The 72,089-nt window shown below is 38.6% G+C and overlaps 1 non-coding gene and 1 pseudogene across 1 annotated transcript; one reads left to right on the forward strand and one right to left on the reverse strand.

Moving 5' to 3' along the window:
* The first annotated feature begins 7,847 nt into the window (after positions 1-7,847).
* On the forward strand, positions 7,848-42,932 carry LOC130855000 (bromodomain-containing protein 9-like; annotated as a pseudogene).
* On the reverse strand, positions 14,921-15,057 carry LOC130856222 (small nucleolar RNA SNORA2/SNORA34 family). Its single transcript, XR_009054514.1, has one exon. It is a non-coding gene; the product is annotated as a small nucleolar RNA SNORA2/SNORA34 family (small nucleolar RNA).
* Positions 42,933-72,089: the final 29,157 nt, after the last annotated feature.

Genomic DNA, 72,089 nt, shown 5'->3' on the forward strand with positions numbered 1-72,089 from the left:
ATGACTGCAGGCCCTGTGGGAGCCAGTCTGGTCCTTGTTAACACACAGCCTTGACCCCCAGCCACCTGTGCTTGTTTCCTGATCTGGAGCCTGCTTCCGAGAGCCTGGTCCTAGGAGTCTGTGGGTTAAGCGTCTACATACTGCTTTGTGTCTCTGCTACGTTTGTGAATCACAAAATCATCTTGAGGTAATATTAACTTTGATTTTTTAAAAGCTTTCCAATACCCAAGACTAACCTATTTTCCTCTAAAATGGGTAATTAAAATAAAAAATGGATTCCTACCTTGCCTTATTTTCTATGACTGTGATGATAGAAAAAGATATTCTCTAAACAAAAATGTACTTTACCAATTTGAATGTGAATTAATAGTGTCCGTTTCTGCTACACATGGCGTGTCTTCAGTCAGTGGACTCCCCACCAGTGTGGTTCCCACTGCTGCTCACAAGTAGACATCCATGCTCAATATGAGTTAGTTGTGAGAGGATGATGGTTATTTCAATAGAGGGAGGAAGAGAAAAGGGTTCAGAAATGAGTGCACAGGAGTTTAAACTATATCTGTAGTATCACATTGCTTTAAAAGTGTAAAAGAAATACTAAAATAAATTTGGCATGCTTATATGAGTTAGCAAAAGTTTATAATGGGTTCTTGTATTTTTACTATGTTATTTCTTTATTTTTCTCTATACTTGAAATACAATTGACCCTTGAATAATGAGGGGGTTGGGGCACCGCCCTCCATGCTATTGAAAATCCACATTTAATTTGTTGTCAGTCCTCCCTCTACACAGTTCCTAGCTATCCGAGGTTCTGCATCCTCAAACTCAATCAGACCTCATAGTACTGTAGTATTTATTATTAAAAAAAAAATTCAGGTAGAGGTAGGCTCACACAGTTCAAACTCTCATTCAAGTATCAACTGTACTTCACAACTATAAAATACAATCACTGCATATTTTTCCTAAGTTGAAGATTTGGCAAACTTTAATACCTAAAAATGCACAGAAACAATAAAACAAACTAAATGACCAAGTCATTGCGTCAAGAACCCATTTTTCCAGAACTTGTATGATTCTACTACAGGAAGTAAGGTCCATACTACTATAACATCTTTAACAGTGCAATTAATGTTTTTTCCATTTTAATTGATACCGGGTACATATTTCCAATATCGACTGCTTACTGAATCTTTTGGTGGTATTCACTAGAAGAATGAATGGATATCACTCTGGATGATATTCCAGAGTCAGTGCAAAGAAACTTAGGGGTCTTTGTGTGGAGACAAAAAATAAATGGAGGTTTTCCATTCATGATTCTCCTTGTTGTAAGGTAGGTAGCTTTGAGAATACCAGAAAATAGAAATTCCATGTTAGAAGCTAGAAAATGTGAAGGTAGGAAAGCTAGGCTATAAGTCTCCTCCCAGTGCTTCTTCCAGAAGAACAGAGAGAAAGCACCCACCAATCAACTACATTTATTCAAAGTTTACTGTGAGTGTCGCAGGTTGTTTGGGTCATTTAGATTTATGACTAGTAGAAAATTAAACTCATTTTAGGGAGACTTTAATCTGCTATAGAGGATCATGAAGACTAAGAAATATTTCCCAAGCAATGGTTGTTTTTTCCCTCACTTTCCCTAATACTATTTCTTTTTTATTTGGGAAAATTTTAATATCAACATTTCAATTAAACTTTAATACTCCCTGCACTAATCTAATTTGGAGAATCTCAACTATGCTACTGACCATTTTATGTCCTTACTTGGTGTGGAATAGGTTTATTTACATTTTTTTCTATCCTAGCCTCAAATTTAACTATAATCCACAAAGGGAGAGATATAAATGCCTCCATAATACTTTATTTCTCATATACACAATTTTAGCTTTTTTCAAGTGCTATATTTACATAATTCCTAAGATTATATTCACAAGAACAAAACCATGTTTAAAGCCCTGAAGATTCTGTTTTAATAGCTCAAGGGGAAGCATGTTTTCAAATGTATCAATGTGGAGAAGTTAATGATAAATTACATAAAGGAAATAAAACTGGTTTCAGAGAGAAGATGAGTAGCAAGCCTTCACCTCCCAGATGTAATACCTATCTGCTGCGTAAGCTGATGGGTAAGAACTGTGTCTATTTAGATGACAGTCTTGACCGACACTCAGGTCTTTGGGACTCTCCATTCAGCCTTAGTCTTTCTGAGGTTATAATGTCTCCTTGCTGGATCAAAAGAAGCTGAACTCAGCTGTGTGGGGGCAGCTCTCAAGAGCATTTCTCCTTTTTGACATAGAGCCCTTTGATTCAAGGAGAAAAAATGGTACCATGCACAGGCTTAAGTTAGTTTTTGAACTTTAGCTCTATTTTTCACAAGGCTAAATTCCTCACTAAGTCTGAGGCAAAAAGGAGACTACTCCTTTTCTGCTAGGTTGTGCTTTCAGGTTTATTCCCAATTCCCTGGAGTGCATCACTAAAATTAAAGTGGCACTGGAAGATTCCATTTAAGTACCAGCTTCCCTGTCATTTGGGTCACTGCTATTACTAAATCTATAAAACTAAAACTTTGTACAAGTACCTAAATTGCTGTTTTTGTTATTTAGAAAAAGTTAATGCTGCCATGGCCACTGCAGTCAAAATGTGTGTTAGTAAGCTGAGTGGAGAGTCAAAGAAATCAACTGAATATCTAAGAGCACTTACTATGTGTTATATCATTCAATTTTCATGCAACCATTGCAAAATGTTATCATCTATTTGTGCAGAGTCCTTTAAATAACTTGGCTAAGGCACACACTTTGCAATATAAAATGTTGATAAAGCATCCAACGATTTCCAACTGCAAAACATTAATTTTTTCCATTCTGTTATCCTTTGTGCAGCATTGGGGTTTTAATGATTGAGAGAAAAAGCAAAAGAATTACATTCCTTTTTATACATCAATAAAATATGCAATATGCTTACCAATGTACTAAACTTAAGGAGATTTTTAAGACAGCATTTCATTCATTCTCAAGGCGGCTTACAATCTAATTCAAATAAAGAAGGTACAGCAACTATGGTGCAGTATTGGTAACAGACTCACTCTGGGATCGAAAACAACTCTAAAAGTTGAGTTGATTAAAAACTGTAGTTTGAACACACTGTAGAGCAACTAAGGCACCCAGGATTTGGAGTGCTGAGATCCCAAATTCCTGAAAAAAGCTAGCCTCAGAGAAATGATCTCAATATTCTGTATGCAATTTTCCCTCAAGGTATTTGCCAGTTCCCAGCTGTGCATATGCAGTATGAAATGCCAAGATCAAGCAGAAAGCAGCTGCTACAGGGCTATAAAAATAAGCAGAGGTTTCTGTAATTTCACAGTTCTTAGAAGACAAATATTGTAGTTCAAGGTTCACTGAGGAGGGGAATTGACTACAACCCTGGCTCCCTATTAAGATCCCTAAAAGATTCTGCTATAGGAATAAAGAGAATTCTCTCTCTGTAACTGACAGAATAAGAAGAAAAGAATATACAAAAAGTATGTTTTCTGACCCTAATAAAATTAATCAAGAAATAAATAACAAAAAGATAACTAGATCATTTTAAATGAATAAAATGTAAATATCGTCTGGACCAAAGAAAAATTTAAATTGATAATTAGAAAATATTCAGAAAATATGACATATTTCAACTTATTAAATGGAGTGTTGGGACTTTCTAGGTGGCACAATGGTTAAGAATCTGCCTGCCAAAGCAGGAGACACAGGTTTCATTCCTGCTCCAGGAAGCTCCTACATGCCGTAGAGCAACTAAGCCTATGCACCACGACTATTGAGCCCGGGTGCTGCAACTACTGAAGCCCACATGCCTAGAGCCCATGCTCCGCAACAAGAGAAGCCACCCCAATGAGGAGCCCACGCACCTCAATGAAGAGTAGCTCCTGCTCACCACAACTAGAGAAAGCCTGTGTGCAGCAACAAAGACCCAACGCAGCCAATAAATAAAATAAAGAAATGAATAATTTTTTTAAAAAATGCAGTGTTTATGTAGCCTTAATTATATAAATTTTAAAAAGAAGGCTGAAAATCAATTACCTAAACTTCCACCTCAAGGAGCAAAAAATTATTTTTAAAAAGAGTAGAAATCAATGAAAGAAAAACACGACATAAAATGGAAAAAAATTAACAAATGTAAGAATTGGTTACTAAAAATGAATGAGAGTAATAAGTTCCTAGCAAACCGATGGAGCAAAAAGAGAGAACACAAAATACCAATATCAAGGATGAAAGAGGACACATTATTACAGATTCTACAAAAATTAAAATGGGATGGCCAAAAAGCACATGAAAGGATGCTCAACATTGCTACTCATCAGAGAAATGCAAATCAAAACCACATTGAGATATCACCTCACACCTGTCAGAATGGCTATCATCAAAAAGAACATAAATAACAAACGTTGGCAAGGATGTGAAGGAAAGGGAACCCTCATACGCTGTTGGTGGGAATGCAAATTGGTGCAGCCACTATGGAAAGCAGTATGGAGGTTTCTCAAAAAACTAAAAAACATGACCCAGCAAGTCTACTTCTAAGTATATATCCAAAAACAAAAACACTATTTCAAAAAGATACATGCACCTTAATGTTCACAGCAGCATTATTTACAATAGCCAAGATATGAAGCAACCTAAGCGTCCATCAACAGATGAATGGATAAAGAAGATGTGGTACACATATACAATAGAATACTACTCAGCCACAAACAAGAATGAAATTTTGCCATTTGCAGCAACATGGGTGGACTTGGAGAGCATTGTGCTAAGTGAAATAAGTCAGACAGAGATAGACAAATACTATATGTTTTCGCTTAAATGTGGAATCTAAAAAAAAAAAATACAATAAACTAGTGAATGTAACAAAAAAGAAGCAGGCTCACAGATATACACAAAAATCTAGAGGTTACCTCTGAGATGGGAGGTGGGATACAGGGATGGGAGAATGGGAGGCACAAACTATTAGGTATAAGATAGGCTGAAGGATGTATTGTACAACACAGGAATAGAGCCAATATTTTGTAATAATGTTAAATGGAAAGTAACCTTTAAAAATTATATAAATATTAAATTTTTTAAAATAAATAAAAGTAAATATTACATAGGTAGTATGCAGATACAGCAAGAATCATGAAACAGGAAGTTTAAGGATCTCTTTACTAGGGTAGAGAGCATGATGGATTTGTAATTCAAAGGTTTCTTAAGGCAGATGCCAAGCTTCCATGGTGCATGGGTATGTGATGAATGAAAGGGGTAAGGAAAATAAATAATAAATCACTTTACCTCAAAAAATATAAAATGGTAATAAAAGTGTATTTTGAATAACTATGTCCAAAAGTATGATATTGAGATTAAATGGACAAATTTCAAGGAGAAACAGAAAGTCTGATTAGTTCTATATCTTATAATAAGATTTAATCTGTATTTTAGCAACTTCTCACAAAGATAACTACAGGTTCATATAACATTACTGGTAAATTCTGTCAAGCATTTATGGAAAAAATAAGACCACTTTGATACAAAAAGATAAAACATTTCCAATTTATTCCAGGAATACATTTCTTTTATCTTCTTCCCATCTTTACATCTTAACCTTAATATGTAAAGATAGGAAGAAGACAAAAGAAAATCACAGAACAATGACAAATATTGACCCAAAATTGCTAAACAAAACATAACAAATTAAGCTCCAATCTACAATGTTGAGGAAGTTTCCCTCTATAACTAGTTTACTAAGAGATTTTACCAGCAATGTATGTTGGACACCAACTGTTTCTTTCTTTCTGCATCTATTGAAATGATCATAGGAATTTTCATTTTTAGTCTATAAACATAATGGATTACATTTGTTGATTTGTGAATGTAAAAGCAATAATACATTTCTGGGATAAAACACATTCAGTCATGATGTATTATTTATATATTATTGGATTCTATTTGCTGAAATTTTGTTAAGAATGTTTGCATCTATGTGTTTGAAGACAATTCTCCATGGGTGTTTCTATACATCTCGAGTTCCTCTCTGCAGCTCTCTTCTCTCACGTACTCCACCTTGTGGCCTCTAGCATCCTTAGCTTCCCCAGACTCCTAGCTCACCTGATTTGTTTTCAGTCTCTCAGGAACAGATCAATGTCTTTTACTGATGGATGATCGATGTTTTGAAAGGTGTTGTTTCGTATATTTTGCCTGTTTTTTTTTCTTAAGTTGTTTCAGGTGGGAAGATAAATCCAATTCCTGCCACCCATATTGTGCTGAAGTAGAACTAGACTTTTATTCCATATTTAATTTTATTCTTCAGTAAATCTCCCAAGCTCCCTCTCTCAGCTAAAGGTATCACCATCCACATAGTTGCTCACACTAGAAAGTTGCTGTTGTCCTTGATTCTTCTCATCTGTTCACTTGTACAATCCAAGTCGGTCTTACCAAGTCTTTTCAAAATATACCAACAACATATTCACTTTTTGCCACTAACATTGCCACCACTTCTAGGTCAAGTCACATGTAGGCACGTGAATTTGCATAATATGACCTCTGAAAGGCATCAGTTTTCCAGAATCCATAAGGGAACTATGATAGATAGTGTCAGACAACTTCTAAAATACAAGGTGAATATAGAAGGTTCTACATTTATTCTGGTCTATATGACAGTGAAAACAAATTTCATTAAGAGCAGGAAAAAAAGGAATCCAAATTTTGATAGGAAGGGGCAAGAGGAAAATCAACCACACCTTCTTCACAATGTATTATCATAATCTGAACAGAACTATTTGCAAGTATCTAGCTACCAAAAATGTTCCCTCTCACTCCATCCTCAGTCCCATGCATTGAGTGGAAAACAGCTTGGAAAATAGGGGCAAGAATGCGCCTTAACTTTCTTCTTAGGTACAGAGAAATCATTCTGCTATACATAGAATCACTGCTTATAGTTGAAAGTTCATAGGGATCTGCAAATTACTCAATATGCTGTTCATTCATTCAAAAAACATCTTTGGGCACCAACTATTTTTCAGGATCTTGAGTTCTAGGATTATAATTATGAATAAGACACAGTGTTCTCAAGTAGTTCATCTTCTAATAAACGAAAGTAGATTTATGAACACAAAAACAAAAAAATCATCTCTGGAAAGCTAAGTTTTTAAATGATCATACTTTTTCTTTCAGTTTATACATAATCTCAGACTTCAAGATTGAAGGTTGAGGACATGAGCAACTATTTCCACCAAGATCATGTACTACTGCAAAAGAACTCTAAGAACAGCACTTTAGCCACTTACACAATCAAAATGGTTAAAGTATTACTTATTACTTCTTCAGTTATCTTGTGTAACCGTGAGCTCCTACTCTTCTGGAGATAGCAGCTTTGTCTTTTGGTGTTGTATATAGGAAAGGGCTAATGATCCACTTTGTTCATTTTGTGCAAAAATAATGTAAATACATGTTCAAGAAAACTGCATTTTAACATATTCTGGATGTTTATATTTTGTTTGGAAGTTTTAATTTTCTGAACTGGTAGATGTCTTCATGATAATATCTAAACAAATCAGAGTACCTGTATCAGGCCTTATTTATTTAACAGCGAAAATCAACTAGGATTATATTTAACAGCAAAAATCAAAGACTAGTACTGACATAAATAAGAAAATTGTTTAAAACAGAAATTCTGGAGGTAGGCTGTTTGGGGTTGTACAAGATGCAAAAATGTCAAAAAGGGGCATTGTTCCTTCTGTTTTGTTATTCCAATTTAGATTTTGGCTTTCATCCACAGGGTATTAAGATAGCCTCTACTTCTATTAATCAAAACCATTTCTGATATTCCACATAGGAATCATGGAGTCGGCCAAATGTGATGCCAGGTGAGTTTGTGCATTATATAAACTTCCTGGCAACCTCACGCCATGTCTTTCTCTTATATCATTGGCTAAACTGGAGTCACATAGCCACTTACACTCGTAAAAGAAACCTGAAGGACTAAGACAGCGAAGGAGCATCCCAGCTCCTATCACCAGGGAAAACACAAGAGACTGAGACTTTGGAAGACTCCACACACATTACCTCACTGGATCCTTATACAAACTTGGTGAAGTATGTATTTTCAAGAGTTAGAATATTGTTCTCATTATTTTCTGATCTTACAAAGACCAGCATCAAGGAGAATGCTTTAAATATTAAAATTTTAGTTGTGCATGGAACCAGGAAGCAAAGAATGGAAGCAGGCAAGGCTAATTTACCACAGGAACCATGAAGGAGCTTCTCCTTGATTTTGCTTTGAGAAGCAGATATGAGAGGAGCTGAACGAGGCATGATGACTAAGTATAATGTGCTGCCCTGGATGGGTGGTGGAACAGGATAACTTAAAGAGGTGATCAATGATGGACAGTTACACACTTTTCAAACTTCAAATTCATATATACATATATGAATACACAGATTAGTCTCTGCACAGTACAAACTTAGAAATTCTATAAATTTATACGAAAGCATATCATATTCCATAACCAGGAAAAGACATTTAACATAGAAAAGACATTTAGTTTCACAGTGATTCCAATTAAATAAAAATTAAAGGCTTAAAAGCAATTACAAAGGGTTTTATAGTCTCTGCAAAGAAAGTCATGTACTTTTTATTTAATTATGTAGATGCTTTAGTTTGACTAATAGAAATAGATAATAAATTAGATTTAAGTACTCAAGGAAAGGCCAAGCCTTACCTGGCCCCTTGTCAACTGCATATCTACCTCATGGCATAGTCTATTTAAAAGTGTATTAAAACATTTATTTTTGTTAAATTAATATAAAGTGTTCTAAAATTAATGTCTTCATGCTATGTGTCAATATTGTAATTAATACTCAAAATATGACCACTTTTTCTATAGTAAACAATGGAACAAAAGATGGGGAAAAATATATATATAGGGATGACTCAATTTTTGCACTATATTGAACTGATTAAGAGTACCACTTGGTATCAGACAGACCTAGGAACTCCCTGGTTCTGTCACTCACCAAGTCTCAGCTTTCTCACCCATTAGATATAACAAGGGTACCTAAATAAGCAGGCTCTTGCGAGAACGAATGAGTTAATTCTGTAAAATGTCAGGCATATAGTCTCACCTTCGTGATGGGTCTTGACAACTGCACTTCCCTTCACAAGCTACCCAGGTCACATGTCTTTACTGTGGTAGTGAAAGGGCCTTACTTCCACTAACACAGGAAAGAAAGCAAAGACTTGCATCGCTTAGCACACTCACAGGGCAGGGCCTAGAGCTCAATCCTTTAGGACTGAGTTGGCAGCAGGCCTCCAGCCCCAAGCCCTGCTGCAGGACTGGTATGTAAATAGGACAGCCTTTTCCTTCCAAGACTTTACAGCAGCAGAAGGCTTATACAGCTCTTAGGCAGAAACCTAGAGAATGGAGGACAGTCTAAAATCCAAGGTGAAGCAATTGTGTGGGATCAATAAGGAGAGAAGCCATTGGAAGTATCAAGTTCCCTAGCGGCTTCTTTGCAAATGATTCCAGCTTGGAACATCTGCTCTAAATTTTGGTCCACATCTTAGTAGGCAATTCAGATTTGCACACAAGTGATTATAATTCTAGCCAATTAATTAATTAGACAGATTTATTGCTCTGGGGCTAAGAAGATCTACCCATTTTGTAGTCAAACACATGAATCCCAATGCTTTTTCACTTAATAGCTATAACCTTGGCATCTTCAAAATCAGTTTTTTCATTTATTAAAAAAAAAAGTAACAACGTCTACTGAATATGTTTGTCATAATGACAAAATAAAAGAGGTAAATGTAAGGTATACATCACATACGTGAGCAAAAAAATAAATAGCTTTATTATTATAAGGATCATCAGCAAACTGTAGTAAAAATGGGAAGCCTGGTGGAGAGGGAAGAGGCAACAGAGAGAAGATTCTTGGGAAGAGAATTTCAAGGAGCTGAAATCTCCAGGAAAGGAACAGCAGCAGACATGTCGTATTTACCACAAGAATGGCAGATGGTTGGTATTATCAGAGTGCATGGCTGGAGCTGAGAGAGGCGGAAGGTAGTACGAGTCCAGTTTGGAAAGATAATGTCAAGAGCTACACAAACTTCACTGTATGACAAACCACTGGGGTCATCATTTCAAATGTCAGGGATCCTATGATAGAAGATATAACCGTACCTGAGTGCCTATTGAGTGTGCAATACAAATTAGCCTTTGATTTTTTTTTTTCAACTTTTGCTTGCACAGTCTGAATCTTTATTTTCTCAAGTTTCATTTTGGTGTGATGGAAATAATCCAAAATTAGATGATGGTGATAGCTGGCCAACCCGGTAAATATACTAAAAGCCATTGAATTATACACTTTAAATGAGTGAAACTTTGATATGTAAATTAAATTTCAACAAAGCTGTAAAGATACAGAATGCAAAAAAATAACCTCTTTTAACTGAGATTTCTGGGAAGCAATATAGACTAATGGAAAACGAGAACTTTATAATCTGATAAACTGGGACATACATTTTTGACAGCCATTTATAGCTGAGTGACACTTACAGCTGTGTCACTTAGGAGCTGAGAGACTTGACAGTGGCAAGGTATTTGACCATTCTGGGATCATTTTCCTCATTGCTGCAGTGAGGGGGAATACTCTTTTGGCAGTGACGTTGCTAGGACCGCATGAGAAAATAGGTGTAAACGTGCTGGCACAATCCATGACAGCCTCTCAGTAAATGACAGCTCTCATTTTAATTTTATCATCATTTGGAAAACAACAGCACTCTGACATATTAAGGCTAATGCAAAGCAGCATGACAAACTTTCATGGTTCTGAGTGTATAAACCCTAAATAGCAGAAATTCAGCTTTGGGTCAGGTCAGAGCTGGCAGTCTGACCCTGGGGCCATTGTCTAACTCTTGCCCACCAGTAACAGCTCCTTTCCTCCTAGTCAGACCTACATATACAAACGCATTAAAAAAAAATCATTGCTTGACTATTCAGCCAGGGGATGTGACACTGGACAAAACCTTGTTATTTTCACTCCCTCTACTGCAAACTTGATATTTCTCACAGAAAATATACCTGACAGACTTGCTTTCCAGGCCAGCAGAGACTTCCATACTCATACAGACACTGCTGCCTTGCATTATTTATTTAAGGAAGGGGAGGCAAAGGAAAAGAAGCTAAATCCGGAAACTGAAATTTTCCGTAAAGAACAAAGGCTAGCCACTAAATTCACAGGGCCTACGTGCTACAGGGAAAAAAAAAAAAAAAAAGGCCAATTACTGATGAAATTGAAGAAACTTGCAATATTCTGCCAAAATAGAGCTTGAGATTTTGATTAATTGCTGTATTTCATTTTACTCTATAGGTTCAGCTTTTTATAATAAACATACAAAAATCACCATAATGTAGTAAAAATATTTAAAATTTAACTTTAAACACCTCTGTAAGCACATGCCAATATCTTAGCATGGCTCTGGCGATATCTCGAAAGGCATTCAAACCATAAATTATGAGTGTTTCTTACATACCTGTCGTTTTCACAGAGGTTCTCTACTCCAGCCCACAGAACCACCCAATGAAGAAGTTATTGTATTCACTGTCTTCACCCACTTTTTGCCAATGAGGAATCAGACTCAAAGAGGAAAAGTAAGTTACCTAAAGTCACACAGCTAATAAGTGACACAGACAAGACTTGAACTCGTATCTTCTGATTGGTGCTACTGGCAACATAATTTCTAGAGTTATTGAGATTTCAAATCACATGGACACTGATCTCAATATGTGGCATTAAAAAAATTAAATATGAGGGAAAATCTATATTAAAATAGAAGAATAAGCCTGAATAAGTATTCCCCCTCCCTTACCAAAATAGAAAACCAAAGAATATTTTTAAAATAAATTACTTAGCAGCAACCAAAAAAATGAACATTGTCTAGGCCCCCAAACTCCAAAACTCCATAGTCAAGGAAGGAAAGATAAGATTTTACACAGAGGGAAAAGGCCCTACACAACCCAGTGTGGCAAAATTCCTGAGAATTCGCAGTAAATCTCTCAAATACAAAGAAAACCTGTGTGAGTGGTGTCTTTGTTCCAATTCCGACTGAGCAGTAATGGAAATGCTTGTTGGGGAAAATAGATAAATGAGGAAAGTGAACAAAAGGACTGACCGACAGAAATAAAGCCTCTCCCAACTACATGCAGACCTGGAAAAATGGGCTAAAATTCCCCTTAGTAATGGAAATTCCAACTTCCCAACCAAAAGGAGTGAAATGTCACACAACACATTTTATAGACTTTCAGAAAAGTGTAGGCCAAGTAAATCTGGGTACCTCTGTATCTGAGTTCCCCTCCTCCCCCGACAATTTTCCAGGCTGCTAGCAAATAGAAAGCATACAAAAGGCCCAGTCTTCAATCTGCTGCTGAAGGAGAAAAGACACAGTTCTCAAAGACAGTGGACACTACACCAGTCTGAATAAAAAGCCTTGCACAGAACCACCCAAGCAAAAACAAGATGACAGAATTGACATGGCAACTAAACAAAGATATTGCAGTAAAAAGGAAAATCTTTTGTATGATAAAAATGTAACCTAGAAAAAAACATATCCACTCAGCAAAGAGAAGGAAAGTCATCACATTATAGAACAAATTTTTCTGAGTATAAATTGAACCAACAGTAACTAAAAAGTGATCTTGTATCATGTTTAGAATAAGATTTTTTAAACGATGTGAGGGATTACTGACCTACATATATATGTATGATATTGAGAATATTTATTTAAAAATAATACATTGAAAAAATAATATTCCAGACATATCTGGAAATCAACTCATATCACAGAGGAAGGGCTTGAGAAAAATTCAGTGAAAGCAAATAAAAACACAGAGATTAAATTAATAGGTTCAAGTTAATAGACACAAAGGACAGACAAGCCAATCTGGTAATAAATGGTACCCCCAACTAAAATACGTAATACCAAACTAAGTTTCCCTGCAATGAGCATTGATTCTGAATCCTAAATTTGGAAATATATGAGGTTTGGGGGAAATTTGGAATAGGATGCTCAACATTGAGATACATCCTGGTTAAGAATTTTAAGGACAAAAGGGATGAGATGGAGCTATATGTAATGAGGTGGATAGAATTACAGTCTGTCATACAGAGTGAAGTAAGTCAGAAAGAGAAAGACAAATATTGTATGCTAACTCACATATACGGAATCTAAAAATGGTACTGATGAACTCAGTGACAAGAACAAGGACGCAGATACAGAGAATGGACTGGAGAACTCCAGGTTTGGGAGGGGGCGGGGTGTGAAGGGGAAGCTGAGACGAAGCGAGAGAGTAGCACAGACATATATATACTACCAACTGTAAAATAGATAGTCAGTGGGAAGTTGTTGTATAACAAAGGGAGTCCAACTCGAGGATGGAAGATGCCTTAGAGGACTGGGGCGGGGAGGATAGGGGGGACTCGAGCAGGGGGGAGTCAAGGAAGGGAGGGAATATGGGGATATGTGTATAAAAACAGATGATTGAACTTGGTGTACCCCCAAAAATATAATAAATAAATAAAATTTCAAAAAAAAAAAAAAAGAATTTTAAGGACAGATGAAGAGTCCTCCATGTGTCCAGGGAGAAAAAACAAGTCACATGCAAGGGTGAGAAATAACGGTTTGGCCTCAGACTTGTCTACTATAATATAACAACAGGCTAAATCTGCATTGAGTAAAAGAAACTGTTACTCAATGATATCATACTGAGCAGAGCTACTGTACAAATGTAAAGCAAGTAGGAAAGACCCCAGAGAAGATAGTACTCTTAAATCCTTCTTTGAAAAACTACTTGGAAACGAAACGGCCAAGAACAAGAAATGCTGGTGCACACCAAATATGATTAAATATAGCTATAACAGGAAACTACTGTGTGAATGTGGTGACAGAATGTTACTTCTATATACTTGGAACATGTAAAAATTATAATAAAACAGATAAAATTGGAAATATGAAGAAGAGAATAGAAGAATTGTAAAGGTCTGTTTTTCGTAACAGTCAACTGATACAGAGTTAAATTGAAACATACTTTTAAAAAATCGATTCTAACCTCTAATGTTCTATAACGGTATTTTTTTTAATATCAGAAGAATCTTTTAAGCAAATATCTCTTGTGAAGAAAAATACATAAATTTCTGCAATGACTCCAATTGCATCAGGATTTTTCTTCTGAAACATTGTAGTACAATAAAATTGTTTTCATTAAAAATTGCACGGTTGTATTTAATAAAAGTATTTTTATATTAGCCCTCATGGTACATATGTATCAAAAGATTTCTGAAACAATGTAGAACAAATGACAACAAAGATTGTGTCTGGGTCCTGGGAATTTCTACTTTTTCTCTCTTCTCTCACTCTCATAATGATCTTGCATCATGTTTACCAAAAAATAAGGTGATTTTTGGTAATTTTTTTCCCCAAATATTTGCATATTTTGCCAGGCAGATGAAATCCAGCAAGATTCATGCCTTTCATACAATGAAGATCATCATATTTAAACAGTGCATTTACTACAAAAGTAACTTTCTCAATCGATGTCCATAATAGAGATGTACTTTCACAATCCAATAAACAATTCAAAAAAATTTACAGCCTAATAGTAAATATAAGTTTCCTATTTGAATGAAGTCTAAAATAAACAAGTTAGGGCCCTGACCATACAAAAGGATAATATGCAAAGAAAACTCACAGTTCAGAATCATCCTATTGTTTTTGGATTCTCAGCAATTTTTCTGTAGTAATTGAATTTAACAGTATAATTCTAATGAACAAGTTAAATCAGGGATCTCTAAATTTTGGAATCCCAGTATTAATCAACTACAAATAAGTATTAGCCCACATCTATCACCAAGGACTGAGATGTTTCTTTCTAATGAATTGACCATTACATTTCCAAAGTTCTGAAATGGCCAACAGACCACAGGAAGATACTTCTTTAGGCTCCTGCTTGAAACCAACAGCTTCAGCAAACTGCTGGCCTTGATTCAGGGCCAAAGATTTTTGGTAATGTTTTAAAAAATAAAACAAAATGCATCAGCCTTGCAACTAAAGAATTTTAAATCAAATGCTTTTAAAGAAGATTTTAGCATTTACACAGCAATACCTGAGGGACAGAGGGGTTATCATGTGACAAAAAGTGACTTGAATGAGTTAAAGTTGATCAGAAGTTATTTCTTAGAGATAACTACTAATAATTTCCAAAGGAAGGAATTAGCAAAGATTGACAGAAGTGGAAAGGATCTGTAAAAAAAAAAAAAATTCAAGGAAAGTACAAAATATGTTCAATTTAAAAAAAAATAGATTTACCTGGACCAATGGTCCTGTATTTAGCACAAGAAAGAAAAAGGAAGAGGAAGGGGGGCAAAGAGGGATAGAAAGGGAAGAAGGTGCAGAGGGAGAGGGAGGATGGAGGGAAGAAGAGAGAAAGGGGAGAGAAAGGAAGAAGAAGAGAAAGAAAGGAAGACAGGGATGAGACAAGCAAAAGTTCTATTAGGGCCTTTATATGTTTCCCCATGTGCTATAATTAGCAATGGCATGATGTACTTAAACAAAAAATAGAAAGAAAAAAAAAAGAGAGGTTTACAGAGATGAAGTAGCTTATCCAGGTGTGTGGAGCTGCTAAATATCACAGCTGGGATATCTCCCCAAAAAGTGCTAGGGTATTTCTAGAATTGCTTCCAAACGAATGTAAAATTTAAAGACTAAGTGTATCTACATACGCCGATAATCCCGCATTAAGGATAGTTCAAACTAACAATGCCAAGAATTTAGGAAAAGAAAGTAGGACCCATTGACTGGGTTTTGTAGACAAAGAAAGAAAAAAGGTAGAAATTGATTCAAATGGTCCATATTTTGCTTTCACCCCTCGGTCACGCAGAAGGATACTTTCATTATCCAGGTGTTCACTCTCCAGCAGGAACGATCTGGCCAACTGACCATCACGAACCTGTCCCAGCAGCTGTTGGGCCTCCACTTTTGTCTACTTTGCTGGTTCTTACAGGAGGGGTGATTGGACTCATGTTGGGTTTGGAGACATCATCTTAACAACCAAGAGGTAAAACCCTACCCCTTAGCCAGGATCCAGTTTCTTATAATCCTCTGCCTACATCAAACAGATCTGCTTCAGTCTGTTCTGTGTTCTCCAAAGCTGTAGCTTCCGATCAGTGTACTCGCCAGGTTGGCTTAGTCGATGCTGTGATAGTTTTTAAAGAATCACTCTCCGTATATCTCCTCTGGGTATCTGGTGGGCATTTCTGACCTCTGCTATCCTCACTTTTCCAGACTGATGACATCTTTCCCATCTAGAAAATCACAACAGCAGTAGCAGCAGACTGGAGCGTGGCACATCGACAGTTATATGTTTCCTCTCAGATGGGGCACATACGATGACGTCGTGAGCAGAGCAAATCAACTCAGCGGGCTTAATTTCAGGACAAAGAGAAGTATAATCTTTCATATGCCAAATACTAGAGCAGAACTATCAAGTATTAGAAGTAAGGCTCTTCTACAATCAAAATCATCAACTGATTTCTGCTTAAGTCCTAAATGGAGGTGTGGGCTATACTATCATTAACTGAGCTATCTTAAGTAAAAAAATTTTTTAAAAATAATAAAAAAAAATTTAATTCATTCATTCAAGTATTGCTAAACTGTACAAAGTTATGTTTGATTTACCGTCAATTTTAAACTAAAGCATGTGCTATCCTAGAATACAGAGTCATTTTCATGCCTTCATCAAGAAGATGAAATTGTAACAGCATTATGGTAGCTACTCTCCATATAAAGACTGACACCTTGCTTCCTTGTTCTCTGGGTTGCTCCCAGGTAACATCATCACAAACAGGAATTTCTAAAATTGAAACAAGTTGAAAGGAAACACCAAAAGACCAAAGCAAGCACAGGTAAAAGACAGCCACTTGCTTCATGTGTGACTTTCCCTTACGGTTTTGCTTTCTCTAGTAATGCAGCTGTCATCCACACAGTGGGAAGTTGCTGGGATAAGTGACAGTGAGAGAAAAAGGGAAACTGTATCCCATATTTTTGAGCACAATATTGTTGTAGTTCAGGAACTTGGGCCAAGTACACAGCGAAAGGATCCAATATTGGCCAAGAAAATGTTTCTTTCAAGGTCCTTTATCCATGACAGTTGTCATGGTAGTTCATTTTATGTTCAACCTGCCTGGGCCACAGGGGACCTGGATATTTGCTCAACATTATTCTGGGTGTATCAGTGAAGGTATTTTTGGATGAGATTAACATTTAGATTGGAAGACTGAGTAAAGCAGACTGCCCCCCCCCCCCCAAAGTGGGTGGCGCTCATACAATCAATTGCAGGCTTGAATGGAACAAAAATCCGACCCTCCCACAAGAAAGGGGAACTCCTACTGCCTGACTGAGTTGGGACATGTGTCTTCTCATGCCTTTATACCTGAGCTGAAATACTGGCTCTTCCTTGGTCTCAAGCCTGCGAACTTTTGAACTTGGAAGTTGCACCATTAGGTCGCCTGGTTCTCAGGCCTTTGGACTTACACCACTGGTTCTCCTGGATCTCCAGGCTGTCAGCTGCAAATATTGAGATCTCTCGGCCTCCTTAATTGTGTGATCTGATTCCTTATCATAAATCTCTTGCTGTATACATGCATCCTATTTGTTCAGTTTCTCTAAAGAACCCTGACTAATACACTTGACAATTGTTTTCTAACCAGCTAATGTTTCCAGTGTCTGGATTATCTAACAGAATAACAAGGTAAGACCTGTGCACCATTGTTTAGTGCATTACTGTGCATATACATTCCCAGGGATCTTGTTAAAAGCAGATTCTGACTCATGGGTCAGAGGTGGGACCTGAGCCTCTGCATTTCTGACGAGATCCCAGAGGATGCCAACACCGGTGCTGCAGATCTACGCGCACACTTCGAGCAGCAAAGGTGCAGAGACTTCACCTCCACTTCCAAGTCAACGACCAGACGTCCACAGGCCACGTAGCCTCTGGTGCATTATCATCCGTCTCAGGCCCTTTCCTACATCCAGGCAAAGCTGTAGTTAAACGTATAAATCGGGGGTCATCTGTGAGGGAAAGGAATGTCCCTCACAGTAGCTGGTCTCTATTTCTGCTATCAGCAAGCCACAAATTGGTGCCTGTCTGTGCATGAAGAAGAAAAATAGAAATGGATAAAAACAAAAGCATCTCCCCTTGGGCAGAAGCAATCCACTGTTCCAAGTATTATTTTCTGGCTACATAACTGTGGCAGGTGGAACTCTGTCCTCTAAGTGGAACTAAGTCCACACTGAAACACTCTGCTCCTTTAGAACATTGCGCTATCAGTGTATTCTCTTGAAAAGTACCTGAGCTTGCTTGCCTATCTCATCGTAACAGAGAAATGTGCATTTCTGGGCTACTTGTCATGGTATCAAGCCTATTTATTGATAAGAAAAATTATGCCATATATTAAAATGTCATTTATCCAGTTTTGGAAAGAAAAGCCTTCATTTGTGACAACTGAAATATGCTCTTCAATACCCACACTAGAGATTACAGAAAACAAAATGCCAACTCCACTATCCATTTAGTTTTAAGTTAAAAATTTGCAATAACTTGTCCTGACTTGACAAAAGCACTGTTTAAGCAGTAACTGCTGCCACGTGTTTACCCAGCAGACACCAGGCTAATGAAAACACGAAAACATTTCACTGCAAGTGACAAGAGGCAGGTGCAACTTCTATAAGAAAAAAATACATTCTGTTTTGTCCAGACTTCTAAGCAGTCAGCCTCATGATTGGAGGTAGAAGCCCAGGTTAGAAGACCTGGCGTTTCATCAGATCCATAACCTATGCTTTGGACTACCCACTATTTTAAACAGAAAAAATCATGCAGGGGTGAAGCAAGGGAGTTGAAAGGTGCTTTCACTCACTTTACATTACGAATTCCATCCAGTGAAACCGTTCACTTCTGCTCTTTCCTTTTAACATCATCCCGGCTTTCTCATTTCCTCGGCTACATTGGTAGGTGTTTTGACACTTGACATTGGTAAAAGGGGCAAAAAAGTAGAATGTTCTATATAGACATTTCTCTGTTTTCTACTACTGTGAGAGAAAGAACTCTTCTGGGAAATCAGATGTTCTAGACAATCTTCACATATGTGATTTTAATACTTTTAAATAGGTGTACCACTAAATCTAGTCTGTGTACCACGTAACATTCTTTGATGCTCTAAAAGACTCTTAACATTCATGACAGATGCATGCAAATACTGGTTAATAGTGCAATCTAGCTGATTAAGTGCAACAGGACATTTTTACTGAGTGCCAAGGCGGTAATGGTACCCAGTTGCTAGATTGCTAAAAGAAAGTGAGGTATCGGCTCACATAGTTATCATCTAACATCTGGATCATGCTGTTTCTCATACATAGAAAAATCATTAGCCTAATGAGTTAAGGTTGCTTGACACCTTATGTATACAGGCTCATGCATTTAGGTAAATTACCTCAAAGATCTGGAGAGTGACTTCAGGGTGTTTGAGTTTCCAGTGTCTTCAGTAGAACCAGAAAACGCATTTGCATCTAATATAGTAAAGAAGTCTGGTGCCATGAAGTGAGTAGTATAAAACATTTTAACCTCAGGTTTACACTCCACCCTCTGTTCTACATTCTTACATGAGAATCACGAACAGTAACCCATTCTCTCACCCATCCCTCCCCTCCCCCGCATCCCCACTTTACTATGCAGTAAGGCATTTCAGCAACAATATAACTTATTTTAATAATCTGGTTTTTGTAACTGTTTAACGAAAATAGCATTTCACAGCAGTTTTCATTAGTAACAATTTATGAGCTCATAAGAGTGAAGTGAGCTAACATGTGCTGAATGGCCACTATGTGTCTCCACTCAGGTAGATACGTTATAAGTACTACATGCATGGTCTCACTTAATCTCTGCTGAAAATCCGTAGGATAGTTACTACTAATTCCACTTTCCAGACAAGAAAACGGAGCCTCTGAGAGTACAAATATGTCCCTGGTCACGTAACTGGTTATCAACAGAGCTAAAATATGAACTCATATCTGTGAGATTCTGATACTTTTTTCCTATCATATTCTTAACATACATATAGGAAATCAACTAAAATAAGGTATAATTTAACCTACGCTAAACAGTTTGCTTGGTTTACACTGCAAAGAACAAAAACATTCCCTGTCATCCTGCCATCCAGGGATAACTGTCAACTACAGCTGGCACTCGCCATCGGCATTTGCCACCTACCTCTACAAAGACTGAATCATGTGCTACTGCAGCCACTGACTTTCAACACCCCCTGAAAAGGGTTCAGGGTGGAGAAGTGAAATGAGGCACTCTGTGCTCTGCAAAGAAGCTGGCAGGACAGGTCTTTAGATAGATATTTTCAGAGCCTACTTTATGAGCCCAATTCCTGTATCTCCTCATATCTAGAGAAACGCTAAAATCCCTCATGGTGACGACTGCTCCTCGTGACTAGCAGTAACCTGCAGCAGACCAGCAGAAACCTCCTGTAAACAATACGTGCTCGATTGCATGTGTCTCCCTTTCACCAAAACCACATATATACCAATCTTCCCCCTGCCTCTCTGCAGCAGTTTCTCAGCGCTATCGGGGATGCTGTCTCTCAGGCTGCAGTCCTCACTTTGCCCCAAATAAAACTTAACGTGCAACTCTCATGCTGCGCATTTTCTTTAAGTCGACAGTTTTGGCAACCACGAATAAGGACCCAGAGTGGACTTCTCTCCTTCGACTGAACCCTATGAGGAACCAGAGCCTTGGTATCTGCAGAGGCCCCTTGCACCCATCCGCCTCCTCGGAGAGTCCGAATTTGGGTAAGTCTCTCCTGGTTCTCAGATCTCCCGTATTGGTTGATGATCCTGAGTTTTATTTGGCGGTGTAGCAAGTACCTGCCTCCTCCCAGTTGAAAGATACTGAGGGGAGGGGGAGTGCTGGTTGAAAAATACCAGGAAAATACCCACCCACAAGAAAGATACTGGTAGTGGCTCAGTTGAAAGATACTGAGGAATACCCACCCAGTTGAAAGATACGGGGGGGGGGGGGGGGATGCTAGTTAAAAGATACCAGGGTTTACTCAGTTGTAGGGGACTGAGTGGTCTTGGCTGAGTGGTTACGTAAGAGGCTGATCTGTTGCTTCTTCTCAATTTGGCTGCCTTAATAGAATTTGTCAGGATAAAAGTGAAGATCCTACATGAGAGTTTTGCTCCAAAGACATGGGACAAGACTCCTCCCAGTCAGTTATGTCTTTCTCAGGTGACTGGGAAATTTATGGGAGTGGTAGAGGCAGAGTCCTACCATGCAGTGGTCCCACAGGGAAACCCACTCATTAATTACAACTCTTGCTCGTCCAGGGGTCGCGGTAAGAATTGGCCATTCAGCGATCTGAGCATCCTCGGTGGTCTTAGACTGCTGAAGGGAGAAACTGAGACATGTAAGAGATGTGAAACGACTCCAGGGTGATACCTAGAGGAGTGAGGATCACAAGCAGCACGCTGGCCCACCACACAATTTCACCGGTGTTTTTTATCCCAGACAAGTTCAACTTTAAAATGGGAAACAGGGCCTCTCAAACACAGAAATAAGGGGCTTCAGAAAGCTAGCCCCTAACACCTCTGTCAGGTTTATGTACGTACAAAACTCATACTTGCAAGTAACTATTTAATTGGGGAGCAGTTTCTCAGAGTTATCTGGGATGCTGTCTCCCAGGCTGCAGTCCTCATTTGGTCTCAAATAAAACTTAACGCTCAACTCTCACATTGTGCATTTTTTTAAGTCAACATAAATGATAATATTGGTGGTTTTATATAAATGTAAATTTTAGAAATTGAGGCTTATAATGTGTGTATCTTTTATAAGCAGTAATTGCACTTAGCAATATAGCATGACCATTTTCCATGTTGTTAGATATGCTTCTAAACATGATTTTCATGGCTACATGTTTTCTTATATTATGGAGATACCATAATTGAATTTGTTCCCCATTATTGAATACTCCTGTTATTTCAAAGTACAATTAGTCTTTAAAAATTAAAAAAAAAAAGAAGGCAATGTGATACAATGAAAACAACTTTGTACTGGAAATACAGAAAATTGAATCCTAGGTTTCTTATTTGCAAGCTATGAAACCTTAAGAAAGTCATTTAACCTTTCTGGTATGATGTTTATCTGTAAAATAGAAGAATTAGAGTAAATAATATTTTTCACATATTTTAGACTCTATGATTATAAGAACAGTACATAAGTTATTCTAAAACTTGATGTTCAAACTGGAGTATTGTGTACTCAAAGACACAGGCAACCAGCGAGAAGGGGGTTGTTACAAACACACAGATTGGATCAGTGTGGCAGGCTCTCCTTCCTGGCATTCCAACCTACTCAAGTTGAGTTGAAATGTTACTTTGACAATCACTAATGTAGTATGAAATAAAATGTAACATTTCACAAATTTTACTCCTTAAACAGAAAACTACAAAATATAGAACTCCAACTGCCTGAGATATATAATGCTGTACACTGTTATTAGGTATATTTGGTGGAGTATTTTTGAGCATTTAAATAGCACTGCCCAAAGCAATTGAAACTGATCCTAATATACCTAGTTATGTTAGTAACTAGTAAGGTATTTCCATGTAAATGATGCAGTTTGTTGGCACAGATTTCCTTTGCAAATGTCTTCCTTCAGATCCTATAGATAGCTGAATGTTTCTATAGATTAAAGTAAACAAATTGTGGACTTCCCTGGTGGCTCAGCAGTTAAGAATCTGCCTGCCAATACAGGGGACACGGGTTCAAACCCTAGTCCAAGAAGATTCCACATGCCACAGAGAAACTAAGCCCGTGTACCAGAACTACTGAGCCTGTGCTCTAGAGCCTGCGAGCCACAACTATTGAGCCCATGTGCCACAGCTACTGAAGTCTGCCCACCTAGAGCCTGTGCTCTGCAATAAGAGAAGCCACCATAATGAGAACCCCATGCACTGCAACGAAGAGTAGCCCCCACTTGCTGCAACTAAGGAAAGCCCCTGTGCAGCAACAAAGACCCAACGCAGCCAATAAATAAATTTATAAAATTAAAAATTCAAAAAAAAAAAAAAAAAAAAAACTGTAATGCCTTTCCTTTTGTTTCACCTCAAATGGATTCTCCCAAAAGAACAAAATCCAAAACAGAAAACAATAGTACCTCCTGAGCTCCTGTTAAAAATATGAGTTTTAACACCATTAGCAAAAAGTGGCTTCGAGAAGCAGCTTAGCCTTTGTGGCCCCTAAGCATTTTCCCTCTCTTGTTCTTTTCCTATTGTCATTTGCTTTTCTTCAGCCTTTGCTTCACCTGCTACCATCCCAGAAGTTACCCTCTCCACTGGTTGCTATGTTGGAGACAATTTTTTATTTATTATTCCTTCATTAAATCAGATATGTATGCATGTACAATGATGTGTATCTCTTAAGCTACCTTTGCACAATAAAAGTTAAAAACGTGCACAGGCACAAGCCACACACACACTGTTACACATGGGAATCCTTGAGGTTTCGCTCACATTTGAATGGTCTGCAAAGTGATCTACGGTGGATCACTTTATTGTGAAATGAGGATTACCATCTGCAACCCTGAGGAGGAGGTGAGTCGGCTGGGAATTCCTCATCTGGGAGGTCAATCCGTGAAAACCAGCCATTGCTGACAGTCTCAACAAATAAGAATTGGTCTAATGGTAGTCGGGCAACAGACAGTGAAAATTAAACAGTCTTTGAGGAAGTGGTTGAATATGCTCAACCCATCCTTCAAGTCCGAGCTTGCTTTTGTGGGCATCTATGCTAAGGGGGGAACAGTACATTTCTGTAACTGAGCGGGACTCTATGAGGCCTTCCCAGGACAGGATCACCCCCCCATATCATCCCAGCTTCCGCTCCTCTCTCAAGTACCCAGATAACAGAATCTCACGCCTATTTTCTGAGTTTTTCAGGTGCTAAAAACCACCACCAAATGGAAGAAATTAACTACTTGATCTTATGTGAGGAGCCTAAGGATTGATAAAGTTAACCACTCTGTTATCTCAACGTCAACCAGAGAATCGTGCACTAGCTGATCGCATATCCGGGGAGACCCCTCTCCCCCCAGCTGGTCCTTAAGAATGCTTTGCTGAAACCCTTAGGGGAGTTCAGGGTTTTGGGGGCACAAGCCACTCATCCTCCTTACATGGCCCTGCAATAAACCTTTCCGTGCTCCAAACTCTGACGTAACAGTTTGTCCTCACTGTGAGTTCCGGCTCACAAACTTGCATTCAGTAATACTTTCACGCGTATACCCTTGTGGTTTCTCATACCTGAACATCTACTGAGGTTGAAATACGCCATTCAGTAATGAGAATATAAATATGAATGACATATGACTTTTATCCTCAAGAAGTTCAAAATCTGTTGGCCAAAAATTAAAAGTTCTTAAACATAGGATGCTTCTGAGGGAATCTTTCTTTCTTTCTTACTTTCTTTCTTCTTCTTTCTTTGTATTGTGTTTCAGAACTAGCCCAACTCATAAAACTATTTGTCAGTTTTCCAGGATCATGCAGATACCAAAGCTGATATTTCAGCATTGATGATATGTTATGTTTCTGTAGTGATTTACAGTTTCTTTCCACAAACAATGCCCCATTTGATCTCACAGCAGGCGTGGGAAGTAAGTAAAGCAGCAGTTATCCACATTCAAGAGACAAGCCAGAGGAATGAAGTTAACTTCTTCAAGGTCACACATCAGACTATGAAAGTCAGGACTCAAGCTATTTCAGATTGTTGCTCCAATGTTGTTTTCATTCTTTCTTTTGATACATACCAATTTTTTGAAAATTTTGTTCAACTTTAGATTAAAATCAATAATTAGATCCAAGAATCTAATTGTTAGATTTAAGATTGATATAGAAAATAACCACATATAGACCACACATTTCCCCATATTCTACCTTTTTCTAGTCTCAATTTTCCTAATCACTTTGAGAGCAGTAGAAAGATACAGCAGTAGTAAACAATGATAAATTGAGGAAAATTTTATTTAGTGAATTCAAAAAGGAAAATCAGTAAGAAAATGGTTTACATGTGGTAAGAAGCCTTATTTAGAAGAAGGGGTTAATCTGGACATTAAATAACTAGAAGTGTTTAAGGTTGTGCTGAAATTACCCAGCAAGACAAGGGAGAGGTGGCTATGAAATGTTTATAGGAATGAAGTAAACTGAGAAAACAGGTGGAGCCAGGCTAAGTGAGCAAAGGATTTTCCAGAACCCAGGCTATGCAGGTTCCCCTCAGCATTGCCATAAGCCCCTCCCCGCCTGCTGAATATATTATAATAATAAAACTTAAAGAGTAAATAGAACAGAGCAATGCTTAGCCTTGCTACTTCCGCTATAGGGGAGGATTAAGGACAAATTTGTGCCAAGGACAAAAGCTGACATCATACTAGTTTGAGACTTCTTTTGTGTGCGAGCACATTTGTTAAACTCCTGGACACCATAGGTCAGCTGGATCTCCTACTGGCTTTACCAGTTAATGTATTAACCTCAGGGTATGGGGTCTCCAGCTTGTCCTTCCTACCTCTTCTACAGGATTCTCATTGGGAAGGACCTCAAGACTGGGGGAAGTTTGGACAGCTTCACGGGTTTGTCATGGGTTATAAGCAATTGTGACAGCAGCTACCTGCAGATATCTCCCTGGATCTGTTGCCCCCAAGTGCACTCACAGGGTGAAAGGGTTTATAAAGGAGACAGCTGACAAGGACACCTCAAGTTGAACGCTGCTGCGATACTATAGAAACAAGTGCCGACTGCCTTTCCAGGCCACTTTTGTGTTTGTCCAGTGGTCCAGAGTCTGTAATGGGAACCATCACAGCGGTGTTTAAATTATCTACAGAAACTCCTGTGACATTGATTTCACCCTTTCTGTAAGCCAGAGTTCAGCAACAAAAACCTTTGCATGAAAGAGTTGGAAAAAATGCCAGAACTCAAAATGTCTCCTGGTCAATGCCCTGTTTCCTTAGCACAGAGGGACAGTTTTGCCTTTGTCTATTACCAGATCCGTCCTTCAATGTGAAGCCATCTGTTCCATGAACTTCTGAGACTTGGGCCAAGGGAACTTTAAACCAAGAAACCATTTCACCAAATGTCAGTCAGAGTGTCTGGCATCTGGCTGAAACCTAAAAACTCAGAACATGAGGTTTCAGAAGGCTGAAGCCTTTTCTGGAATTTCACACAAAGTGTGGTGTGCACTTTAAAATGTATATTTATTTTATATTTCTGATTACAAAATGATTTGATGTTCATTATAAATAGTTTAAAATATAAAGAACAAGAAAAAAATAAAAGTGATTCATGATCACACCACATAGATACAACCACTATCACCATGTTGTTATATTTCCTTATCTTCTTTTATGTCTTGTTTGGTTTATACACTTAGCATCATATTCCTTACACTGCTGTGTATATCTGTTCCTCCCTATATATTTTCTATGTCACTCAATAGTGAATTAAAATGTAAATCTATCATAAGGCAGTGCTTTATTAATCAATTCTTACCTGATGTACATCTAGTTTTTTTTCCAGTTTTAAATAGAATAACTTAGAGAATATCTTTGTTCGTATAACACTGTATGCATCTTTGATTTCCGCCTTAGTTTTTTTTCTAGAATCACGACTACAGGAATGATCGATGAATATGCATAAAATTTGGAAACATTTGCATATTGACTTCTGGAAAGTTGGTACTGTCTTAAAGCAGTGTATGTGGAGAAGGAGCTCAGTTTCATTGTATCCTGTCAACAGAAGAAATACCCCAGGTAACTGAAAAATATCTAAATATTGTTATTTTGAATTTTCATTGTTTAAATTAATTATCTTTCTGTTTCTTTCTCTCTCTCGGCTCTTAAATTCTGCTTTCTTACAATGGGAAAAGAGCATAAATTCTGTGATACCTGTTGCACAGCCTGCCCTGACCTGGCCCATCTAGGCCTCATGGGAGGAGTCTGTCCAGATCTCCTCTGCCCACTGCCTGGTATTTCAGCGCTTCTCATAAAGGAGAGGTGCACGCATGCTAGTGCTTGGTGACACTCTTAATCTGCTCACAGCGAAAGCACATGCAACCCAAATTTCTCAACGTTTCTACCTTCTTGTAGTTCTTGGCTTTTGCAAGTTTCCTCCTAATTTAAAAAAAAAAAAAGTCCTCTACATATCTTTTCATTTGTATTACTTTTAGTATTTTCATACTTTTCATTTGTACTTTATTCCACCTCGAAGTCTTCAAGTTTTGGTGTTTTTGTTTTGAGAGATCAATCAGTACTCCACCCCCCTCCCCCAAATGCAAAGCAAAAAGCAAATTCAGCTTCTCCTGTGGTCCTGCCCCACTAGCACCCCTTCCCCTCTCTGTGACCTCTCCTTCCCAGAGGAATCCTCCCTTTCAAACATTGACTATAACCCAGGTTTATTCTCAGCTATCCATCACATGATCCCCCAAAGCGTGACATAGTAATCAATGGATTCACTGAATCGCTCTGAATTGCTGTGCTTCCTTTCACTTAAAGGTTTTAAGAGAAATTAAAGAAAAATAAAGATCCAGAAGAACAAAGGTTTAAGGATAAGTGGTAGGGAAAGCACTTCTGATCAGAGAGCCTTATTTGGCGCTCCCTCAGAACGTGCTTCCGGGTGCTGCCTTTGGAAAGACTGCTGTTTCGCCCTGAAGTATAAATTTGAATCCCAAGTGCATCTTCGATTTTCTTAGGCCCTCAATTCTGTAATTATTTCAGTTTTTACAAACAAAATCTTCTTTCTACATAAGGGCTAACATTTGCAGCTCTGCTTCCTCCACTTGCTTTCAATTTGTGAGGAAGTTCAGCGCCTACTGAACCAGGCCTGCACTATGAACTTCGCGGGGAACTCAAGCTCATAGCATTTTAAAACAAGAAGTGGACCTTAATGGGATCAGATGAACCTCAAAGACCTGAGATTCTGAGAAATTAGGCAATTTACAAGACAATGCAGGTGATTAATGCCCTCCAACACTCAAGCCAATGCTTCCTATTACAATTATGTCATTTGCTATGCTGTTATTATTGAAAACTTCCTATGAGATATATCCTAAAACCTATTTAAGTGCATTTTATTTCACTTCTATTATTATCACAGCCTCTCCTTAACCTTTTCCTTTGTAACCAATCCTTCCTAAAAACCCACCCAGCTCCTGTGAAAAGGAATAGTTCCCAGATCAAAACAAAAGCTACAAACACACAGGTGCAACTTCAGATGAGTCAAAACTAATGTGCTGCTGCTACAATCCTGCTCCTCACCATTATATGTTCTCTTCATCATGTGCTGTGCACCTGCTTCTAAGAGATGGGCTTCCAGGAATGCAAATGATTCTTCGTCTGAATCCACATTTATTCAGCTTAATGAGCTTTATGCATATGCTAATCTTTGAAACATCATACCTCAAAGAGGTGTGAGAATATATATATGTATATATATATGAGAATATATATTCATTTTATATATATATATTTCAATAAAGAGCAAAAATATTAACAGGCAGGAAAAATCTAATAGTTCAGTAGTATGGTATAACTGATGGCACAGTTGTTCCTTCTTTGAGCAGAGAGAATAGAGATGTTCAAAACCAAGAATAGCTTTCCTCTTAGGTTAAGATGTTTTTCTTCATATAATGCACAGGCTTTCAGTCTTGGCAGGTTTTCTTGGGGCTAAAAATGAAACACCATCATTGTCTTTTATAACAAATAATTCTTGTCCTTTTGACTAACCAAGGAAACAACATCTTAAGCACCAGGATCACATATGGAGGAAAGCTAAGCTGCTTAAGAGGTAAGGTCTTGCAGCAGCAAGCCAAAACATGAGACCTGTGCAGATGTGATGCCCACACCCTCACCTAAGTAAGAATGGGACTAACTTGGTCTTCAGAATGTTGGCAAGGCAGGAAGGTGTCCCAGGTTTAATAGGGACTGACAGGTAACTGACTTCCACTCCTCCAAGGCATGGGAGGCTTGGTTCTCACTGTCATGGCTTCCACCCTTCAGGAGCTGAAGTTGGGACAATCATGGTCTGACCTCACCACATCTTTCACAAAGAGATAATTGTGCTGAGTCTTTTTATAGGGATTCATTTGGGAGATTTAATTAACAAATTTGTAAATCAGTAATTTGATTATCTTTGCCTGACTTAGAATAAGGCTAACTCTAACATAGTATATGTGTATCTTGAAACAGGACTAATTCTTTTTTTTAACCTTTATTAAACTGATTGAAGTAGATTACTCAGAAAGTAAATTTTGAGCTTCAATGTACTGAACCTAGACAAACCAAACCCTATTTTATGAAGTTACAATATTACACCATTAAGGAATACATTAAGAAATATAATATGTAAATTAGAATCGAGGGATTTGGGAAGACAAAACATTTTCAATTTACTGAGATGCATTTAATGGCAGAGGCTAAATGGGTTTAAGTATAGTTCTTCATACCACAAAGATCACTTACATCAACAGACCTCAGACGTTTATAAACTACTTCACCTATATTATTTTCTTTGACTCTTCCAAATATCCCATAAGTTATTTGCAGAAGGCATTTCTATTTCAATTTTAAAACTATAAAATCTAAGGCCAGGGAGGTTTTGTGCCCTCCAGAAGTAAAGCCCATGGGCATACAGTGATTTTAACTTCCATTTGAAGCTTACTGCTTCCACAGGCAATTCAAGTTACAGAAAGAAAAAAACAAAACAAAACATTTTACCCATTTACATTTACTTCCCAAGTTGTTGATGCATTTTCACATGTATATATCTCCTTTATTTGATCTAAAATTTTTACCAAGCTGAGCTGGGAATGTGTCTTATTCATCTTCATGTCTTCTTTCTCTCCTCCACAGCCTGGTAACTTGCACATATTGGGGCTCAGGGCAGCCCACCCCAAATTATACTGAAGAGGAAAATTAGAAACTTGCACTCAGCTAAAAATAACTCCATGCTCATTCTGCTTTTGTAAAATATGCTTGCTGTGCCGAAAAGGGAAAAACAAAAACAGGATGACCTAGCAATCAAATGTAACCATAGGATGTTTTGCTAAATATGGAATGTTCTGAACCTGCTCTTGTAAGTTTCTGTTTGGAAACTTCAGTGCTCTGTAAACCAAGTAACCAATCTACGAATGCTAACTGTAAACATGTGCACAGACCCCTATAAAAGTAAAGCTCACCATGAGCTCGGGGCCCAGAACTTTGGAGAGTCAGCTCGTCTGGGGCCGCCGGCTTAATAAACCTGAGTTCTCCAACCCTCTGAGTATGGTGCTTGGTTTCTCGATGAGCCAATTTCTGCAACACTACCACAATGGCATATTGATTATTTTTAATTAGAGTTACTTGGGAAAGAGTCATTGCAAGAAGGAAAGTCTAATCCTCTTCTGTTCGCCCAAAATCAGGAAATAAATCTCCCATGTGAAAGGTACCTTCCCTGTACCAGGAGGTAAAGACAGCCTCATCACTAGAGACAGGGAATTCAGGGCCAAGAAACCTGTATAAACAAACCTTGTTACTTCTTCACAAATTTACTACCCCTAGCCCAAACTCTGCTTGGATTCTTAACTAATTAAGCACCTAAGCCTAAATTTCTTTGTCTTGTCAATTCCTCACAAATTTATTGTTTCTTTCTAAAAAGTATAAAAGCTGCCTGCTTTTGGCTACTGCTAAAATCCCATTTCCATGAGACCTCCATATGTAGAAATTAATTTTTTTTTCTCTTGTTCACCTGTCTTGTGTCAGTTTAATTATTAGACCAGCCAAAAGAATCAAGAAGGCAAGGGGGAAATTCCTCCCTTCCTGACACACACATTAACTAATCTTGGTAAGTTGGAATATACTTTTAATAGATACTCATGTAATTAGTTAATAATTATATATATTTTTTTAACACACACACTACTCATCCATTACTGTTTGTCAGTGAGAGAATATTGCTTTATCTACACTAATCACTTTTACAGGTAAAGGAAAAAATTATCCAGCTCTCTTTTTTTATACAACTCCCAGATTTGGAATTTTCAAAAATTAGCTTAGACTGTCTTTTGATGATTTTGCCCCAAATTCTCTTCTCTCGTGTGTGAAAGTTGAGATTCCTAGTAGATATTTAACCTTCTGCCTTCAGTCAGAATGGGTAACTTATTCCTTAGCATTTAATAAAAGTTTCAGTTTTGTTTTATTATCTTCTATAACCATTTCTTCATCTGTTTGGGCTGCTATAATAGAATACCATAGGTTGAGTGGCTTAAACAACAGAAATTTATTTCTCACAATTCTGACAGGTGGAAAGTCCAGGCTCAAGGCGTCAGCAGATCTGCTGTCCAGTAAGAGCCCACTTCCTAGTTTGCAGATGCCGGTCTTGATGAGCCCTTGCATGACATAGAGCAGACAGAGAGAGAAGAAGCAACCTCTCTCATATCTTTTTATAAGGGCATGAATCCCAAGGGCTCTACTCTCATGACCTAGTTACTTCTGGAAGGCCCCATCTCCTAATACCATCATGCTGGAGGTTAGGATGTCAACATACAATTTGGAGGGGAACACAGACATTCAGCAGCAGGCCTATTAGTGCAGTATTTTTGACATACTTAAAATTCCTAATCAGTTAAAAAACTATGTATTATTCACAAATTATATTTATATATTACTCATTTGAAATTAAAACATGATTTTAAATAAATTCTTTTTTTATTAATTTATTTATTATTTTTTTGAGGTACACCAAGTTCAGTCATCTGTATTTATACACATATCCCTGTATTCCCTCCCTCCCTCGACTCCCCCCCACCCTCCCCGTCCCAGTCCTCTAAGGCATCATGCATCCTCGAGTTGAACTCCCTTTGTTTTATAGCAACTTCCCACTGGCTATCTATTTTACAGTTGGTAGTATATATATGTCTATGCTACTCTCTCACTTCATCTCAGCTTCCCCTTCACCCCCTGCCCCCTCCCATACCTCGAGTTCTCCAGTCCATTCTCTGCATCTGCGTCCTTGTTCTTGTCACTGAGTTCATCAGTACCATTTTTAGATTCCGTATATGTGAGTTAGCATTCGGTATTTGTCTTTCTCTTTCTGACTTACTTCACTCTGTATGACAGACTCTAGGTCTATCCACCTCATTACTTACAGCTCCATCTCATTCCTTTTTATAGCTGAGTAATATTCCATTGTATATATATGCCACATCTTCTGTATCCATTCATTTGTTGATGGGCATTTACGTTGCTTCCATGTCCTGGCTATTGTAAATAGTGCTGCAATAAACATTATGGTACACGTTTATTTTCGGATTATGGTTTTCTTTGGGTATATGCCCAGAAGTGTGATTACTGGATCATATGGTAGTTCTATTTGTAGTTTTTTAAGGAACCTCCAAATTGTTTTCCATAGTGGCTGTACCAACTTACAGTCCCACCAACAGTGCAGGAGAGTTCCCTTTTCTCCACACCCTCTCCAACGTTTGTTGTTTCCAGATTTTGTGATGATGGCCATTCTGATTGGTGTGAGGTGATACCTCACTGTGGCTTTGACTTGCATTTCTCTGATGATTAGTGATGTTGAGCATCTTTTCATGTGTTTGTTGGCCATCTGTATGTCTTCTTTGGAGAAATGTCTATTTAGGTCTTCTGCCCATTTGTGGATTGGGTTATTTGCTTCTTTGGTATTAAGCTGCATGAGCTGCTTGTAAAATTCTTAAAAAGAAAATATTTCTGATAAAGAGAACATGAGGATACACATGCTGACCCCAAATGTGGCAAATGCTGAGATTTTTTCACATGAAAAGCAGAAATAAATTTTAAATGATTTGTATGATTTTATGCGGCATTCCCTATCCTACTCCCAGAAAGTGACTGCAGATGAAAGTGTCTTGTCCCAGCCGGCCAGAGGGGTCACCATGCATGATTGCCATCTGTTGGTGACCTCTGCCATCGTAAGTTAATCACCACAAATTCTGGGCTTCTTGCCATCGTGGCTGCCTCTAAAACATATTCTCTAATTTCCCTTATAAATTTTTTCATGCCCAAAGTAATGGAAAATGAACTAGGTATAGTAATGTAAAAAATTGTTTTGTCTGTTCATAAATGAAGACCCCAATTTGTGGCACACGTCTGCATCTAGCATAACTTTAACGGTCCCTTCAACGGTCCCTTTGTTTCAAAGCCCATTCTCAAAATATTTTCATTACAACCAAATTTAGTGATTCTATTATTGAAATGTGAAAAAGTATTTTGATAAAACTTACAGGGTTGGCAAAAAATCAAATGCAAACATGGTGACACAAAAGCAGCAATATGGAAATATAAAGCCTTGGGTTATTTTTAGCTTCAGAAGCTTGATTTAGCTCAACCAAAGCAGAAAACGATAATAATAAAGAAACAAACCACAAATAATTTTTAGAAAGCCTTTACTGTACCACTAAGAAGTATTTTTTAGTCCTTCTCAAGAATCTTAATGCCTGAGTTTAAGAGTAGGGTCTGTCAAATTCAGCACTATTGACATTTTGGGCTGGATTATTCTTCGTTATGAGGCTGTCACGTGTACTGTCAGATGTTCAGCAACATTGCTGGTCTCTATTCACTCAATACCATAGCAAAGCCTCCCTCACCGCTCTTACGCCAACTGTTGTGAAAACCAACAACGTCTCTAGGAATGTCAGGTATCCCCCAAGGGATAGAATCTTCCCCTGTTGAGAACCACTGGCTACAGAGTCAGGATGAAGATACGAACAAAAACAAATATGGAATCAAACATTTTAGAAATAAAATTTTGAGTGACAGAGACAATGGTATTGATAAGAAAAGCTGGGCCATTACTTTATCAAGTCTTTTAAGCATCAATTAACGGCATACTATGTGTCAGGCACTGGCTTGTACTTGCTCACTTTGACATTAATTTGACTTCAGGAAGGACAATCAGCCCTTCCCAAGACATGGTTCTAGTGTACACCATTGCAAAAAAGAGTATGAGCTTGCACAGTTGGATATGACAAATTATTAATCTCCTATTTCCTATAGCAGAAAAACCATGCTATATAAAGGATCCACTACCAGCTGTGTTACCACAACTGTGTTACCAGATGTGTTACCACAACTGTGTTACCAGATGTGACCTTGGGGAAGTCACTTTATATTCTAAGCCTCAGTTTTCTCTATTTGTTGACGAATAAACAGTTACATAGTGTGTTAAGAATTAAAGATCGTATATGTGTAATACCTGGCATATGAAAGGTATTAATTACCACTACTTTCCAATAATAACTTACTACCATTAATCATTTCCATAATGTTTTTCCCAGAACCATTATTGTTGTGAATTGGGGGGAGAGGATCTGCTGTATTACCTTGTATCTTGAGTTCAATCCAGTATGGACTGATGACAAATCCTGTTTACAGTGGTATACAGTTTATTTAATTTGAGTAACATAAACAAGGTCATTTTATTCAGTCAAAATTAGAAGTTAAGAATTCATCTGACATAAAAGAATTGGATTTGAGGACCCTATTATCCTTTGTACTTTCCTAGGCTATAAACTCAATTTTTCTATTTCTGTCTACTAACATAAACATATCCCTATACCTGACTCTAATTATTCAGTTTCTCACATCAGTACAACCCACTTATAATTCTGTTTAGCCATCTTTTGATGCACACTATTCGTAGCTTTCCTGTCTTGAGGGAAAAGGTCCTCTTTCATCATCAATGTGATTTGACATTCTTAGACTAGATTAATGTGTCAATAAACTGTGATACACCTTTAAAACAATTTCAACATTTTTCTTCCTCCTTAAAAAGCAATATATGTTCAGGGAGCCTGATTTTAAAAATGCAAATAAACAAAGGGAATAAAATTTAAACCTTAAAAAATTTTCCCTGAAGCATCTCACTACTAATACACCAATAATACGAAAGCCATGCATATTGCCAAATCAGACAGTGCTAGGAGATATATACTATCTAACTTCTGCTTTTATAGGAAAGCACACAATGCTGTGGAAGCACATGGAAAGTTTCTGGTCCATATTTGGTTGATCATGAAGGCTTCCTGGAAGAAGAGTTCTGACGGCTGAGAAGGAGTTAGCTAATGAAAGGAACAAGGATGTTGGCATGAGGAGTCCAGGCAGGGGAAGGAAACGGCATGAGTAAAAGCCATGGTATACTGCCAGTGGTGGTGCCGGTGCTGGGAATTTGTAAGTGATAAAGCTGGTGACGTGAACAGGAGAAAGGGTATGCAAGACATTATAAACCATGTCAAGCAATCTGGTGTTTCTCCTGAGAGCAACAAGAGCCGCTGAGAACTTTAAACAGGAGAAAGGCATATGCAGATTTTTGTTTTATAGAAATTGTTTACTGTGGGGAATGGACTGGAGAGAGGTATTTGTGGGAAATGGGTTGGGCAGAAGCCACACTGAAGCAGGGCAGTGTTAAAAGCCTGTTTTGCTAATTTGGGAGAGAGATGATGAGAGCTACACTAAGATAATGACAGTGAAGTTGGAGAAAAGTGGATGGGTTTAGGAGATATTTAAGAGGTAAAATTAAGGGTTTTTTAAAATGGTAATTGCTTTGATATGAGTGCTGAGAGAAAAAGGTGAATCAAAAATAATGCTCATAAAGGCTTCTAATTTAAATGGTTGGGTCAAATTACTTCACAGACTCTCCATTTCCAAATACCTAACAAATTGAAGCAGATTAGCAAAAACTCATTCATATTCCTTCTCTCTCTCTCTCTCATTATATGTATATATAGTATCATTATGTCTTGTGTACATGTATATCTAATTATGTGTGGAAGTATACAAATGCATATATATATAAAATAAATAGCAAACAGACATGGGAAGGGAAACAGCCCAATGCTCTAAAACTCAAAACGCAGCAGCCAAAGAGAAAAACTAAAATTCCTGGAGTAGAACAAAGAGGCAAATAGAGAAAGGCTCCTATCCTGCCCCCAAACTCTAATTACATGTCAATCAGAAAAATAAAAGCATGATAATTCTCACTGCTACTCCCACCTCTGGAAGGAGGCCAACCAGTTGAGTGACCTGAAGCATAAAAGAAACAACTTCTGACTGCTGTACTGAAGGGAAGCTTTCTGGATGGAAGAATGCTGTGAATGCTAAGGTCCCTCCACAGAGGAAGAACATACCTCTCAACAAAGTACCACAGAGCCTTAAAGAGTGCATTTAACAAACCTCAGCCATAATCACAGATCCTGGATATTTTAACTAAGTACAGCGCTGCAGCCCCCTAAGGCCCTACGCCTACCATCATGCCCTCAGGCATGCATGGAATACAAAATGGAATACACGGCACTCAAACTACAGCTTTTTGGTTACAAGGCACTGGGCACAGGTTTTATACACAGTGAGGTAGTTAGTCAAGAAGCTCCCTATATGGTAACACAGAAAACGAAAGACCTGGAAAGAGCCACATAGGATGCAAAACATGTCACGGCACACTTGCAAACGGATGAAAGCAAATGAGCAAAAATACAGAATCCCAAGAAATGTGTTAAGCCTAGAAAATATAACCCTCAGAACAAAAGAAATTCCCTGAAAGGACTATTGACCCATAGAGCAATTTTATAAGAACATTTATATCAGAGCTCCACTCAATGTGAAGATGATGATAAAACCACAGAATAACATGCACAGGGAGGTTGTAGTCCTTCAGAAATAATATTACTTGTTTATAGGAAAACAAATACATAAATTTGAAACAGCAAGGAAGAGAAAAGTCAATTAACTGACTTAGAGACACAGCATGGTGTAAACACTGCAAACACAGATGTGAAAGACAGCATTTAAAGCAATCAACGCTAAATTAATAAACCTGAAGAACAAAGGTTCTCTCACATGGGTACTATTGGTAGCTCTAAATAGAAAACTCCACAAATGATACAGAAAAGACATTTTGACATGTAACCCAAGAAAGTTTCCCAGAAAAGAAGGGAAAGAAAAGGAAGAAGGGAAAAGAAGGAGAAGAGAAAAAAAAAAAAAATTATGTAGAACCAACTCCCTCAGGCATTGTTCTAGGTACTTTGAATATATTAACTCAGTATGAAGTAAATTCTATTATTATCCCTATTTTCAGATGTCAAAACTGAGGCATAGAGAGAGATAAATAACTTGTCCCAGGTCCCAAAGGAAGTGGTAGAGCCAGAATTTAAACATAGGTAGTGTGACGTCAGACAGTCAAAGAACACATGTTTCAGGAAGACTGGAAACCAAAATAAGTGAATTGTTTGAATACTTGAGGCAAAAGAAAGAAAAAATTTAGACTATCCCTACTGTCTCAATAATCCTAGTGATTCTCCAAATAGGAATACATTCTTTTCCTATAATCTGAGATCTTGTCCTGACAGCATGCCTTCTCTGCTTCCTCACTTAGATCAGAAGCAGATTTATCAATATGAAAAAGAGACCTTTTTGAATAATTCATGATTTTGTAAAGTATTCCCTAACTCACCCCCAACACCTTCCCAGAAGAAACATCACCCTACAATGAAGCTCAAAGCCCACAAATCTTAGCCACATATTTAGTGCTCCTGAACAGATTTTTAATCTCCACCTTCAAAACTGAGCAAACAACCAAGAATTAACAGATAGCTGGAGAAAGCTTCTTTTCTGAAAGAAAAATAGCAGGAAAACAAACAAAACCTAAAGGAGCCAGATTACCCAAAGAGGAAAATGTTCAAAACCTACCATTAATATCATAAGAGAAATGTGATTCATGAAACAAGAGCTTCCTGATTTCAACATTACTACAAAGCTACATAAATCACCACAGTGTAGTAATGATATAGGATAGACAAAACCCATTAGTTCTGAGAAAAAGGTCAGGCAATTCCGATTGAAGAATAGTCTACAAAATATCTGATCAGTAAACCTCAGAACTGTTAAGGTCAAAAAACAAAAGAAAACAAAACAACAAGAGGAAACTCTGAGAAACTGTCACAGAGCAGAGGAGGCTAAGGACACATGAAAATTAAATGTAATGTGACATCCAGGATGGGCCCCTTCTGTTGACAAAAGACATTAGGAAGAAAGTAGTGAATTCTGGATAAATTGTAGAGTGTCGTTATTAGTAATATCCTAATGTTATTTCCTTAGTTGTGACAAATGTACCATGGTAACAAGATATCAGCAACAGAGGAAACTGGGTAAGGAGTATACAGGAACTCTCTATGCTGTCTTTGCAATTGTTTTTTCTGTGAATCTAAAACTATTCTAAAATTAAAAGTTTATGGGAAAAAATGAATGTCTGCCATGATGTTCACCTAATGTTGAAAATGGGGATTTCTTGGCGGGTAGGAGGTTGGCATCTTATGCTTTTTTTCTTCCTTTTTCTTTTTTAAAATATTTTTTACTTTCATTTATGTTCTTTTCCTTGTTGTATAAATTCTTAATCATATATTTTTTCAAAACCATAACCTAGTTTTCCTTAAAAACAAAACCCAATAGTTATGATGCCCAGGTTTCTGGTTTGGAATACTGGATGGATGGTGGTTACAATGGCTAGCTATTACTGCAATACTACGACAAAACTAACCACCGCAAACTCAATGGCCTACACTGAACATTTATTTTTCTGAGGCTTTATGAATTGGCTCTAATTGGGTGGGCTGAGCTCCAGGCAGCACCTTAGGTGCAAGTCAACTCCGTGTCTCTCATTCTCCTTGCACCAGTATCTATTAGCTTTTCTCATGGCAACTGGCCAAGACCACAGGAGGATGAGAAGAAACACACGATGCTTCTTAAAGCCTTGGCCCCAAACTGGCCACTTGCACTTCATCAGCCTCCCACTGGCCTTCACAAGTCACATGGCCAAGCTCATCATTGATCAGACAGGAAAACATATTCTACCCTCTTTAGTAGGTAGTACCACAATGTCATGTGGAAAAGGACATGGATGCCTAATTATGATACAGAAAAAACATGGAAAACTAAGTGCAGTGATTCAATTTACCTTCGTAGTATAATTTACTGGGAGGGGAACGAAGTCATCCCCTACCTACTTTTCTATACAAAATAGGCATCAAACAACTGATTTCGTCCCTTATACGGGATCAAGAGTAGGAATCCGGGTAGTCAGCACCCCTAGAAGAATTAGCCCATTCCCAGAACAAGCGCCCCCATCTCTTCCTCTGGGAGTGGTAATGAGCATTCAGTTTCTTCCACCCTCTCCCCTCACAACAGAGCTTGATGAGCAGTAGAACCAATACTGACACTGCTCCACATCGACGTATCCCATCAACAAGCGTTTTTAAATTTTTAAATTACTGTGGCTCTTTCTGCCTAGGCTCTGATCACTTCTTTCCCTTTCTTTTCCAAACATAACTCTTCTTTTCATTTTACAAAAGTATTTGGCTAGGATTTTCAACTCAAGACACTAACTAAACTCTCTAAATGCTGATTAACCAATCAAAATCAACCTCAGTCACCTCTCAACCATGCCACTGTGGGAACATCAGAAGACACCTCTAAGCCTCTATTTCCCATTCCGTAGAAAGGAAAAAGGAACACATGCCCTTCCTTCCTCAAATAGTTATTTTGAGAGTGGATAAGTTAATTCACTGGTAGACACTTTAGAATCTCTAAATTGCTCTACAACTACCTTATGTTCTTATTTAATTAAAAATTAATTTGAGTCAGTCTATATGTTCCGGGAATTATTACAAAAACTTGATGATCTGATCAAAGGGTTAAAGAGAGATTTTTTTTTTTTTTTCCTTCTTCTCTTGTCAAATATAATGAAGTGCAGAATTTGGTCTCATCAATTTCTTTTGCCTTTTTCTGACAGCTAACACCATTGGCAGACATCCAGTAGGCACAAGTTTTCAGACTTTGCCCAAAGGAAGCCTGTGATGTTATTCCTGGGGTAAATTATTCAGCTTCTGGTAAGTTGCTGTGGAAATTAATATACAGCAGCATATTCCTAATAACTTAATGTTTTATTGCTTTACACCTAATCTTGTGTTTTTATTTATTAATAGGTATTTTGCATTTTAAGTAAAGAAATGTCTTTCACTTTCATTATTCATTTAGTGTGAGTTAAACTGAAGGATAGATGTGACAGGAATGAAATTATCTAAATAATAATAGTGCGGGTAAAACATTCCATTAATATCACTGCATTAACTCCACAATTGGATGTTTGTTACAATCTAGTTATGTGGCTCTGCTATGGATTAGTTTTGTGTACAAAAATGCAGCTTTAATTAAATCAAAGAAGTTACTAGTTATGCTTTATTTATGGATTTTTTATGCCAGAATAAAACAAAAATAAGTTTCAGTACTAATAAAATATAAAAACTACTTTTCTTTCATCTATAATTTATATATTGGTAACTGTAAAACGAAGGCATTAGTATTTTTCAATGCTCAGATACTGATGAATAGCTACTTGATTTTTTTTAAACTGTAAAACAAAAAAGTAAACAAAACTATTAACGGCAAATGTAACACTGGATGATTTGCATAATGTACATCTTGCTAAATAGAACTTGTGCCATTCACATATGAGTGGTGCAGATGGGGGTAGGGCTCTGTTCGATATTTTTCGGGAAAAAAAGAAAAAAGAAAAAATTGTTCCCCAAGGGTATTAATTCTCAGTTATTGAAGTCTTGAAAATAACAACCTCCATAGCCCAAAGACAGCAATTAAAGAAATCAGCAGATATATAAACCAAGGCAGAACAAAAGACCCAAAAGGAGGAGCGTGAGCCCAGTGGGACAAGAGAGGGCTCGGATGAAGACAGGCTTAGCACCATTACAAATAGGCCACTGACATGAAGCCACAGAATGCAACCACTAAGCAATGACTGCGGTGTATAGACGTACATCTCCATTTCCCTTCCAGCTGCCACCTTCACAAATGTTTTACCTACAAATAAAGAAGAAGGGCACAACCCGGCTAGCTCCGCAGACGAGGAGGGCGGGGAGCCGGGGCCCGGGGGCAGTGTCCACGCTCTGGCCGGCCCGCTGCTGCCCTCGGTGCCGTCGCCACGGGTAAGAAGGGCAAGAAGCACAAGACCGAGCGGCGCTCGTCTTACGAGGACTATGCAGACAAGCCCTTGGAGAAGCCCCTGAAGCTGGTCCTCGAGGTTTGGAGGAAGCGAAGTGACGGAGCTCTCGGGGTCTGGCCACGACTCCAGTTACTGTGGTGACAGGTCAAATCACGATGGAGAGAAGCGGAAGGGGAAGGAAAAGTCAGAGAAGGAGAAGCACCTTGACGATGAAGAGAGGAGGAGGCGAAAGGAAGAGAAAAAGCGGAAACGGAAAAAGGAACACTGTGACACGGAGGGAGAGCGAACCGCTTTGACCCGGGAAGAAGGTGGAGGTGGAGCCGCCCCCGCCATCCCCGCGGGCCCGACACATCCAGGTGAAAATGAGAGCACGCCGACTCAGCAACTACTAGAGGATCTCCTACGCCAGCTCCAAAGAAAAGATCCTCATGGATTTTTTGCTTTTCCTGTCACGGATGCCATTGCTCCTGGATACTCGATGATAATAAAACACCCGATGGATTTTGGCACGAAGACAGACAGAATTGTAGCTAATGAATACAAGTCAGTCACGGAATTTAAGGCAGATTTCAAACTGATGTGTGATAATGTGATGATGTACAACAGACCAGACACTAGGTACTACGAGTTCGCTAAGAAGATGCTCCACGCGGACCTGAGCAAAGAGCGGCTGTTAGCCTTGAAGCACAGCATATCATTTATGCAGGACACAGATTTTTCTCAGCAGGTAGCTCTTTTGGCAAACGAAGATGCAGCCGTCCAGGAGCCTATTGTCGAAGCTGTGCTCGTACAAGTAGAAACTGCCAAGAAATGCAAAAAGCCGAGTAGAGAAGCCATCAGCTGCGTGTTCCAGCCGGAAGGAGACGCCTGCAGCCTGACCGACAGCACCGTGGAGTAGCACGTGCTGGCCTTGCTGGAGCACGCGGGACAGGATCCACTGGCTGGTCCCTGGTGACAAGATGGGCTACCTGAAGAAGAACGAGGGTGGGAGCCTGCTCCACAGCGTAGTGGACACCGCACAGCCGGACGCCGATGAGGAGGAGAGCCAGCCGTTGGACCTGAGCTCGCTGTCCAGAAAGCTGCTGCCTGGCTTTACCACGCTGGACTTCAGGCAGGAGCTGAGAAGCAGAGGCCCCTTCTTCTCCCGCGCCAGCACCGTGCTCTGCACGCACAACAACTCGGTGTTTGGCGACTTGAAGTCCGACGAGGCGGGGCTGCGGTACTGGGCCTATGGAGACGAGATGGGCGTGCATTGCGCCCTGAGACTGCAGGAGTTTGTGACGGATGCCGGGAGCTGCAGCAAGAAGCAGGGGGATGACCTCCTGGACCAGATCACAGGCGGGGACCACTCGCAGATGCTCTTCCAGCGGAGGCAGAGAAGCGTCCCGATGAAGCCTCCGGTTGAAGTAAAGGCTGGGGACCCTCTCGAGGACGGTGGCTCCCCCCTGGACTTAATGTTTCTGGACATCTCCGTGCTCGACTGTCTGGAGAAAGTGAAGAGGGAGCTGGACCACGATGACAACCACCTCAGGCTGGACGAGACGACGAAGCTGCTTCAGGACCTGCAGGAAGCAGAGGCAGAGCGCGAAGGTTCCCGGCCGGCCTCCAACCTTAGCTCCCTGCCCAACGCCTCCGACAGGGACCAGCACCACCTGGGAAGCCCTTCTCACCTCAGTGTCGGGGAGCAGTCAGAGGTGACCCATGACCTGTATGAACGTCTTCAGTCTCCAGAACCTGCAGCCTCCACAAAGAGTTAGTTTTGTAGATAGTCTTTGATTGCTTTTTCTTTTTTCAGTTTTTATTTGCATGTACAGAGTTTTTGTCGTGAGACAAAGACTTTGATTTTGTCCCCTTTGGCATGTGGGAAGTGGCCCAGGGGAGCTGGTGAATCGTCTTATGTCAGCCGCACTCGGATACAGGGTTTCTGTGGGTTGTCCTGTGCGTCCTGAGAGTGGAAATCACTTATAAAGGGTGTGTAACCAGATTCTGTAGAGTGGTCTGTCTCTGAGCTTCTTGGTGGCAATGTGGATGCACCTGTTCTACCCTGCATCCTCCGGGAGAAGGGAAGCCCGTGGGAAGCAGGCGTTGGTGAGGGTGTCTCTGTTCTGTGAGGGGTCCTGCATGTTCTCGCCCAGCCCGTGCCCTGGCATCCCCACTTTTCCGAGGCACATCACAGTGGGAGCCGGGAGTGAGGGCAGTGCCCCGGTTCTCAGAGCCACGTGCTGAGAGGGGCGTCCTCTGCCAGGAAGTGGCCTGTCCTGCCGGCCACGGCCAAGGATTAAGTGTCCAAAAACACTCTTTGTTCTGAATGTGTTTACTGGATGCCTGTTTGTATTTGCAAAATGTAAATACAGATCTTAATACAAAGATACACAAGGAAAAAAAGAAAAAAGAAAAAAAAAGAGAAAATGTAACGGCAACATAGGGTAGAAAAGTTGAGAACTAAGGTTGGACAGTTAGATTACCAGTATAAATACTGGCTCTACCAACCTACGAGCTCTGTGGCCTTCCACAAGTCACACACCTTCTCTGCTTCGGCCTCCGCAAGTAAACAAGTATTTGTTACTAGCAGTACTCTGTGGGTTGTTACAGGATTAAAAGATAGGATGCACTGAAGCACTTTTTAGTAAAGGGCCAAAATATGATCCTAAATATTTCAGTTTTAGTATTTGACTTATTTGAGCATCATTACCTCTGGATAATTCAATTTCCAAAGTGTTTTGTGGGCACATACACGTCACTGGTCAAATGTATGTTTTGACAATGTCTGTATGGTTTGGATTAATACAGGCAGGATTTTATAAGTAAAAATTTTCACTTTGAGATATGGGTCATCTGGTGTCTAAATTGCTTACAGCCAATGAGTAATTGCCAAATTTTTTATTTTTGGTTAAGTCAGCACAGTGTCTCTAATGTATTAATTTGTTCCTCAGCCTGGCCATTTACAACCCAGTGAAGGGTCTGTTCTGCACAAGACCCATAAAGAATGACAGGAAAGCACAAAATCTTGCATGACTGGCAAAACCCCTGGTTTGGCTAAAGTCATCAACAGGGGGTAACCCATCTGAGCGCGCATTTAACTGAAAGGCAGATTTGAAATACAGGAATTAATATTAGCTCACAAGAAAAGATTGCTTCTGTTCCTTTTGGTTTAGATGATCCAGATGATCTCAGTCATTCTTGTTTTGGCAAGTAGAGCTGGGACAATTAAATACTGAAATATCCTGGAATACTCCTGACATATTATATACTGATCCATTACCATGGGCCTTTCCTCAGAAGTCATTGGGATTACTGCCTGGATTGCAAAATTGCGATTTGATTTATGCTATCCAATTAATTTAATCCCCATTTGCATGTGTGCATTGTAATTCCCATCTGGGTATACAGCGCACCAGCCTGGAGTTTGAAGCAGACAGGTAATTCCATTTAACAGCTGTTAAATAGGGGAATCCACAGGTAGCTTTCATTCAAATGTTAATTGCTCTCAGTGTTTCACTCATAAACCCACCCTGAAGTCAGGTACTTTAAGCTCTATTGAGAGGAGATATAAAAGTAAGATGAATTACAGACATCCTGACAGAAAAGGAGGATGGATTCAGTCTTGGGACTGACTGTGCCTCAGCCCTGGAATCAATACCAGTGTGGAAATCAAACTGCGAAGAATGTTTGTGAGGCAGTAGTTGTTTCCCAGATGGTAAAGAGTTTGCAAAAAGCCTCCTAGGGCCCAGTGGTGAGTCAGCCAGAAAATATTTGCAAATTCAGGTTGTGAAAAGAGGCTGGAAGGAGTCACTTGGCAAATTGCCAAACTGTAAAACTGTACTGAGTCTGTTGTCAGTTCTTTTGGAAGACACTGAATAAATTAAGAGTGGATTTGGAACTAAATACATGAACATGGCACTTTTATTGGAGCCAACCATTCTGAATGTTGCATAGACAATCACTTTCTACATGGTTTTTCAGCAAAGTGCTGTGAGGGATACTGGATTATCTTTTACCAGCAACTCTTTAGAGAAATGAGGAACCTGCCGGGGTGGGGCAGTAGGAGAAGCAATAGCATCATTTGGAATGAGTCAGTTTGCTACTTTGGACCTCAGTTTCTTCCTCTGTAAAATAAAATGATTAAACAGAGTCTCTGAGGTCCCGCCAAGGTTCAGTTATTGGGTTTCCAGTATTTGACTATCTCTCAGGTCACTAAAAACAACCAACAGGAATCAAGTATTCTCATTCAGATACAACAAAAACGCTAAGCTCTAACTGAATAGGCTAGGGAAACAACCATGTTTATCTGCAGGTATATTAGGTCTCAGCAAACAAAGGCACAATTAGGGTCAAACTGGGTGATCCAAGAGGAAAAATGAGGACCTTCTGAGGCTGACTTGCCTCGAAATTCTTAATCCATCCTGTCCAAACTCAGCTGTCCAAATTTATTTCTCTGGTCATTTAATTACATTTATTAAGTGATATTAAGTACTCACCGTGTGCCACATACTCTTGAGATGCAAAAGTACATACAAAAAACTAATTGCTAATAATTATAGATTTAATGCAGTTTTTATTTTTCATGTAAATGCACAAGATTTCACTCACATTTCCACTTTCATGTTGTAGGCCCTTCTAGAGGACAAACAATGCATATAAACCATTATTTTTATAGTCACTCTATGAACACCTCCATCAGGTAACACTGGCGATCAAGAAGAATTTCATCCCAAGAATTTTCCTGTCTCTTGGTACATGACTATGCATGCTGTTGGCCACAGCTGGAGATTTGGGGGATTCAGTTACACTTATGAAAGTTGTCTTGAATCTAGAGACAGGTGTGTGTGTGTGTGTGTGTGTGTGTGTGTGTGTGTGTGTGTACTCGTCAATTTCAAAAGACAATTTTCCAGTAATGGCAACTGATTTTGATGTACTGTGTGAGTTTATAAAAATCTTACTTCATTTATAACATTCATAGATTATTGTCATGAAACTCCCAGGCTCTATTTTTTAAATAATTGCATGCATATGAAAATAGCAGTCATATATACATACAGAAAACGTGGGCTCGCCTCCTTCAAAAATGTATAGACTTCAGAAGATAGATAGCTATAATATCCATCTCGTTGATTTCTAATTCTAATATTTTTTTCTTTCTCAATTTCCTTCCATTCATTTGCTCTATTAGCTACTCATTTACTGCTCTCCTCTTCACTCATAGTTTTTGTCATCACACTATTCTAAAAAATTTCCTCAATTTCTGCAAGTTCATCCTCTGGGTATTTCTTGGAGCTACACTGCCAGGGTAAGATGAGGTGCCCAAATCTGGATAAAAGGTCCATCGTAGAAGCTCTGTCACAGATGACAGCAAGAAGACAAAGTGCTAACATACATTCCACAGATTCTTGCTCCTATCTCCTCCATATTACTTTATATTGCTACAGATTACTCCTCACATGCATTGGAGAGTCCCCGGGAGATATTTCACATATGCTCACAAAGCAGTCCAAACTCACTTGATGCCTCTGCTGCTCCACTGGGTACCACAGTTCTTTCTGGGAACCACCATACCCATTCCTCCAATGTGAATCCCCTAGTACTAGTCGTACAGCTACTAGTACTACTATCTTCTGCCACCATCACTGGTGCTCTGGGACCCAGGAGATGCCAGAGCAACATGGTTCCCTATTATAGCATGGTTCTCAAAATAGCCAGTCCACAATCTCTCCGTTACCAAGAGTAAGGAGGTCCTGCCAGAATGTAAATGAACACTTCCTCCTTTACCAAGAATGTCTTGCTATCATAAAAAGGAAAACATCAGCTGAAGTAAACAGTGTGCTCACTGACATGGTTGATTGAGGTTCTGATTCAAGCTCCTTATCTCATCATGGACCAATTTATAGACTGGCTCCAGTCCCCAGACCACACTTTGCGTTTATCTGCTCTGTTGTGCTGTGAGGAAGAATAATACCTCTCCCTGCGGTGATCTTCAACACTTTACAGGGTATCTGGGTAGTAATGCTGATGCCCCAGTGCTTGGAGGGTTTTCAGGGAAAGAGCTCTTTTACAGTTATTCAAATGAGAGTCACACTTGAGTCCAGTGAGAGGCAGCACTGGAACTGTGTTGAAACTCATGCTATCCTCACAATCAGCCCATTGCTTTAGTCACTAAGGCCTTTTTCTTAGTAAGCTCCTCATGCCAGATTCTTTCCTCTCTTACAGTGAGGTCTCTTCCAAGAGGCTCCTTGATCTTCATGTAAATAGGCCTCTGCCAAGTCTGTCCCAGCAGATCACCAGACATGTCTTATCCCACTTGATATACAAGCTTGTGAGCAGACTGGAATTCAAGCATGATTCACTTTCAATGTCCTTATTCATTTGTTCACCATTTATTGAGCACTATATGCTAAGTAACACATGGGGTACAGAGGTGGTTAGGGCATGGTGTTCACCATAAGGGACCTGGAGAATAATCTCGGATAAGGTATGCATACAAATGCATACAATATTACATGAATTCCAATCAGTATAATGAGACAAATATAAAATGTTTATAGGAGACAGATGTGATGTGATAAAAATAGAAAAATATTTGAGTAAGAAGCTACACTTAAGCTAAGTTTTAAAGCATTTTTCCGATTTATGATTAGAGAGAAGGGTTAATGCAGAAGTAGCAGTAAGTTGACTGTGAAACTTAAATTGGATGTTTTCATTTGTGGACTCACTCCACACCATTCAAAAGGAATTCAGTGATATTGCTCACATTCTGATCTTTACTGACTGCATGAAATAATAACAGCAAATGGTACAAGGGTAATGCTGTATCCACTACAATTTTTTATCATCACCTTAGCTTACACAATATAAACGTTAAGGAAGGAAAGAATATGATTTATTTCTGGTGTTTTGTCAGACCAACACTTTGAGGATGAGAGTAACAGGCCAATGGTGACTCTAAATGGTTTGACAGCTAATTTCATAGCAGCTATATTTGTGGAAGATAGTGATTATTATCTTGGGAGGCCTTACGATTATTTGAAAGCATTTATCTTAAGTCAGAGAAAACTTTTATACTATCAGTAATTTCCTTGCGTTTTTTTCCCTACTAAACTTTAATTGCTTCCTGTGCTCCCAGTTAGATTGATTTGGATCTCATTAACGCACAGTCTAAAAGCTTTAGTTTATAAAAGTGAATAATTTGATAAAGAATGGCAATTAGGAGTTGTTTCTTTAAAAGCAATTTCCATCAATTTAATGCAAACCACTAGGTGTATTTGATTCCATTTTGAGACTCCTGCTTGCTATTATATTTCACGTGAACTAAGTTTCTCATTGATCCCTGAAAAATAAACAATAGTAATAACTCACCAAAAACACGACCTCCCATTTCTTGTAATAAGATGTTCACACATATGAACATATGAAAAGCAACTTTTCTCGCATCATATAATAGAAGATAGTGGTCTCCCAGGGGTAGCTGTGAGATTCCATGGACTCAACACCAAGGAATATTTTGTCCTAGGCTTGCCTATTAAAAGTTATTCTTAGAAAAAAATTAATAAATACAGATCCTTCATGGTCAGTAGAGGGAGTGCAAATTATTGGAGGGACACCTGAACTATATGGGTCTGCTGTCCCCAAGATCTTCTTATCCCTTGGGGACTCATTAATTTCCACTGCAGTTATCCTCAGGAAGGATGATGATTCCCCTTCACAGGGCCCATACCATGCTCTTCTTGCACTGCTTTGGCAGCCTGGAATACTTAAATAAGACTTATGGGATGTCAGGGAATAACAAAAGGAAACCCAATGTGGAGAATGTTGGCTTTAGATTACCTGACTAGTAAGGCATAGCTGACTCAATATGTTCTCAGACCACATATGTCCCTGTATGGCCTCAAGAATAGAGGCATCCTGTCTAAAGCCCTCTCGTCCCAGTAAAATGGTGAAGATCTAGAAAGATCCCATCTTTCACTGATCTGCAAGAAGGGACAGTCATCAGATGCCTTAAAGTTGAAGCTGAGGGAGTGAGTTTAACCCTTCTCTTTCATCCAACAGCACAGCAGTCCTCAAACTTCAGTGACCACAAGGTTCACTAAGAGAGATGAGTGAACATGAGAATTTACACAAAGTTTGATTCAGCAGAACCAGGGTGGTACCCAGATATTTGTATTTTAACAGATATCCCAGGAGATTTTAATGCAAGTTCTTTGAGTGATACATTGATGTGTGAGAGACTTTGCTATGACTTTTCCAGATATTTTCTGGTTATTATCTCTAGGAATGACCTCCAGGGAAAGCCAAACCTTATCTGTAAGTCTCAGCATAGTCTTTCAGTTTCAGTAGGCTTAACTGAACATAAAGACCCTTTCAGAATGGTACTCATTACATTTATATGAGACGGACATAGGATAATGCAGGTTCTTCTATATAGGACCTGCCACTACCTTTCACTGGGACTTTGAAAAAGGCACTTACCTATGTCCCTAAAATGAAAAGCTTTGGCTAGATCTATAGTGCAGGTATTTACTCCAACATACAACACACATTTATGAGTTTCCAACTCATTTCTTAAATGTGGACCTTTCAAATTCTAAAACTTTTACACACCATTTTCTCCACATGATTGCCAACAGATTTTAGATTCTAACGTTTAAGAAAATATTGTCAAATCACAATTATGGTTTCAGGAACACTTTAAAATAACTCCATTTGATACTATTCAAAATTGCATTTAAATCAGTTTGAAAACTAGTGAGAAATAGTACGTATAAGTATGAGACATTCTACTTCAGCTAAAGAAAATGATTGGTGTCCATATCGAATTACAGACCTCACACCACAGCCCTGAGACTCCCCTGAGATCCACAGCCTGCAGCATGGAAATCACACAACCTGCAGCTCTTCAACCTAAATTCCAACATACTGAGAGTCTAAGACTGAGATTATTAATAAGAAATATATTGGTAAGTTAAAAGTTATTAATTAAATACTAATATTAAATTTTTAATTAAACATTAAAATATATAACCCAATTTCCTTCTTATTTCTTCTTCCAAAATGTCAAAAGCTGGCTGAGACTGGAATAAAATTCTCAAGTTGGAAACCACTCAGTTGTAAGAATAGGCATTTATGACAAGAGTAAATAGAACCACGATATTAGCTTGATCAGCTTTATTTTAATTCACCTTAGCCATACTAATTGATTGTTTTGATTGACTTGTGCCTATAATACCAAGCTTAATTGTATTAAAAGTAGTAGAGTGGCATTTTAAGTGCCCCTCTATTTTCATGATTATTTCTGGGAACTACAGACAAGAAGTGATCCAGTATCATCTTCATTACCATTTGGTCAGCCTCAGCCTTGGGGGAGCAATTTTGTCTCCATCAGCATAGAGACCAACAATCTGCACAAGTTAGTCAATTCAGTTAGAAGCCTATTAAACTACGTTTAAATTTATTTTTATAATAATGTAGGCAAACACCTAGATGGAATCGCTTAGGGATTTTTCGGTTGGTTTTCTTGGTTTTGTTTTGAAGTCAGTGTGTTAGGTGTAAATCTGACCCCCATTTTGTGGTCCCCTTATGAGCCCTGAGCACCTGCCATTCAGTGTGCTGATCCTGATGCCCATCAGAGTGTTTGTACAGAGCAGGTGCTTCACAGATTTGCACTGAATGAATGAATGAATGAATGAACCAATAAAGGTAAATGAATGTTTTTTTCTCTCAGTTTCCTTTGTATCATTTAACAGATAGCTGTGTGCACTTTCTTTATTTTAAGTCTTTACGATTCCCATGCTTTGGTCTTAAATATCATTTAGTGACCAGAAAATTTTAACATTCATTCCTGAAGTACCTATCTCGGTCATCAGCGACTGTCTTACCTGCTGAAATAATTCAGCTCCATGCTCTCTACACACAAGTGGAGGTCTCTTGAATTTTACGCCTCCTAAACTGAACAGAAGGTCAGTTTATTTAACAGCAATCCATTGAACACCAACAACTAAAGGTGCAATGGAGGACAAAAAAGAGCATTCAGACTCAAGCCCTACCTGGAAGAACCTAAAATGTAGTGGGAGAGAAAACACTGATACCCAAATACCTAACAAACAAACTGTTAATAATTGCTACCAAAAAAGTACAGGTAAAGTGTTATGAAAAGTAATTAAATCAGCTATAATTACTCTCAACTGGATTTACATAAAGACACAGAGAAAATGCCTAAGAAATTCAAGCCAATTTCAGTAGTCCTATTTCACCTATTCTTTGTGAGCGAAAGTTCCCATGGACTCTAATGTTAAACAGTTGATTCACATTTTATTCACAAACCTCTACTATTTCATTATAACACATAAGTATATAAGTAAATGTTCATGCCCAAATCCAAGAATCCAAACAAGTTTCTTTGCCTGAAATTGTAAGTCCTTACTTGATACTCACCTATCTACCAAAATTCCTAATATAATAATTTGGATTTAAGCCACAACTGACATTCAAATGTTATTTAGATACAGTCTTGGTAAGTCCAATTCAGTAGCGATTACCTTTCAATATGTGCCAAACCCGTATTGACTGTATCAGCAGTAATCTGATCCCTTAATTATAGGTGATAGCATCTGAAGACCTTTTATTCCCAAAGTTGAAACTTAATTTGTAGCATTTAGAGGCAGGCCAATTACATGGAATAGCTTTGGGTTTTTTGTTTGTTTGTTTTTTGTACTTTTATTTATTTTTGGGGGGTGGTTTGGAGCTGTTTATTGACTGATCATTAGCAGACCCCAGACCCATTTGGGGTAACGAGTGATATGGTCTTAACTCCTTTATTTGCTTTTTTTAATTGTACGTTTAAAGTTTCAATCTCTATGTTATGTTTGGAGGATACAGAACAATTTATTTTTCTAAGCATCACCAGCATTTTGTAGAGCTGAATTTTTAAGGGAAGGAATTATTTATGACATAAAATCCACTAAAATACACCTGTTACCTCTCGAGTTGAAAGATTAAATGATTTAGATAAATATGGAGGTAAGAATAATACCAAAATCTAGCACCAGTGCCATTTTTGTATAAAAAATGACTGATAGCAATTTACATCTCCTGTTGGATACACAATATATTGTCAAGCCTGATTAATACTAAAACTGATGCTATCCTTTTCAGTTTAATAACATGGATTCCAATTATTCTACCTACTGTGATTAAGGAGCGGCCACAAAACATTTGGTAATTGCTAGCTGAGATTGTGACAAATTTATTTACCAACCTGAATTTTTCCAAATTGCTAAGATAGTTTAAAACTATTTAATAATCCCCTGAATGTAAACAGTGTATTTACCTGAGGTAGATTCAGTCTTTAGGGACCTGAAGTTTGTACAGTTTAGGGGATCCCAGGAAAGCCTGGGTAAAGAACACAAAATTACTAATACAAAATCAAGTACAGCACCTTGAAAGGGTCCAGATCAAGAAAGAGAGCCTGAAGCATAAGCATCGTCAGCTCCATGGTGATCCCCTCTGACCAAAATTTACAATGTTTTTTGCAGTATGTTTGGTATTAAAGGCTCACCATACAGAGGCTGGCTCAGTGCTCTTACATAATAATAAGATTATTATTATAACAATAATAACATGATTATTCCTATGAATTATGCCTGATTATTTCTACAATCTTTGCCAGATGTTGCTGGTAGTATAACATTACTGATATTCTATGTAGAGTTTATCTATGTAGATAGATAGCAGGCTTACTCTTCAGAAGAGATGAAATGCATTGTTAAATTATTACATCCTTTCTATCTGAAAAAAAAAGTTACAAAATTATACAGATAACTGTATATGTCAGAGAAGCCTTAGATTTTTATTATTATTGAAATTAACTTAATAAATACCAGATTCAAGCTTTGATCTTTAGATACTTTGATCAATAAAAGTAAAAAAAATTATAATTATTCATGCATTTGGCCTTTCTTTAAATCTAACTGGCCTAAGTCTCCAAAAGATTTTTTTATAAATTGAAACTAGAATTTCCCAAGTGGATTGATTTCTTCAAGAAAATTAAAGCAGTGCAGAAAAGAAGAAAGTTATTGAATAAATTGTCTTGGCTTTCTGATCAAAGATAAATAGATAACTGTTTTTCTACTTTTAATTCTGGAGAATAAGGAAGAAAGCCTTGTAACAAAAGGCTTTCTTGACTTTTAATATCAGAAAAGAAATAATTGAATACTATTCTTTCCTTTAAAATTCCCTTCCAAAGATTTTCTTCAGAGGCCATAGATTGATAGATTTTTTTTCCACTTAGCTAGTTCCACTGTTTCAAGTCCTTTTTCCTCCACAGATTTAAGTATGTTTTCCTCCACAGATTTAAGTAAGTAGACTCATATTCTATTTGAATCAATTTGTTTCTGAGAAACTGGTGAAGAATCAGCATAAGCAAGAGCAGAAAGTTCATATGTGCATTCATATATATACCTCAGTCTGCCCTCCACAGCCGTAGGTTCCACATCTGCAAATTCAACCAACTGCTGTTCAAAACATACTCAGGAAAAAAATTCTGGAAAGTTCCAAAGAGCAAAACTTGAATTTGCCAAGTGCCAGCAACTATTTACACAGCATTTCCATTATATTAGGTATTAAAAGTAATCTGGAGATGATTTATATGGAATGAGTGTTTATAGGTTATATGCAAATACTATACCATTTTATATAAGGAACTTGAGGTTTTGAGTTTTGGTATTTGAGAGAGTCTTGGAACCAATCCCCTGTGGATACCAAGGGTCAACTATATATATATGTATATACACACACAGAGAGAGAAAGATATTATGAGATGCACACTGAGAAATGTACATATGTATACATGAAAATTATGAACTGCAGTGTCTGGAACACATATATATATATACACATATAGGCATATATATACACATATATATGGGAGAGATACTATTGGTTTCAAGTAACAGAAATGAATCAGATTTACTTTCTTATATGCAAAGTGTACATATGGCAGGTCACTGATTTAATTGGTTCATAATGCTATAAAAGATTCATGTTCTGGACTGCTGCCCTTTACAGTTTAGATTGCTGACTACATCTGTCCTTTTTATCAGAAAAACCAAAAACCTTCACAGAATCTTCCTTAGCAGATGCCTACTTAAACCCATTGGTCAGAAATGCATAATTTTTTTCCATAGCTGAGAAACTAAAGAAGTGAGCACCTGTCCTAAAATCCATAGTGGAACCAAGCAAGGATGAAAGAAATGGGGACAGATGCTATATCTGCCACCAAAGCAAGCACAACATTAAAGATAATACCACATAATTATTATGCTATATTTATGTTTCAAAGCATCTTCATATCTACCATATTAATTAGTGGAAGTAAGACTCCTTGCTGGATGGTAATTGAAACTCTATATTTGGGGCTAATTATTTAAAAACTTAATGTTTTCCTCATTATTTAAACATGTTTTGAATGACAACTGAAGGCTAGACACTACACTATAGGCACTACAGATATATGGGTAAACTCTTCATAGTGTCCTCAGCAACGAGCAACGCCATGAAAAAAACCAGTTGTCCATGGATGGACCTAGAGATTATCATGCTAAGTAAAGTAAGTCAGAGAAAGACAAATATCACATAATATCACTTATATGTGAAATCTAAAAAAAAATGATACCAATGAACTTATTTACAAAACAGAAACAGACTCACAGACATGGAAAACAAACTTATGGTTCCCGAAGTGAGGAGAGGCAGGGATAAATTAGGAGTTGGGGATTAGCAGATACAAACCACTATATATAAAACAGATAAACAACAAGGTCCTACTGTAGAGCACAGGGAACTATATTCAATATCTTGTAGTAAGCTATAATCTGAAAGAGTATGAATATATATACATATATAACTGAATCATTTTGCTGTACATCAGAAACACACTGTAAATCAGTGTTTGTTAGTTTCCTCAATTAAAAAAAAAAAACAGTTGTAGTGTGTGTTAGGTAGAACAATGCTCCCAACCCCCAAGCTGGCCATATCCTATCCAATGAATATATTACATTGCCTAATCCTATGAATATGTTACATAAAAGAAAATTAAAACCGCAGACGGAGTAAAGTTGCTTACCAGCTGACTTGGAAATGAAATTGTCATGGATTATTCAGATGGATCCAGTCTAATCATCCTTAAACATGGAAATAGAGGCAGAAGAGTGTGTCAGAGAGATGAGACATGAGAAGGACCTGAATTGCCAGAGATGATTTCAAAGATGGGGGAATGGGACCGGGAACCGAAAAATGTGCTGATCTCTAGAAGATGGAGAGAATAGTCCTCACCTTACAGCCAGCAAGAAAACAGGAACCTTGGTCTGATAACTGCAAAGAACTGAATTCGGCCAACGACCTGAATAAGTCTGGAAGAGGATTCTCCCATGGAAGAGCTTCCAGAAAAAGATGTACCCCGTCTACACCTTGATTTTAGTCCAGTAAGAGTTATCTACACAATTATAAGATAATAAATTTATGCTATATTAAGCCACTAAGTTTGTAGTAATTAGTTATGGAAACAATAAAAAATTAATATATAATGATAAGTTAATAGATACATTAAACAAAACGTTATGATTTAGTGTGGTAAGAGCTTAAGAAATATCTTAGATATCATATTAAGAATTTTAGATTCTATAAGTAGTAAGTAACAAAAAACCATCAGGAACTTCTAGCTGTGGTTGAACTACAGGAGAGAAAGTATGTATAACTTCCCCTAAATAGCATTTTCCCAAATCACAATTTCTCCAAGTCCCACACTTCCTGGAACTTAAAATGGATAACAACTATGGTTTTTATTCTTAACTTGTTAAAAGAGAGCACTGTTTAGTAAATCTCTCTACTAGTAAACATCTGAGTTGGGGCATCTTCAGGAAAATGCCCAAATTATTTTTGTGAATTAGTTCTCAGGATTTTTCATGTGATAATCCATGCTCATAGTGAACCCATGTATTCACTAAAATAACACAAGATATTTTCTTTCAATGTGAGTTTTCCAGTTAGAATAAAGCAATGCACATAGCAACTTATTTTCTCGTTTCACTACTGTGAAAAATCCTTGTTTACCTATGTAGCAAGCATGCCTCAGGGACTATTAAGGCTTATATACCAATGCAAGTTTGAGATTTTAAAGGGGGCCTCTACAGTGACCTAAGTAGAAATAACATATCTGTTTTTAGCTTAATTAGTGAATAGTTCATTCTCCCTACCATTACATACACCACTGAAAATTTTAGGGAAAAAAAGGCCAATCCCAATTATGCTAGCTGATGAAAAGCAAGGCAAAAGGCAACTCAGGATAAATTAAGTTTAAGTGACAGAAGTAGAGTTTTTAATATAGCAACGTCAGTATCATCAGAACAAATTCGAAAAATGCCTGCTACATCCTACAGGATGATTTTCAAACATTACATGTTTACTTTTTCTGAAGACAGTTGGAAATAGAGCTTACTACCAAGTCTACGTGGCACGGCCAAATTCACTGGCTAAGTGGATTTGCAATTTTCTGTTGTCTTAGTAATTGGCTGCAAGGCTAACCATCAGACTGCTTGTGTGGTAAGCAAATTTATTCATCAAGGAGATATAAAATCCTGGTTCAACTGTGCCTCAGTACACTTTTTGCAATTGCCTAGCTGTTAGAAATTCATGTCTGGTTTATGGCTGGAGGGAAGGATTTGGGTCTTACATTGCAATTACTATCCTGTATCAGGATGCTTTAGTTGTTTACAGCAAGACAATCCAAGAGCTGGCGCTAGACCCAGCCAATAAAGAAGGACAAATATTTGGAGAGGACCAGGGCAGAGGCTTGCAACCAAAGTTCAGTTTGGGAAGTAATTACTTCCTTTAAAGATCCAACAGTCTCTAGTTAAAATTGAGGCAAAATATTTAATCGTTAAAATGTTTAATTCTATCTTAATAGCCTCCAAACTGGCCTACTTGAATCCACACTGATCCCTTCCAGTTTATTCTCTACAAGGCTGCCTGAGAGATCTTCTCCAAGGTATGAATCTCAACAATGCTCGACAGAGTTCACGCTTTGGCCTAAAATCTTTCAATGGCTCCCCATTCCCTTGGGATAAACACAACCCTGTGAGGCCCTGTAATGCTCACCTCTCCACCCCATCTTATATCACCCTTCTCCTTGCTCCCTGCTCCCAGTCACACAGGCCTATGTGCCCCTTGTACTTGCTGGGCACTCTTCCACCCCTGGGTCTTTACACACTGTTTTCTCTGAGTGAAGGACTGTTCCCTCCCCGGCTGCCTCATTAACTCCTACTCACCCTTCAGATCTCAGCTCAAGGAACATGTTCTCAGTGAAGCCTTCTCTGACCTCCTTACCTGAAATCCTTTCTTTCAGATTCATACCCTCATGTACCAACTTCTATCACTTTTCATGGCTGTAAACCTACTCCTTCCTGTGATTATTTGATGTTATTTATCTCTGCCAATAATGGTAAACTCAGTACTAACCCTAACCCTAGTTTTACCCAGAACCTAGAAAAGTGCCTGAGACATAGACATGGAAAAGTATTTGTTAAAAATACAAACAGATAAGGTAAAAATATTTTCAGAGATTCTTGATTACATCACTTCTGTTATACACTGTTACGCCACTATCCTCCACGAAGAAAATGAATATGCCATCTAGCGTAATGCTTACAACACTCAGTGGCTTCATGCAAGTTGAAGAAATAGAATTAAAGTCATATAGGCAGAATTGTATTTATACATATTCCAGAATAATGTTCATAATAGTTAGTTTTGATCAGCGTGTATGTTAAGAACAGAGACAAAGAATACCAGTTCTCCTACCTGGAGTAGGTAACTAAAGGGCACAACATAGAGTGTCTTTACAAAGTTGCTGAGAGATTAGGTTGTGCTTACTTAAGACCAACTAATACTAAGAGTGACATTTAATCCTAGAGCAGGGGTTATAACTGGATAAACAAGTTAGGGATCCATGAATCCAAGAGTTAGAATATATTTCATAGATGTACAACTTCATTAACCTGTTTCTGCAGGAAAAACACTAAGCCTGACACGCTTAAGTAATACATCCATGGTCACATCCCTCTTGATAATCAGATAGCTAGAGGCCAAGGAGCAGTTAGACATTCCTGAGTGGTTTCTATATGTTAAATCTGTACTGATTCCATAGGGAAGTAGATTTTAAAAGATTCACACTTACATTTGTGCATGTGGGAAACATAATAAATATTATTCAGCAGATCTGTCAAAGCATTTAAAGAAATAGAAACAGGTGTTCTGAATTCTAAAAACATAATAGCCAAGGCAATTTATTAGTTCTAAAACTAAATTTTTTTAAAAAATTATACAAGAAAGTAAATATAATCATTAATTGGCTGAATGTTAAACAATATTTATGTAGTCATAAAATGTATGCAATAATTAGTAATTTAAGCAAAATTGATGATATTACTGTTGGGATAATTGAAGAAATATAAGAATGGATAATGTCAAAAATTGACAACTCTAGAAATAACAGTATAAATAACTTATGTAGAAATGTGGTGACAAGTATACAAATGTTTTAAAATATTGTGCCTGGGGAGTGGGGCGGGTGGTAAAAGATGGTTGGAGCAAGGGACTGGTGTTTTTCTTAAGACTTTCAGCACTTGTTTTAGTTTGGGTCCGCTTAGGAGAAAGAAACTGCACATGATTTGAACAAGGAAACTTTAATACTGAAAAAAATATTAACTATAACAAGGTAATGGGGACTCCCCTGGTGGCGCAGTGGTTAAAAATCTGCCTGCCAATGCAGGGGACATGGGTTCGATCCCTGAGCAGGGAAGGTCCCACATGCCAAGGAGCAACTAAATCCGTGGGCCACAACTACTGAGCCGGTGCTCTAGAACTTTTGAGCCACAACTACTGAGCTCACGCTGCAACAAGAGAAACCACCGCAATGAGAAGCTTGTGCACTGCAACGAAGAGTAGCCCCCACTCACAACTAGACAAAGCCCACGTGCAGCAATGAAGACCCAAGGCAGTAAGTAAATAAATTTATATTTTAAAAAAGGGAATGGATTAACGGGGGATTAGCGACTAAAAAAGACCCTCAAAAATATAAAAATAGCAGATACACAGAGAAGCCACTATTCCTAGGGCCAAGGCAGAGAATCCAGGAAGGAAGAAATCGGGAAGAAACCCCCACTCCAGGGCTGAACTCTAAGCCTTGCTTTCAAAAGTGTAACTGGGCTCTACTGCACAGTGTAACAGCTCCATGTGGGGCTGAATTGGCAGGATTCACTGGGAAGCCATCCTCTGGGATGCCAAAATAAGCCACCTGCAGGGAGGTACTACAGACGTGACACTCACCAAGACACTGTTTTCTGGGGTGCTAGAGGCTGCCCCCATGAGGTGTCTCAGAACTTACTCTGAAGTCACTTGAGGGGCAGTGCTAAGAACAGGCTCCACAGAGAAGTGCCAAGTCTCATAAGTCACTCTGAAGGGGGTTCCAAGCAAACTGTCCATGGGGAGGCGCTATTCTTTGGAACTTGCTACCAAAGTTCCAGAACTTTGGCATGAAGAGGGGCAAGGAAAGCCATCCACTGAGAGGAGCAACACCAGTTGCTGCAATTCTGATTTCAGAATGTTGTGAGAAGCTGCGCATAGAGACATGACATGTTCTATAGGAACCCAAGGAGAAGAGCAGGTGAGACCAGGAAGAGAGAAGCCCCTTCCTCCTCCAGTGGCCTTCCACAGCACTCTACTGATAAAGCTTAACATCATGCTTGTACGCAAAAGAGAAATATGTAGTCCAGCTCTGCTTTTGCATAGCAGGCAATGAAAAGTGGACTTGGAGCTGAGAGGCAATACACTGATAACTGGAATATTACTTTTTTTAATTTGTTAGCTAATATGCATTAAGTCAAAATTAATATTTTAAAAATAACTACTAAGTAAAGGGCAGTTTATCTGAGGACATAGTGTGTTTCTTCTTCTTGAAGGTAAGAGTTATCTTATTTACCTTGCTCCCTTTGAATCTGGCATCTATAGGAATTCACGTTATCATTCTTAAAGCGTGCCTACTGATGCTACCCCTCATTTGCTTTTATATTTTCCCTGATCTTGATTCTCTGTTCTTAAATATATTTTATCATTGTTTTATAATATGCATATTTGAAGGTCGTCTCGGTAGCTTCTAACAAATAAGATATATAGTCCCTGCTTTCCAGAAGTTTATTGTCTGGCTGAGGTCATAAGACAAACTCACTAAAAACAATTAGGGAAAAACACAGCATCGAACCTTATTAAGTGATACATTTAGCAGCACAAAAATCCATGTTCTAGGAGTTCCCTGAAGGGAGACTATCCAAATTGTAACAGTCAGTAAAGGCTTCCTAAAGACTTCAAGTGCCCTTTGAAACAAGAATATAAGCTGAGGAAAAGCAAAGGAGAGGCAGAGAGAAGACACTGACTCATCCCACAGGGGGTCCCAGGATGGGGAAGCCCAGTGTTTGATGAGCTGGCATCTCGGCCTCGCCATGCTCTGGCCCCACCTGCCCCTTCACCATTGTCTTTGACCCCTGTTCAACAGCAATTCTCTGTTCTGTCACTCTGGCTTGTCCAGTCCCCTGAACACACCTTATTCATATTTCTCTTTGACATTTCTTCTCACATCTTCTTGGAAGACACCTTTCTTCTCCCTCTTCATCTGTTTGAGTATTTCCCATTCCCCAAGACCAACTCTTCGGGCCTACGGGGATTTCTCCCTTTTCTGAACTTCTATAGTACTTCATTCTATAACACTCCCTTGAAGGTCATATTATTTTGTGGCAAAGTGGAATAGGGGAAAGTGCTAGACCCATAGTCAGAAAACCTGGATTCAAATGCTGGCTCTCCAACATTTTGGCTACATTTCCTAACCTCTCTCAGTCTCTACATTTTCACTATAATTTAGGGACTGTGACAGCTTCTTTGTAGGGCTGTTATGAGGACTGAATGGTATCATAAACATAAATGTACCCTGAAAATTTTGCTGAATGACAACACACAGTTTGTGTTTGTGCTTGTGTGTGTTGCCACTCTATCTAGGATATACACTTAGAGATGGAACAGTATCTAATAATTGTTTGTGTTCCCTTAGCACTTAGCACATTGCTCAGCATGTAATAGGCACTAAATAAATGCTAAATAAACGATTAACACCAAACCAGTTTTTCTGTAAAAATATAAAGTGATCCACCTGCCCTGTATTTGCTTTATCCGTTCTTGTTTGTACCCATTAAATGCATCCAAGTTACAATATTCATCACTGCAGAAACTACTGGTGAAAACCAATTTGAACTGGTAACATCCATCTTGGCTCTGTCAAACCCTGGGTTTATAAAAGCAGTTTGGAACTCATGAGTTGCCACAGCAATAACACTCACTTGATACACTGTACAGACAGCAATTGCTGATAAGTGTTCTCTCAATGAAGTACTCAAATAACTGGTATGACGAGGAATGTCAGTCACGGATCAGTCAAGCGGGAAACCCTAGGAAATCAATTTCACCAGCCATTGTGGAATTCCTAAATTTTTTTCTTTCAAAATATAAGTCACGTCGAGGAGATTCCAGACAAACTTCTTGACAGAGCAGTTCACGGGCAGGGTGGGAAGGCGCAGAGCCAGACAGAGGTAGAGGTGAGGTTGGTTCTGCGGTAGAATGTAAAGAGAACACACTTTGGTGCCAGTTACACCGGGGGCAAATCCCAACTCCACCGTTCACTAGGATCTTGGCATTAGGCCTTCTTCAAGCCTCACCATTTTTCCATGCAAAATGGCAAGAATGCAGTTGTCATGAAAATTAAAAACAGGTTTCTAAACCACCTCGTACAGGGCATTGTGTGGAACTCGGGTGATGAGCACCGTGTATGGTAAACGCAACAGGACAAGGTGATATCTGAAGGTTTGCCTACAGACCTACTCCACCAAGTTTCCAACATATTGGTTCAGAAAGTAAGCACCTGTGGCATGGCCTCCACAAAAATTCATAGCCCCATGGCTCAGTTAGTGTCTCTCCCAGGGTCACAGACTTGTAATTTACTTTAGCCTGGGCCTGCTGCCTCCAAGACAAGTTCTGTGACAGCTGTATTTAACAACAGAATCCTCTCTTGCCCTTCCCCCCATGAACCACTCATTAGAAACATCACTTGGCACCCCCGGGGGTGGGCAGCGCTCTACGTGACACTGTCTAACAGATTCAGTTGTGATTAGTCAGGGTCGGTGCTTTAAAGGTAGCGATGATCCGTTCGTTGTCCTCACTGGAATACTAAGGTAAAGGCTGGAAGTGAATTTGATGAGATCTGACATTGTACCTCCTGAAGAACTTAACCTCTATGTGATTCCTGTAATACAGTTGTGAAGGTTAAAGGAAATTAGATTTGCGAAGCACTTAGCATAGTGTCAAGCACCTAGTGATCAACAGTAGCAACAACATTATTAGAACAAGGAGTTCCTATAAGGAGAGAATCACCAGAAATACCAACCCTAGAAGCTGCTATAAAGGGTTATGCATTACTTCTAAATTAGATTGCTTTTCAAATGTTAATGAGGTAGAAGAGAACAAATAGAAAACAGCTGAGGTAAGGTAACTGTATGACCTTTTATTGTCAGTGGCTGATTGGGGGAGCTGTGTTCTACCACTGGCTGGGCTGCTACTTTATATGGGGGCGGGGGCGGACTTTGGGCAAATAGGTGAATGTCACTGAGACTCCGTTTCCTTTTCTAAAATGAGGCTGTTGGAATAGAACTATTCGGGCTGCTTTCAGCTCTACTATAAGTCTTAAACATGGGATCTGTGCTGGTGATGGTAAGAAAAAAGCTCCATGGCGGGAGAGCAGGAGCAAAAATAGGGATAGAAGATCTTGGAGTTGAGATTAAAAATGAAAATGCTTTAAGGGAGTAACCAAGCAATATATTTGCTTGGAGGCATGGCTTTTTAAATGTCTGCCTACTGACTGCATAACATATGTGCTTGAACAGAGTTCCTATAGCAAGTTGACAATAGTTTGATTTTCTCTGTTGTCTGACACTCTAAGTTCTTATTTGCTAGTTACCATAGAGCTCTCTCTAGCTGATGTCACTCAGTGAGTTTTGACTGTGTGGGCTTAATAGGAATGCAATTTTGCACAATGCTGTTTACTCCCTATCCCTTCAAATTAGATGTTCTCCTAATTCCCGAAAATAAAACATCAACAATGCTACTAGACAAGTCTTCAAGTTAGTAACCTTTCAAAAACATAGCCCTTCTATTTCTGTCTGCCGAAGACAGGAAGATTTTCTTTTTCTTATTGTGAAGCCATGTGTGCGAGGGGGGTGGGGAGGAATGTGCCAGATGTAATGGGCCAGAATCTCAAGCTAGAGTGGAGGCAGGTTTCCTCAAGGGAGGCTCTGAAGACAGAAACACAGTGTGGGAGGAAAGCAGAATCTCTCAGCTCAGAGCAGGTAAAAGAAATCAGACACTGAAATCCATATATGAGAACAATGACAAAGGAGACAGAGAAAGGGTCCACTCTCCTCCCACCCTTTCTTTTACCAATAGGAATCCCCTCCAAATTCTAGTTAGGATTTCCGTTTTCATTGCAAGTTCCACATAGGTCTTATTAGATGGAGTGTATCTGCTAGGACAGCATGCTTATTCCCCACTCCTCTGGTTCCCTGGAGGCAGGATTCCCCCCAAAGCTCCTGGCCTCTTGCCCTGCCATTACTCGTCTCCAAGGAAGAGTCGTCTGTTGGGTGAAGTTGCAGAGGAATCCAGCATACACAACTCAGCTTCTTGCACCCCCTCTCTTCTGAGGAGCAGCCTTCCCACGGAGGAAGGACTTCTGCTTCTCCTGAAAGGCCCCTGCCCCTAGGGGAGGCTGTCTGACTGTACTTCAGCATTATCAAGCCTGCACATGGGCAGATGGAAGCCACACCCTCCACCATTTTATGTGCAATTAACATCTTTCCTACTCCTTTGCCTCACTTTACGTTTTGTTCAGGACACAGGTGGGAGGGGGAGTTGTTATTGCTTCTCCCATGTTATAAAATTTGATTGATGTACATTCTAGTGGAAAATCTGCTACAATGTCCTCTGCCATTTCCTACTTCGAGAGTCATCTCATTTCTGTTGGTCCCTTCCTCTGCCATTGCCTCTTATTCCCCCAAAGCCATGTGCTAATCCATGGGATTGATTATCAAGGAAGCCATCTGTATGACCCAGTGATTAATAAAACAAGCGTCTAGGCCAAAAAAAGATTAGCTTCATATTTAATGTGTTTCAGCCATCAATTTAACCAGAATCATAACTGCTTAGACCTGAACCCTGCTACAGTGGAAATGTGGGCTGAAAATAACTCTGTATCTGGCTAACTAAAACTAAACTGGCTAAACTAAAACTGGCCAACTAAATCACAGAATTCAACTAGTCGGAAACATACATAGTCTGAATCCACTCTCTCTTTTGCAGCTGAAGTGCAGTGACAGGCATAGCATAGGGTTAAAAGTATCAACAGCATGATTTTTCATCTTGGTTTTGTCACTGATCTGTCACTGAGCTGTTTATCACAGCCAACAGATAACCCTTCTGAACCCTGGATTTATTTCTATAAAATGGAGATAATAACTAATTTGGACTATTCCAGGAATATTAAATTACATAATGCATGGGGACAATATTTATACTCTGTAATATGTATATATGAATGTGAATTGCTAATATCCATAGAGATATTGAAAAGAGACAGAACCTTACATGTCCAAGGTCACATAAGCCATCTAGTGCCCCAACAAGAGAGAGCCCATCTTCTTGTCTTCTAGTTTCCACTAAAGTTTCTCAAAGTGAGGTCCAAGGACTATTTTTAAATAAATACATATTTTTAAGCCCCACTCTGGTTCTAAATCAGCATATCTATAGGCAAGCCCTGGAATCTGTATTTTAACAATGAACACTAAGTTTAGGAAGGAACCACTACATCTGGTCCAAAAGTTTTTTTTAATATTTACACCATGTTGCATTCTCATCAATTATAGATGTTAATTCTCTCCTTTACTTGAAAACATCTTAAAAGGATCAGTTCAGTCAAAACATTTCCCTCTATTTTGAGCTCCTTGGGCCACTCTAAGTTAAAATATATTGCCTCAGAATTTAAAAAACAACTTTCAAATTCCTACAGCCAAACATCTCCATCTTAAACTTTCCACTCTTGAAATGATGGTTCTAATATTTATTTCATCTCCTTTAAAAGTCAGTTTGGAACTCTCAACCCTTGGGCAGCAAGAGGCCTGGATAAGAATCATTAAACCACAGGACAAACTATAACAGGTGAAACCCAATTATTACAAACTCCATAAAACCACCAAATGGTTATATTCTAATAGAAATGGGTTATCCAGAACACAGTGCCAGAAATTAGGTCCAGGTCTGTGGAACTTGGAAAGCAAAGCAGCCTCTTTGAATTATCCAGTGAAAAGCAATTGAATACAATACAGATATAAAGGCTGGATCGTGTGGGCCAGGCTCCAGAGCTTCTGGGTCTTTCTGTAGGCGCTGAGCATGTCCGGCTCGGACTGGGAGCAAGATGGAAGCCTTTAGTGTGCAGAGGAGCAGCGTGATGTGACTTTCATCTTCACAGCACCTCGCTGGCTGTGATGCTGGTACTAAGGTAGAAATAGGGAGACCAGTTTGAAGGCTATTTCCATAATCTGGTGAAAGATGGTGGGTAGCAGTGGGGGAAGGGATGAGAAGTCAGCAGCCTCTGGATATATTTAAAAGGTAGAGCTGAGAGGATCTGATCCTCGAAGTCGATTTAACAGAGCATTGTCCAAATGGAAATGACTCTGTTCTACAATATGCTTTTTAACAACTTTTATTTTTCAAGGAAGTAATCTTAACCTTAAAGAACAATGGATGCTAGAACCTAACAAATGTATATTAACATAAAATATGTATCATATATCAATATAATATAGTATAATATAAAACCATATAAACACAAAAATACATATAATCTATTAACATATGCAAGAAAATATATAGTCTACACAGGTTCTTAGTGCAAGCATATTATAAGCTAGGTGGCTATACTCTCAAATTTACTTCACCAAATTCAGTTTTGTTTTCTTTAAAACCATGGTATTCTAAAAGCTCCAAAATATAGTTATTAACAAATAGTTATATGGTGTTACCATGTTCCCTTTCTTGGTCTATACATTTTTTTTAAAAAATACCCAGTTTGAATTTTTCTCCTTTAAACCAGCTCTTTGCTCTCAGTGAAGCAGTTTTTCCTCCCTGTTTTCCTCCTGTAGGCTCAGCTTGTCTTGCCCTTCCATTGTCCTCCAAGTTCTTAGTTTTTGAAACTGATCTTCCACTCACGCACGTTTCCCCTGGGAAACTTCTGTTCCACCTTTCACATTGCTGACTAGTTTTCTTCATCTTCCCTCCTTTGTTTCCTTGAGCTAGCCTCCTATTGGTGGACCAATCAGGCGGGACTATTTCCCTTCACCCAGGAGGCTTATAAAACCATCTCTGCAAACTAACTAGAGGTTCTGTGATTGAAGATATCAGTTGAAGCTATAAATAAAATGTAGCACTCAAAGCTGAAGCAGTGTTTTTTTCTTTAAGTTATTCAGCAGGACACCATCATTTCATCTCTTCTACACATCGTTTTATTACATTGCATTTTAATGTTCAACATGACACCCCCAAATGAAATGCTGAAACCCCCTGTAGACACTTTATTGTATATTCCATCTCTTTTCTGCTTGGAATCAGGATATTACTTTATAAAATGGTTTTCTCAAATGAAATTAGGGAGTAAACCAGTGTGATTCAGGCATTCACAATTGCATATCAGCTTCCTATTGTGGAAGGATTAAATGTGATTTCAAATAATAGAAGGCAATCCCAGGAAGAAATTATACAGGTGGGTGTGTTGATTATCACGTCACGATTGGGCTTTGGGTTAATATTGCTCAGCAAAGATCTACTGGTAAGCCATAATTATTCTAGGAAGATCAACTTTGATCACGTGGCTATCCAAATTTTGCTTTCCCTTTGAGGCTTCTCCATGTGTATTTTCATGTCAGATCTCTTTTCTTGTTTTAGTGGAATAATTTTGCTTTATGATTGTCATCACAATAGGCTTGGTTATTACCATTTTGTATTAATCGCACAAGGCTTGAATTCTGTCAATACCATTTCATAATTACACTTGTCATGAAAGCACAGCCTAATTATTATGCTCACAATTTAAAAAAAGCAAAGAGAATTGATCGATCCGTATATAAGTAATGCTTTTTTAGTGTAGTCTGACTGTATTATGTTCACTCTTTTTAAAAAAGTATAGATTATACCCATCATGTTATCAAACACTTGAACAGAAAATGAAACCTGTTAAACATCTATGTGAAGAGAAAATTGCTCAGATATTCTAATGAAAGTTTCCATTTCCGTCCTATCTGCCATCATATTTGTTGACCTTTGGTAGGGGTCAGTTTCTCTATTCTCCACACCTTCTTCCTCTCAAATATGAATCACAGTACTTCTTACAATCAGAATTTTATCAATTAAAACACCTATAAAGTGCTTACTGTGGGACTGGCAGCATCCTAAGTGCATTCCACATATTAACGTATGCAATTATCACACCAACCCTAAGTACTGTTATTGTTCCCATTGTACAGATGAGATCGGTTGGCCCATGTCCTAACTAATAAGTGGCAGAGCTGTGAGATGAAGCCAGAGAAATCTGACTTGCTGCTCTCAACCCTACGCATTATCAATCCTACCCCACCACACCACCACTCCACCTCTGTCAAGGAAGAAGGTATGGCTCCAGTCTGAGAAGCAGTGATTTAGCCATGTTTTTAAACATGCAATTTTGAATAAATAAATAAATATTATCAAACGCATGAATGGAGATTCTCAACCTTCTACTTTTGAGACTTGTGGTCCAGGTCAGAATTCCTGCATCCCTGGCCATATGATATTAATAGCACCGCAATACGAAGATGACTTCTAACAGTGTTGACAATGACTAAACAAAGTTGAAAATTCAGGCAGTTACGCAAAAAGCATAATCCATTTCCTACAAAGGGCAAAGTAAAAATATTTAGAATACCAAGTCAAGATAAATTGGTATCTAAATTCCACAGAAAAGGTCTAAACTTCGTTGTGCTTCTGTTGCGTTCTTATGGGCATAGAGCCAGGGTTTATATCCTTACGATCTGGGGCCAAAATACTGCAGAAAGAAAAATCACTCTTTTAGCCAATAAATATTAGATGAAACTCATTAGGCACCAGGTGTATGTTAGGAGTTATTATAGACCCTGAAGGACTAAACCACAGCATGCCTGATTAAAACAAACAAGCAAGCAAATGTAAACCTAACCTAAGTACAGCCAGGCTACATATTTAACATGGAATGTTTATGTTTAAAATTTGTATCAGGAATTTTATATCACTACAAATGCAACAAACACTGATAATAGAACCCTTTCTTAGATTGCTAATAATTTGTATTAGTCCCTCACTCCCTGCCCCAACAGCTCCGAGATACTGGAGACCAGTTATAAGCAACACAATCTCTGCTCTCAGTTGAACATGTGCAGGGGACGCCCTCTCTGGCTGACGGAATTTCACACTGCTTTCTACTTGTATGCCACCTTCCCACTCACCACCTTCAACTCGTCCTTGATTGACCCAGTTCTGACCGCCTCTTCATAACTCTTGTAGGTCATCTCTGTGCCTATTTTCTTCCAGCCCAGCTTGATCCATGACTGCTCCCAGGTTTGTGGGCATGGACTCGCCCAGCATCTGTGCTCCTCTGAACCCCATCTGACCCACCGGAGGCATCCCGGCTCTGCTCCTGGGCACGCTTCCCGCTGGGCAGGCACCTGGCTCACCATTTGCTTGGCTTCCCTTGCAGCCTGGCTGCTCTCCTCACACCCACCTCACCTCCTTCTCCCACCTCCCTGGGCTGGAAGAGTGTGCACATAAATCAGTGCTGATTCGTTGACATCCGTGAACGTTTTACACAAAAATATTCCATTTTCTAAGCCAGGAAACAAAATGAAGCCACAGACAGGCTTAAACGCTAATATACTCTTACATTCTTTATGAGTTGAAGTTAAGAGATTTTATCAGAGGGGTTTGCTCTTTTATCTCTATTAGAGATATTGAGACAAAGTTTTAGAAAAACTACATGAATAACATGCTATTCAGATCACCACAGGCGATCGAGAAGCGCGCTGTGTAAAACCCAGTTTGTAAACCTCCAAACAGTCAATTAGCAGACCAAGATGAGCAATGAGTAGACCTTACAGCCTTTCCCAAGCAAACACGGTAATTAAAAACAAATTACTGTGTAGCCTGGATGTGGTGCTTTACAGTGTACCCCACCTGCCAACCAGCAGCTAAATTCATTCCAAGGCTGTCTGGCCAATTAGCTGCTACCCCATTGGGTGACTCAGGCTCCCTGTGTGAGCCCCACTTGCAAGAATCCACATCAGATTGGGCCTTTTGTTCTCAGAAGGCAGCCAATCTTCCAGGAGACTCAAGAGCAGGTCTCCAGACTGGATGAATTCTGCCTCGCTCACAGAATGTATTCTTTGTACTCACTTCACAAGGGCCTGGAGATATTCCAATTTCAATACCAGAATAGAATCCCCAGGTTCTAACAAGAAAAGAATACTATTACATGTTTTTCCTACAGGTAATTGTAATTAGGAAAAGAAAAATCAAACATTGGGTTTTGACAACTTCATCAAAGGCCCCTGGCAAAAACCTCAAGTAGAATGTCTAATTTTTTCTCTTAGATAAAAATAAATCCATGAAATCAGGTCAAGTGAAATTTACTGGCTTATTTTATAAGTGGTTTTGCACATATGTTTAGAAAGACAGAAAGCTAAAATTAAAAGAAAAATTTTGTGCTTCAATCTTACAACTGAGGAAATTGAGACCCAAGGTCGTATAAAGGGGGAAGCGGAAGCAAAGCCTAACAGTCTCTCCACTAAACTATGCTCAGTGAATTCAGGATGGTGTATATACTCACAATATGTACACATTTCACGTGCATAAACACAGACCTCTAAATAGGTCTTCACATGCGTTCTGATGTGTTCCCCTCACCTTCTGTAGTTAGGAGAGTCCAATAGTAAGGGCTTGGTTAACAGAAGCAGTCTTATTTGATGTCACAGGAAAAATAAGACCCCAGCTACACAGATGTAGAATTCTTCTTTTTGTAAATTTGAAACATTTAATCATCCATTCAATGAGCATTTATTTAACAGTCTTTATATGGCAGGCATATAGATAGTGAATATTAGGGCAAAAATCATAAATAAGCTTCAACTCTTGAGACAAAACCAATTACCAGCAGCTAATTCTAATGCTGTGTTAGGAAGGATTCTGAGGAGCTATCTGGACTGAGAATAAAAGAGTGATTATATATGATTTTTACTGACCAAAATGAGCATAGGAGTGGAAGCAAATATGTTACTGAGATGGCATGCCTATTGTAGGACTCTTCTTCCAGCTCCGATATTCCCTGCAGATTCTACCTCCTATGTTCTGTTTAAATGTTTGCCTGAAGTTGTACAAAAGAAGTGGTTGCTTGTAAATAATTGCTTCCCTCTTTGTTCCAATATGAAAAGAGGAAATGGGAGAATCCACGGAGTTAGGATGGAGGTGGTAGAAATGGATGGTGATGAAAAACAACCAATCTATTCACTAGGGAGGTAGATCCTGAATCAGAGCTTCCTGGCTGCAGCTGCAGACCACACTCAACGTGACTGCTTTGCTTTAGCTACTGGCAAAAAATATATGAGGAGTATTTTGGAAAGGTTCTTTATTATAAAACTTTGTTTTTCCTTTATGACTTATAATTGTGATTTATTGAGAAAAATTCACTCTTTCCTCAATGATAAATGCAGCCCAATCTTCACGTTTATAACACTTTCTGAGTAACTTCATGAAATCAATGAGTCTTTCTTCATCAAAATGAAATCACAGATATATATTAAATATGGGTTTAAACGGGAAAGGAAAGGAAATCAAAATGCTTCCATTATTTCCCTGTTGAAAAGGCTTTTGTAATCAGTTCATGTCTTTCAAGGGTGGTTTCTTGAATCATTTGGTTGGTATAAAACCATAAGTGACATGCCCTCGAAATCATGAAGAGAAGCCAGGAAGTCAATGTTAAGTTCACTGTAAGAATGTGATGAATTTGCACTATTGTCTGGTCTCATTACATTCCTTGTCACAAAAATGAGTTATCACAGAATTATAATGTCTAGTATATTCCTCTTTATAATACATTCTTATTCACATGACAAGAATTACGACAAGAGGAGAAAATGGACAAAATTAATCCACCCTCACGACAGAAAATACTGCATCAAATTAACTTGTGACAGGCAAGTATTTTTGTGAGGGCATTTATTGATGGCATCTGTCGTATCGGTCTACCTACATCAGTTCTTTATGTGCCCCATCAAAGATCTATCACTATAGAAAAACGGTACAAATCAACCGGTTTGCAAGGTGGAAATAGAAACACAGATGTAGAGAACAAACATATGGACACCAAGTGGGGAAAGTGGGGAGGGTTGGGGGGGAATGAATTGGGAGATTGGGATATCAAATTGTACGCTCTAAATACATGCAGTTTATTGTAAAAAAAAAAAAGATCTACCACGAGTGGAACCCTGGAAAAAATATCTTCTGAAAATGGTTCAGATGTAAAGAAACAAGGGTCATTTTGTACGTGATCTTTGGAGGAAATCCCTAATAACTTGGATTTTACAGCACTCCTCCTGAACAAATTCCATCCTACTTTATCCCTTTTTTGAGCACTTCCTACTTCTGGATTTGGCAGAAAAAGTTCATCTGCA

This window comes from Hippopotamus amphibius, chromosome 6 (assembly GCF_030028045.1).
Source record: "Hippopotamus amphibius kiboko isolate mHipAmp2 chromosome 6, mHipAmp2.hap2, whole genome shotgun sequence".
NCBI classification, from domain to species: Eukaryota; Metazoa; Chordata; class Mammalia; order Artiodactyla; family Hippopotamidae; genus Hippopotamus; species Hippopotamus amphibius.